Raw genomic sequence first — 52593 nt, forward strand, 5'->3', positions numbered from 1 at the left:
AGTACATTCCAAAGGTAAGCCGACTAATATGTGCTATCGGTTTGTGTTAGAACTTAAAAGTGGGGTAAATTAGGTTTTTTGGCTTCTTTTTATCATTTTTAAAATGATTTTGCTAAACTGAGTTAGGAGTGCAGAAGTTTTTTGATCAATTAAGAAAACTATATTAAAGCAAGTAAATGAATGTTGATAACTACTATTAAAGAGTAAATTATTGATAGAGATTCGAGTAGTAGTATCAACTCCGTTCTTCTTGGCGATGAGTCCTCAAACAAGGTTTAACTGCATGCTTCCTTGTATGATTTGTTGCAGTCTTCTGTCCAAACTAGGAGGTCAAATGGTCCAGTCAATGATGAGACGTTTGATGGAATTTTGAAGTATCTGGCCAACGGTAATAACACAAGGAGCATCATTAAAAAAATTTGCACAGAGGTTATTCAGTTACTCTTGGCACATGCTTTTCAGGTAATAACTCCTCTCTTATATGGCAGTATATTCTACACTTCTGATTTTCAACTCCTGAATAGATTGATCATGTTATCTAATTAAGATGATGGGCTGCATGTGCTACTAGAGCTGTAATGTCTCATTAGTCATTTCCATGTATGTTGGAGTGCAATAATTGTCTCTGTTCGATAGAACAATCGAAACGGGGTCTTTGAGCTGCTGTACAATTTAAAAGATTAGAGTTGTACTGTTACCAACAACTATAGCTTTTGTTAAAACACCCAACGCTCGCACAATATAATTGTTATAATAATCCATAAATAAATGAGATGAAATGAGAATCCTGTATAAACTTATTTTCTTACCGAGTTATGTTAAAGTTTGTCACCTCTGTGTTGTGTTGAAGGGTATAAAACAGTTGCAACGCCGTTGTGTATTTTAAATGATTGCGTATTGCACTTTTTTCAGGCATATTTAGCGCTACAACTTAAGTGTGCCTCTGATGGTAGTGCTGTTTCCCCAGAAGATATCAAGAGTATCTCCTCAGTGAAAATCTGCAATAGCTTAATATCTGCTTTTATGTGTCTTAAAAGAGAAGATCGGTAAGATTCAACCTGATCAGACGTGCTTCAGCTCCTATACTTTTTGTCTTTGTATCATATTACATGGGTTTCTCGGAATACCTTTATGATATCACTAGTCGGTGTTAAGTTAATAATTTATTGCATCATATTATCTTCCTGTTGGATTGTTGGACCTGTACAGATATCAAGTCAGCTCATATTGTTTCTGTTCTATTAATTTGCGACAAAAATATAATCTTACAGGAGTTTGGAGTTAAACTTTATCGGTAAAGAAGTGCTGTTTATGGCTGCGACCATCCTCTCAACAAAATCACAGGGTCTCTAAATATTAGCAAGATTTGTTATCGGTAATTTCTGTTTTGTTTTTTCATTAACTTTGCTCTATAATTGGCTGTGAACAAAATCTATCTATATTCTCAGCATATACAATTTTTTGCTCGTGAGGAAACTGCCAGTGGACTTTCTATAGTTAGTAAAAGCTGATCGCACCACACGAATGCGGAGTAGGTTATCATGTTTATAATAGGATGAAAATAATTGCTTAGGTTTATCTGTTTTTAATCGAGTTCTCAACAAAATCCGATTAAAACATTTATATTTGGGTTAAAAACTTAAGTTTACTAATAGTTTTTGCTTTGTTTTTATTAATTTGTAATAATTTACTAGTTTTCATAGCAAAATGTTTTCGAAATTTTCATAGCAAAATGTTTTCGAAATTGCTTGATGCAGATAAACTTTGTTTTGCTCCCTGTCGACCTAAACTACTAACATCCGAAGGCTGGCATGGATTGTTGTATGCTTATGTATGTATATCCATTGACCCCATTAATCATTGGGGCATCAGCCAGAAAGAATCAATTTTACTCTGATTGGTAGTCTGCAATAATTTTCTTTGTTGGTGTGCATGATAAGAGGTGATTGATTTTTAATCATTTATTTATCATGTGTTTGGTGTGCATGATTAAGATTGTGATAATCTCGTTCAGCCCACACTCGGTTTGCGCTGTATGCATTATTATCTTCTTGTTGGTGGTTATATAATCTTTTGGGGAGAAGAAATGATGTTTGATTAATTTAAATTTTTCTTTAATATCCTAAAGTTTAAAACAATTATAAATTCAACAAATTTAATAATATTTAAATATAATTTTAATTTAATATTATAAATAATTTAATTATTATTGATCATATTTTAATTATTATCATCTTAGACAAACGAGAGTTTTTCCGCTAGCTGGTATAATTGTTATTAACCATTATTTAATATTCAAATTTGAATTACTATTTTGATTATCACAATAAATGCATATTTATGTTACTATCAAATTTAATTATTTTCTATAATATTAATCGATTTTTTAGCTGTTTTCGAAAATTGAAATTAATTAAAATTTAATAATTAATATAATATTTTAATTTTATTTATTATTTTTTAAATAAATTAATTTTAGAAATTTTATTTATTTATTCAATCATTTTAAGAATATATTACTAATTAATATTTGATGAGGGTTATTTTAGTAATCATAATATAATTAACAAAAATAATTAAATGTCAAACGTCATAATTTATCATAATGTGTTATTTATCTTTATTTTTTATTTTATAATCATTCTTATTATATATCATTTACTTATCTTATTATACGATGCTTACCTCTATGTTGTCTCCTTGGAAGAGAGATGTCCTGAACTACTGAGATTGAGGTCTAACTTGTCAACTGCACTCTTACCATAATCACAGTACTGTACACACACACACACTCTGTTATTGGTTTCGGTTATATATTTAAAAACAGTACAAAGATTGAAACTAAATAAGAATCTTTGACTCATATTATTATAGATGAATTATGCATGAATGGTATAGATGATATATCGTGGCATCAAAATTCTGAGTATTTTAAAAACACAACAGATGATAACTAAAAATTATTGTTTTTTCAAAAATTAAACTTACAGGCTTACAGCTACGTAATTTATAATGATAGAAAAGTTTTGCAGAAATTCCAGAGTTGCCATTTGAAGTATTTACTAGGGCATAAATAATAATTATAATTATTACAATAATAATAATAACAATAAGGGATGCAAAAAATTCGAATTATGAACAATTTTGTTAGGATCAAATATTTACCATTAGTCTAAAAGTTATAGTTGTTAACCAAGAGTGGCAGCGCATAACCTCATACTAAGCGATAAGTCAACATGAAGGGTTGCACCGATGTGAGTGTCTATGGGTTGGGCTATTAGGCCAGTGAATCCCAAAGGGGGTTTTGGGGTTGTGTTTCACCAGTGGTGCTGTCTCACTCTCTCAAGATCAGTTTTACTTTTATCTTGTTGTTTGTGTCGTCTCTAGTAGAAACAATATTATCTATTAAGATTTAACTTTTTTTTTACGACTCATCTAGCCAACTAGATCAAACGGCGTGCGTCATGGGTGTAGCGTCATCAGCATGACGCACAAGAGCATTTCTCAGGAGGTCATTCATCTCAATACTTCTTTTACTCTAGCACATTTCACCCAACTATCATCCCAAAAAATATATAAAATATGTTTATTGGGATATTCGAACTCATTACATCGTTCTGATACCAATTGTTGGACCGATCACTTGTCGCTTTACCAAAAACTATAACTGATGGTAACAATGCAACTCTAATTTTTTAAATTGTATAATAGCTCAAACATCATGTTTAGATAGGCCTGTAAACGAATCGAATCGAATCGAATTTTAAGAAATTTTCAGTATTCGAGCTCGAGCTCGAATCCGAATAAACATATTCGAAGCTCGATTCGAAACTCGAACTTTTATTATTTTTGATTCGAACTCGATTCGAACTGAGGCTCGAGTTCGAATTCGATTCGAACTTTTCAAGTACTAAATCGAATAATTCGAATCAATATATATATATACACACATATATATATACTTAATAATATTTTATTTATTTTTTAAATATAATGTTAAGGTTTGCGAACTGTTCGCGAACAATCGAACAATATAATTTTAGTTCGAATTCGATTCGAAAAATATTCGAGTTCGGCTCGAATTCGAACCGGCTCGAAAAGTTCGTGAACGTGTTCGGTTCGTTTACACCCCTATGTTTAGAACAAAGATAATTATTACACCATAACAAATATCTTTTGACATAAAATTTTGTTGGATTTTGTATGATTACATTCTCAAATTTTCTTTGAACAAAGATAATTTTATATAACATTCACATTTTTTTAAAGATGGTAACAAAAGAAAATTATCTAAATGATGAGTTTTAATTGTATAAATAAGAGTAATGTTGACATGTGAAATGCTGAATAATTAGTCAAAAATATTTTGTTCACCGACTAATGATTGAGATGATTTTCTCAATTTTTAAAATTTTATGTAGGTTAAAATATGGATATAATAAATTGTAAATTATTTAAAATAAAGATTATTTTTGTAATAAGTGAATGGATATATCAATGTATATTATATTATTAAGTTTGAGATATTAGAGTAACTAACTTTTGATGTCATGATCTGTTTTCATAACTATATCTATTATTAAAATGTTAAACCTTTAATATAAGTCACATGTAGCTTGGTAGATAAAACATTGTTTTTTTTTCTTTTTTATTTATTTAATTATTCATATATAAAAATTATAGTATAGATCTTCACTATTTTTTATAATTACATCTTGATCTTCATTTAAATATAATAAAATGAATTATAAAAAAATTTGTATAAATACATAGATCTTCATTTAAATATAATAAAATGAATTATAAAAAAATTTGTATAAATACGTGTTTGTCGGTGCACTAATAATCCAGGAAATGATAAATAATAAATACTGGAACTCCGATGTTTTCATAACATTCCCGTTAAAAATAATAAAGAATTTTAAATAAGATGGATCACAACACAAGCCCGTTACTTATTCGAATCGGATCTCTTCTCTTTCCTACCCCGTCACAGTTCCCCTCAACCAGACGGCATTGTGCGATTGTACATACAATCGTGTAATTATAGCCAGCCAGGCTGTCGCTCTATTCTCAAACGTTACACTGACTGCTATGGCAGAAGCCTCCGACGATGCGAAAGACATTGAGAAGCTTTATGAGTATGGAGAACGTCTCAATGAGGTCAAAGACAAGTTTCAGGTTCAAAAGTTTCTACCTTTTAGTGTATTTTGGATTCTGCGTTTCTTGGTTCTTAATTGAAGTTCAAAATTTGAGGTATTTGGAAGATTAGGTTTTAATTGTACAATTTGTGGTTTCTGAGTAGCACGCCGAGGATTATGAGAACATAATAAAGGCCGCGAAAAGCAGTCACGTTAAGGCTAGGCAATTAGCTGCGCAGCTGATTCCGAGATTTTTTAAGTATTTCCCTGGCCTCTCTGTTAATGCTGTCGATGCGCATCTTGATTTGTGTGAAGCGGAAGAACTTGGGGTTAGCTTTTTTCTTGCATGTTAAATTAATTGTGCCAAAGAGTTCAACTATGTGTATAAACCTGAAATTGTTAGTCCGTATTAGCCAAATTTTGGTGTTTCTAATTACCACGTTTTCAGATTCGGGTGCAAGCTATTCGAGGGCTTCCACTTTTCTGCAAAGATACACCCGAGCATCTTTCTAAAATCGTCGACATTCTTGCCCAACTCCTCACTGCTGGTATGAAGTGCTCCGAGTATCTAATACTGACGTGAAATTTGTCACGCACTTAATGCTACAAGTATGCTGCCACGATAAGTGAAGAAATGCACTACTTTTTATATAACCTTTTGTCTTCATGATGGTTTTAGAGGAAAATGTGGAGCGTGATGCAGTAAATAAAGCTCTTTTATCCTTACTGAGGCAGGATGTTAAAGGTACTTCTATTAATATTTGAAATGTATGAGTGTCCGGTGCGTATTTTCACTTTATATTGGAACAACTGCACAAGGATTTAGTAAGAATGAACAGTACTATAGTATCTTGCAGGTGTTGCACCCAACCCGTGAGGTTGGCTTAGTGCTAGACTATTTCTTGAATTCATTGTGTACTTTGTGGTTATAACTATAGTTTTGATTTGTATAACTAACCAGCTTGACAGCTAGCAAGCATAAGGTACCATGGGTTCCCATTGGAAGACAAGGGCCTAAATGCTTCTAGAACAAGTGTGTGATCATTTGAGGTTGTGATCTATCATTCTGCTTGGCATAATGGAATATGTTAGCCATGACCATCACCGTATATTGACAGTTGAATTGAACTGATGATCATCATGATATCTTTATAGTTAATTGAAATGGGTTATTCATTGACTCTGATTTTCCTTTTCACGCTGAAAACTGTACAAACTCAATTTTACTACATAATCAACTAAAATTTAGATTTTTTTGCTGTTTAACCTTTTCATCTCATGTCTTTTTATTCTTTGTGGATTTATAAAAGGGGAGGATTTATGCGGGTTCTCTTTGGTGGTCTTACTACTTTGTTTTTGTCTGAAATCATTGAGAGATCGTAATACTCTTTTGTTCTTCTTGCAGCTTCTATGACAGCCCTTTTTAAGCACATTGAGAGTGTTGATGAGCAGATAACAGATGAAAATCTTCGTGAGAGGACCCTAATTTTTATTAAAGACAAGGTGAGAAGCTACATATTTGGTTGACATGGCTAATGTTGTGTTGAACATCTCCCTCCATTTTGGTCTTTTGAAGTAAACGATATGTAATGCTTTGGAATTTTCTTCCATCGTAATCTATTATTCAGGTGTTCCCACTCAAAGCTGAGCTCTTGAGGCCAGCTGAGCAAATGGAGAGGCACATTACTGATCTTATTAAAAAGGTTGTTTACGTTTCTCCTTTTGCATATCTTCCATCCTTGGTATTGATATCTGATAAGTTTTTCTAGGCGTTCCAAAAAGTGTCATTTTTGGTAGACATGCTTTTCATGATATCTTAATTGGTACACAATTGTTGGGTTTCTTGCACTCGTTGCATGACTAGTACAATCCACCCCAAATTCCACCAGTTTTATGGGTATTGGTGAAATTACCTTGATCAAAGTGTCAATTGTCAGCCAACTGAAATTGAACTGGCAATCTAATGCCATTACCTTCGGTCTATGAACATGAAACTTAGTTCGAGAAGTACAAAATATAAATACAAAAGATTTTGATCATGATTGTTTATGGAAAGGATGGAAAACAATGTTGATGGTAGTTCATGGTTGGATGGTGATACTACAGTGAGTGGGGCGAAACTTTCAGGGCAACATTGGAGAGAAAACAGGGAAGAAAGTGGAGAAAATACACCGGTGATGACTTGAAGCAAGATAGTCACATAAGAGTCTTTACGCTTTTCTATTCTATTATTTTTAAGTGTGCAAAAGGTCAAAAGTACCTTAAAATTGATGAAGGGGGCACATCCTTTAAGCGTGCATTTATTTGACAATAGATGCAATACTCCTGTGCCAATTGAATATTATGAAAAGTGCATGTCCCAATTAACATCTTTTTAACACACATTGACATGCCACTACAATTTTTACCCTGTTTTAAAAAATTTTAGCTTAACATCAACGAATCCCATGTCATTGCTAAAAACCTAAGTAAAAAGCAGTTCTTAAGTGATGTGATTGTTCAAGGATTTGCATTTTTGGTGGAATTAAATTGCAGAGTCTACAAGATGTGACAGGAGCTGAATTTAAGATGTTTATGGATTTTTTGAAAACTTTGACCATGTTTGGCGAGAAAGCTCCCCCGGAGCGGGTACAAGAACTTATTGAAATAATTGAAGGCCAAGCTGATCTTGATGCACAATTCAATGTGAGTATTTCTCTGGAGATAATAGCTGTTTTTGTCCACTCTTTTGTTAATGTATGCACATCTTGTTGGAGTTTGGTGCTGATTCCAAATGGTTGTGAACTCTCAGTTTTTGAAAAAAAAATCCACCTCCAAATCCCAGTTTATATTCTGCTCAATTGTTGGAATCTTCTGATGTGCAGGTTGCAGACGGAGATCACAACGATAGAATGATTTCCTGTCTGTTTATGGCTCTTCCATTTTTTGAGGTTCATAGCTTTTCCTCATGGGCCCTCTTTCTTAGATGTTATTTTATGATGTTTGTTGTGTAACTCATACTTTTTTGCAGAGGGGTGCATCCAATAGCAAGTTTTTCAACTACTTGAACAAACACATGTTTCCTGTTTTTGATAAGGTTAACATTTTCAACCGCGCTGTGTGCTTTTATGGAAGGACTTGTTGTTTTAGTGAGTTTTTATTTCATTGGAATCGAGAATGACTTGCATTTGCAACAAGAACATACATTTATGGATGAAAGGAAAAGAACGAGTCATATAATATGTAGCTGTTGCCTTTTCAGCATGCAAAATTATTCCGGATATTTAGGGTAGATTTATGTCCTATGAGCATGGCTAAAGTCGAAATGTTATAGAATGTTTGATTATCAATAATAATATTGCTGGGAATTTGAGAAATTTAGACAGTGACATTTTACATGTATATTATTTTATGTATTTGAATGGAGCAACATTCTACTGTTTAAGTATATCAAGAGCGTTTTGAAAATTGGGAAACTTAAGCAGCGGATTGCTCCTGTATGCCTTTGAGAAACTTAGGTATTCAAGAATCTGTTAAATCTTGGTAGAATTTTTATTCTTATTCATTTGTACAATTTTAAATGGATGTTTATTGTGCTTGAGTCCATTTTGAGAGTGTTCATATGTTTTTATCAATTTTGCTTATTTGATCTTAACTAGGTCTGTTATGGGGCCGTCTAGAGGGATACTAGGTGGGGGAGAGCAACCGTTGTTGGATGTTGGGCTGGGTAAGGAGGATGAAAATTTCAGTAGGGAGGTGCTGGGGAGTAGGCATCAGGATGAGGTAAAGGAGTCTAGAGTGCAATTGGTAGAAGTGGGTGTGGAAGGGGATAGTCAGTCAAGAGCTCAGAAATACAGAGAATTAAAAAATTTGAAGTGTGGGATGAATTATGAGAAAGGATCGTCTCATAGGCGCTTTGTAGTCATTTTATGAAGATTTGCTCTTGGAACATTTTTTTTTGGGGAGGGTTGCAGACGAAGAGGGTTAATTCATACAGTGTTGTGCAAGAGAAGACCGAACATAGTGGTGTTATTAGAAGTCAAAAAGAGTCGGTGGATCGTCGATTTGTTGCAAGTTTGTGAAAAGCGAGATTTATTGAATGAGTTTTTTTTATCGGTTGTAGGAAGATCAGGAGAAATTTTGGTGATATAGGACCTGAGAATGGTCTGGGTCAAGGAGAATTTGATTGGGGAGTTCTCGATTTCGGTCGAAATTGAAATTTGGTGACATCAGATGGTGGTTTTCGACAATTTATGGACCATGTAAGCCAAGAGAAAGAGAATTATTTTGGGATAAATTGGCGAGCAATTTGCGGTGACAAGTGGTATTTGGGAAATGATTTTAATGTCGTGAGAACTTTGAGTGAAAAGTTGAATAGCTCATCCATAATCACAAACGTGTTGTATTTTGATAAATTGATTGAGGACGAACAGGATTTGTTTGATCCACCTTTATTGAACGCTAAATACACTTGGTCTAACCTAAGGGTTACACCTATCTGTTGTAGATTAGATAGATATTTGTTCTTAGGGGGTTGGATGAATATTTTCCCTATTTTCGGATAGACGGTTCTACTTTGAATTTCTTCAGATCATTTTCCAATTATGTTAGATACTTCAAAGGTAAAATTGGGACCGTCTCCGTCCAGATTTGAGAATGCATGGCTGAACCACAAAAATTTTAAATCTTCATTAGCATCTTGGTGGAGCATTACAGATGGCTAGAGGCGGGAAGGGTACAAATTCACGAAGAAACTCCAAAGAATAAAAGTGACGTAGATAAATGGAATAAAGAGGTTTTTGGGGATATGGATGTGAGACATGCGGAGTTAGAAAACTAAATAAGAAAGTTGGATGAGCGATAGATGGAGGGTAATTGGACAGTTGGTTTAACAAAGGAAAGAAGGGAAGCGAGGAGTGAATTGGAAAATAGTCAAAAAGTAAAAGTGAAGTGGCTGAGGGCGTTGATCAAATTTCAAATTTTTTTCACTCATTATTGAATCACCGCAGGAGTAGGTTGTTGCTAAATAAGTTGGAATTGGAGGATGGGTCCGTGGTTTTAGATGATAGGTACATCAAAGACTCAATAATAAGTTTCTTCAGTAATCTTTACAGAAAATTTGATAGGGAGGGGTGGAACATTGACGAAGTGGATTGGAGTCCTATTGATGGCGAGGCTGGAGAGGATTTGGAGACACAGTTTTCAGAGGAGGAGATCTAAAAGGAAGTGTTCGAGAGTGATTGGTCGAAGGCCCCAGGTCCAGATGGTTTTACAATGGCATTTTATCAAGAATATTGGGATACAGTCAAAGGAAAATTGATGAAAGTGTTCCACGAATTTTTTGAGGGAGGTGTTGTAATTGGAATCGCCAGTGAGACATGCATATGTTTAATCCCGAAGAAACCAGATGCAAATAAGGTTAATAACTTTAGGCCTATCAATTTGATAACGAGTCTGTATAAGATTATTGTTAAAGTTTTATCGAGAAAATTGAAGAAAGTTTCGAGTACAACCATAGCAGAAAATCAATTTATATTTATTGAAGACATACAAATTCTTGATCGTTGTCTTATAGCCATGAAGTGGCGGAGGAGATGATATATAAAAAGAAGAAATAGTGGGTGTTTAAGGTAGATATGGAGAAGGCCTATGATAATGTGAACGAGAGATTTTTGGAATTTGTTTTACAACAGAAATGATTTGGAGAGAGATGGAGAAAATGGATGAAGGAATGCATGACGTCTGTTTCTTTTTCGGTCTTTATAAATGGTAGGCCTAGAGGAAAATTCAAGGGGAAGAGAGGGCTGACGCAAGGGGACCCACTTTCTCCCTTCCTGTTCAATCTCATTATTTAAATGTGTTGGGTAGATTGGTGGATATGGCTATGGCAACAACAAATGAGGTCCAAGGATTGGAAGTTGGTAGAGAGAAAGTAGAGATATCACATATTCAATTTGTGGATGATACTTTGTTCTTTGTTAAGACTGACAATCACTGGTGTTTTTGTTGGAGATTTTGAACTCATTTTGTAAAATGTCGGGATAAAGATCAATTTGGAAAAGAGTGCATTGTTGGCAATTAACTGTACAGAAGTCGAGTTTAAATATTTAGGGGTTCCATTCGGGGGAAAGTATTGAGAAACAAAATTTTAGGAGGATGTCGTGTGTAAGATGTCGAAGAAGATTTCAGAAGTGTTTAAGTACCAAAAGGTGTGGCGATGGTTATGGAGAAGATAATGATACATTTTATATGGGACGGAGCTTATGGATATTCACATTGCCATTTGGTCGCGTGGGAACATTTATGCATATCGAAAGATAAAGGAGGCTTGGGTATTGGGAATATATGTTTGATGAATAAGACACTTTTGGGGAATGGTGGTGGAGATGCTCTGTGGAGATGGAGCCGTTGTGGAAAAAGGTTATTAAGAGCAAATTGGAGATGCAAGATAATGGATGTGATGTGGGCTTAGCAAAGAATGTAACCTTCAGAAGCCCTCGGAAATTTATTTCTCGAACTTACTCAGCTTTTCATCTTTTAGTGACTGTGGTTAAAAGATGAATATTATTAGATTTTGGGAGGATAAGTGGTAGGAGATTTATCGTTCAAAAACCTTTACCCACTTTATTTCAGATTTATTCGCTTCATAACAAGCCCATTATTCGGTTCATTCATGAGGATGGACATCGCTTTAATTCTTCTTTGTCATGGGATTCTATACTTCAGAAGGGATTTGAGTGATGACAGAGTGATTGAGTTGAGTTCATTGTTAGGGGTCTTAGACAATGTTAGGATGGATGTGGATGTCGCGTACCTCGGGGTTTGGGAAGGGGGTTCTTCAGGGTTTTTCTCTGTTAGATCTTCTATGATTTTTTTTTCCCAATCAGTAGGTTTCCTATTTTCCCTTGCTTTCAATCTATTTGGAAAGTATCGATCCCATATCAGGTTCAAGTATTCTCGTGGACCGTGGCTCTGGGAAAATTGCCGACTTGTGATATGTTGCAAAAAAATATGGCCTCGGTGTGCACTTTGTCTAAATTGGTGTGTCCTTTGCCAGGATGAGGAGGAGACTAAAGATCATTCGCTCATGCATTGTTCCTTCACGGCTAGTATCTGGTCTAAGGCTCTGAATGAATTGGGTTTTGTGTGGGTTGCTCCGAGATCAACGCATTATATATTTGTTTTAAATACTGATTGTGATGTCGACAAGAGAAGTGGTATTTTTTGGAGTGTGGCAGTCGCTTGACGAGTGTTGGGAAAATATCAAATTTAAGGCTGCAGTTTGGACTAGGAAGCTTTCAGACTTTAAGTATTTATCGATTTCAGATTTGGTTAGGAATTGGTAGTTGCTGATAATGTGATCAGAACATTTATTTATCTTTTTCGTAATAGCAGATATCTTTTCCGCCTTTTGTAAACTTTATCCTAAATTTATCTTAATAAAATATTGTTTCTTATATATATAAAAAAATATTTTTCTGACCTCAAAAAAGGGGTATTTAAACACTAAATTACAAACAAACCTCATTTGATAATGTGGTTCTTGAGGTCTGCCTCATGCTCAAGTTTATACGAAGTTTTTTATTCCTTGGGAACTATGAGTAGGTGTGGATATTGTTTAGATTCTTTATATTTGTGTTTGTATGTTACAGGATAAAAATCAAATAGATTTTGTCTTCCAGACGAGCTTCACAGAAGCCTTTTGGTCTGTAGGATTGCATATCCAATCACAATCCACAATTTCCCAATCTTTTTTGTTTAATTTTGTTGGAGGTTTATTTGTGTTTAAGAGCAGTTACATAGGCCACAGTTTTAAGACTTCAGATGTCAGTGAATTAATATTGGCTCTCTGCTCTTTATTGGTGGTTAGACTTGCTTGAAAATGCCAAGATGTAGTGCTTTCATTTTAGATTTCTGAGTGAGGAACATGACTGTTTTTTGCTTGTTGCCAGTTTCCTGAAGAACGAAAAGTAGACCTGCTTAAAAACCTTGCTGAGGGTTCACCTTGGACATCTCCGCAAGACTCGAGACATATTCTCCCATCTGTTGTTCAACTCTTAAAGGCAAGCTCAAGAATCTAAACTTTGCATTCTTTATGGTGTTGCTATGAATGTTCAATTTGTACATGAAAAAGTTAAAAGAGAAACTTATCTGTTGCATCCACCTCCACCTTAAAATTGATTACTTTCGTATCCTGTTTTTTCACTGTGCTGGGGAACAGTTTTCTGTCTCTCTCAATCTGTGTGTGAATAGAAACATATGTTCTCTTTCAGTCACAAGAATGCAATCTTGAATCTTTAGTTTGTCTGGTCTAATCAATCTTTTGGCAACAGGAACTTAATTTGGGTAATTTTTCTGACGTGAAGATTATAACATTATGCCTCATGCAACATTTTTATGATGTTTCAGAAGACCATGCCTCTAAGAAAAGCAGGAGAAGAAACGAACTTTACTTCTGTTGAGTGCTTGTTGTACACCTTCCACCATTTAGCTCATAAGGTCATTAACATTCCTTGACCTTACATCTTTTACTAATTTCGTGTTTCACATTTCATGTTCATTGCTCATCCTCCATTTGTGTTTGGGACAGGCACCTAATGCTACTAATAGTTTATGTGGTAACAAAATCGTGACTGGGCAACCATCAGATAGGATTGGAGAAGACTTCTCTGAGCAGTACAAAGATTTTTCAGAGAGGTGAGTTTATTTGATTTTGTCACTTTTTCTGGACATAATTTTCTCCTAATTGAAATGTGGTGTTCGTAAAAAATTGACTAAAATGTGTTTATTTTTAAATTGTACTTTTTTTGGACACGAAATGGTCACATCATTAAGGTAAAAAATATGGGTACAAATACACTGGACATGCCCAGGAGTTCTACAAGGGCGTTAAATCCTTGAAACCTACAACTAACCACTTGATATGATATCTAACATAAATATGTAACTAACTCAAAATCTCATACAACGATGAACAAAAATCTGTATTTTCCTAAATATGTCATCAACTTTTTGTTCCTCATTCTCAAATAGCCAATGATTTATTGCACTCCAAATGTGAAAAATGACAGCTGCGATAACCATGAACCACTACTTTGTCAAGAAAGAATCCCCTTGTAAATCCCTTTAAAGGCCTTAGCAGGGTTGATGAGAATTCATGAGTTTGTTCATTCCTGGCCATTCACGAATTTTGGTCCAAAGAAAATGTGAGAAGTGACAAAGGAAAAACAAATGATCGGAACATTCGTTAAAATTACCACAAATAATACATTTCTTCTTCACCACATACGGCTGTCTATCTCTGGTAAGAAACTTCCAATGTGCAAACAAACATACTCAGAATTTGTGTTTAGGACTGAGGAAATTCTTCCACACCAGTGGCATCCAAGGCCAATTTCCATAATTTGGGGCAAAGAGACTGTTAGCTTTGTACATATCGTTCTTTCCATCGAACCAACCACACAACATTGCTGTAGAATCATTTATCAAGCCATAAACCATGATCTCATCACGGATCGAAAAGATCTTCTTAACAAGACAAAGTCATTCTTACATACCCTTCGGTCCCATATACCTCTCCCTCGAAGAAAAACTTGATTAATACATTTGCTCCACAATGTATCTTTCTTTTTTGTGGATATTCCATAAAGTCTTAGCAAGTAGAGCATTATTCCATGACATCAAATCCAGTAATCCCATTCCACCAATTTTTAAATTGTATTTTCGTTTGTACTTGGGTACCTTTTCCGATTGTGGTTTAATTTAAAAAAGTAAACTCTATTGAAGTGTAGAAATTTATAGCATTTGAATTAGAGTTTTCCCATCAAACATCTTGCTTGAAGTGGCCAACATTGGCTATGGCTTTTCCACATGCCTTTATTTTCTTATGTGCCACCACAACATCGAGGCTATGCAGCTCCGCTGATCCACTGAGCATCAACAAAAAATAGTCAGGGAGCTCGTTAATCTGTAAAAATCATTTTTTCCCGAACAGTAAGAGTTAAAAGATGCAATCAGCATTACTACAAAGTTCCACATCACTCTAGGCCTCAAGAAAAACCTTAAAATTTAAGGTAACCTTTTTTTCTCTTGAGCGGGCATGTAATGGTCACCATAGATTAGACACAATGGATTGCTAGGGTTTTGCAGAACCACCTTGCTGCTAACTTCAATATATCATATTATTCCATCCTTGTCTTTGTATCAGATTGGGGGTGGAAACAAACCAAATCGAGCTGAATACTAGTACAAAACTCAAATTTGGCTTAAATTGAGCTAATTTTTTTTAAGTTTTCTGGCTCGAGTTTAGCGTGAAATGCTTGAACTTATTTGCGAGCTATTCGAGCTGTTGCTCGAACATTAAGGTCCAATATTGAAGGTTTGAAAATTCGAAATGTTCGAAATGTATATATATTTAATATATAATTATATTATTTTAATAAAATATTAAAGCTTGTGAACTATCAAACAAAATAATTTTGGCCGGAGTTCGGCTCGAAAAAATTCGAACATGTTAGAGTTCGGTCCGAGTTTGATAACTTCTAATACAAATCAAATATTGATTGAGCCTTCCCAAAAAGCTCGCGAATTGGTTCTATTCGTTTAAAGTGCTATATCAGAAGTGGTTCCCCGACTTTTGCCGCTCCCACATATTAATTTTCTATGTTTTGTTGTCAAATGTTGATTATGGAGTAATTGTTTGGGTTTTCTGTCTATGAGAGTTGAGAGTTGAGTGGATACATGCCAGAAACTTAATAACTTATTTAATTCTTCAACCAGGGCCATCAATTTTTCAAAACAATTCTTATGAATAAGTAACTCACATGCATAGATTATTTCCTCGCAAATGTTGTGGAGTGATCGATTTTTTGTCTTGTCCTGTATTAGAGGCAATTATATAACTGTCATGTTTAATATTTCTTTTCGGCACACACTGAACGGGATCACCTTAAAAGATTTGGGACTAGACTATTATATATACCAAGACCCATGATAAATGACCATATCACAATCCGATTTTTGTTTTGTTGAAACCCCATTTTGAAATGAATGACCATATACACATTCCAAAGCATCACAACCGATCCATATGTTAGAAAAAAATTCTTTTTTCCTAAACATACCTCTACTCAGGGAAAAGATTATTAGGGTGGTATACTTGAAAGAACATATAAGACGTTCCACATGTATGAATGTCGAAGCCTCACTTACAATTCACTTACTCCTTTCCGAATCATAGTAATACCGAATTGGCCGCATTCTGACCTTTGTAGAGTCGGAAAACAAGTCACATTACAATGATATTGGTTGGAGCTTTAATGATGCATACACAAATGGTGGGGGAATCATTGAGAGAAATTTAGTGTAAGAGTGGTTCAATGAACTCATTTCATATGGACACCTCTTCATATCGCCGGTGCTTTTGTGTCGGTATTAACGAAATGCATAGTCTTAATTGAGTTAGGTGATATTTTTATTCTCAATCACTAGTTAAGTAAGAACATAATTTAGAGATTTTAGTCACGTGAAATATATTTAGTGATTGCCACCTGTGTATATATTCCCATAGATTATGGTAACCTTGGGGCTTGGATTGATGAATTTGATTTAGAAGAGGATTCGAGAGATTGCAGAACTTTATATGAATTGAAATTTAATTTCACTTGAATTTTATCCATTTAAGCAAATCAAGGAATTTGAAATTCATTATCTCAAATCAATCACTCCAAGCACAACCTCTATTGTCTTTATCAATGTCCATGCATATATAGAGAGAGAAAGTTTGTCAAATAATTTAATAAAGAATGTTTATACAAAAAAATTATAAAAAATCAATGATCAATTGTTAGCTTGTTGGTTATCTACCCTGACAATGAACATATGCACGGACTAAAAGTTATGTAAGGGAGGTTGGCCTATCTTTATCTGGTGGCATATACTGTTACGCTACTTAGGATGGAGGCTTTCCTATGTTTCATTTTTCGTGCATTATCTGAGTCTTCATGTTTCGATATTTGAAGAAAAACTTGGTGAATCCATCAGGTTGAATTGTGTTGAAGATGTAGTCCGTGCAACCATGAAGAAGTTAACTCAGGGAATGTCAGATCATAATAAAATATTGGGGGCTGCTGTATCCGATGAGGCTAAGGCTACAATTGTGAGTCCACATTACTGACACCATTGTATATTTCTCGTTAACCGTGATATATGATTAATTTACATCTATGTTAAACATGCAGAAAACCCAAAAGCAGAACACCACGACCGGGTTACGAACTTGCAACAATATTTTGGCTATGACACAGGTTGGTGGAATAACATTAAGTATTGCCATTTGGAGCGATGACTATTCACGAGTAATTATTTCGTTTTTTCCTCATAATTAGCCTCTTCATTCCAAGACACCCTCATTTATTGGAGACAAGAGAGTTAAATTATCTTGGAAAGAAGCAGTGAAACCTTTACCACCAACTGCTTCTGCTACTGTCGGGTATGACTCTTACCTGCTCATTTAGGTTGTAGCAATTATATTTTAAACTTAATTGCAGCTAAAAATCTAACTGAAATTGACATCTCATCTCTGCTAATATTGGAAACGTACGTCAACAAATTTGCCTTAAATATAATTTGCATCAATCTTGATCTTCAGAGGAAAGCGTCCTCTTGGTGCTCAGAATGGCGCTGGAAGTAGTCCTGCAAAAATGGGACGTGGACCTGGGAGTACACAGAACAGCTTTTCAAGATCTTCAGGTCTTCAGCATCTTGTAGGGAGAAGTGGTGCTCGGAGTAGAGGAAGGGGACATGGTGGCCGTGGGAGTGGCAGAGGATTCCGATAGCTTGATTCAGCCGTGCTTTTTTTATGTTCTTGAGCAATTTTGATACCAGAGATTATGGTAGAATTTTCTGCTTCCTTAATTTGAGGTTCATGTTTTTGCAGAGTAACATGTATGGAGATTGTCGGGGGAAAAAACACTCAATAGTTTAGGAAAAAGATTTAACGTAGTTTAGGAAAAAGAGTTAATTAAATGTATTGTCCTAGACTTCTTTTAAATACTATGAATTGCAAATGTATTTCAAATGCTCCAATTAAATGATTTACGTAATATATGTGTGGGACTATAATACTTTAATTTTTGTTGTTTTAGAAGATGTCTTTTTAATTATTTTTTTAGTTAATTGGAGAATATGATATATGTTTTGTTTTGTTTTGTTTCAATAATAAATATAACTCAGAGTGATTTTAGCTTAGGTTTTAACACATTATAATTTTCGAAACAGTTCGTATTAGCAATCTTTCATTTTTTTATACGAAACTTGAATTTATTAAAATATTAGGTCGAATTACAAAGGAGAGTAATCCCATCTATTGTTCTTCTCCAACCAATGGATAAAAAAATGCCGTGGACAGCCAAAAACCATAAGCTCTTATTCCTTCTGTCGGTGGAGAAAACTGTCTCAATAATAAATAAGTCTCGGGCTTTTCTTGGGAAGGTCTATTCGAACCCCAGTTCTTGTAGTACTCTTGTCCAAATTGCACTCGAAAAAAAACAATGTAACAGAAGATGATTTTTTTTTTTTAAAAAAAAAGGCTTTGGGCATTTGTTCGTGGAGAATCGAAAAAAAAATTTAAATATCATATTTCCAATATTTTTTTACAAAACATTACGAATGTCAATATGATTCTAAAAAAATATTTTTTTTAATTACAACACACGTTGGAGAGGAGAATTCTAAACAATTTTTTTTTTATTTTTTATGTCAATATGATTCTAAACAATTTCAATGCTATTATCATAGAAAATACATGTTTCATGTTTCGAATTATTAGAGAAAAGCCAACATATAAAATCCTCGAAACATTAAAATTCACAAAATTTAATGTAGAAATAAATTTCAATAAGTAATTTTATTTGTTTGCCAAATATTATCCACAAATAATATGATTATATGAGAGAAAAACAAAATGTAACATTTTTTTTAAAAATAAATAATAATCCGGGTCGGAGCCAAAAAGATCTGAATCCAATTAGGTTCGACAAACAAAACACGCGCACTCTGTCTGCAATCACTTCTTGATGCCCGAAGTACCAACGGGTGAAGAACAGAAGAAAGATTTCATTTTTCATTGAGCGAATCAATTTGATTGTTTCTCCTGGTAATGACGAGATTCTGGAAGCCAGGGACCGAAAATCCCCGCCTTTTGGACGATGAAGAAGGTGGTGTTATATTCTACAACACCTCCAGTTCTTCATCTTCTGGGTGAGTTTAGTTAATCTTTATTTATTTGTTTTTTTTGGTTACGAGTGGTACTTTTTTTTTTTGAATACGTTGAAGTACAGATATGGCTATGTGAGCATGGATAAGCAGAGGCAGCGGCTCCCAGTGTACAAATATAGAACGGCCATATTATATTTAGTAGAGAAACACGCCACTACCATCATAGTAGGCGAAACTGGGAGTGGAAAAACGACTCAGATTCCACAGGTCTGTTGTTTTATGATCGGATTGTTATGGTTTGAATTACTGTTCTTAACTTTTGTGAATTGTTCTTATTCTATAGTATTAGTAATTCGGAGTTTAATGTTTTTATGCCACTCTGGGGGCAGTATCTTAAAGAAGCTGGATGGGCTGAGGGTGGTCGAGTGATAGCATGCACACAACCAAGGAGGTTGGCTGTCCAGGTATGACTTTGGAGCCTTGTTGCGTACTTCCAATTGCATTGCTGTTATTTGGCAGTTTATTTAGGACCCAATTGGTGCCACTCTGCAGTTTGTTATTTTTTTATTTTTCCGTTTTTTGTCAATTTCAGTGACATCTTTGTTATATTATGAGATTCTTGTGGATTTTATTTACTTGTTTTAGTGGTAATGTTTTATCATGAATGGATCTTAGTGTTCTCAGTGTCGTGGGAGTATTTGCAACTGATTTTTATTCATGTTAGTGCTTTCATTGATTTGTTTGAACTAATGCACCTGAGAAACCTGAAATTTTTACTCAATGACTACCTATATGTTGTGCTGTGGTGCCTCAGGAAGAGTTAAGTTTGATTGATGCCAAAAACATTCTACATTTTGATAAAACTATGATGTTCATCTTGTATTGGCATCCAGACTGTTGCATCCAGAGTTGCTGAAGAGATGAGTGTTAAACTAGGCGAAGAAGTTGGCTACACAATTCGGTTTGAAGATATAACCAATAATGTGAGTCTTATTGCTTCTTTTTATTTAGGCGCTATTATCTAGTGTATATCATGTTCTCTGCATATGAATCTATCTTCGAACTTTACTTGTTGGAGATAACGCCATCTCTATGATTGTTGTATATCATACTGTGATATCATTTTCCTAACATGATATAAGCATGTAAACTAATTGTTCTTTTGCCGGCTGAACAGGATATAACAAGGATAAAATTTCTTACAGATGGAGTGTTGCTGAGGGAAATGATGGATGATCCTCTCTTAAGCAAGTATAGGTATGTTTACATATCCTTTCAGAGATCTGTAAGTCCCTTGAGCCTTTGTAATGGAGCCATTCATAAATTTTTCTGGTGTTATTGACCATCTCCTCAATCTGTCACTATTGCATTGAACCCAAAATATTATTATGAGCTTCATGCATCTTGCTTTTCCTTCCCTTTATCTCTGGGAAAGTGAATTATGGAAAAAAGGTGGGTGGCAAAGAATAGCTTCGTGTTTATAACGTCTTTGAAAATCCTTCTGGTTGCTAGTTCCTGGCCCATATTCATTTTTCATTGTCTTTTCTCCTCTTTGTTATAGAATCCCAATTTTTGTATTCTTCATCTCTCTACTAAGAGAGCCTTCTATGGAGATACTGTATGGTAGGATTAGTTTGGTGTTTGACTTGATTCCTCTACGCCATGGATCTGAAGCTGCTGGGAATAATGAAGTGGAACATAGCGGTATGGATAGAAGGCCATTCTTATTTGGCTTGCTGAAGAATGTTTACAAGGTGAAACATATTGCTCAGTTCACTATTAATCCATCAAGCAAGGGGTCATTGTTGAGGTTGCAGGAGGTTTTCCTCTTGTTAAATACAGTATTCAGAAAGAGGGTATTATTAGCAGGTCATCATAAATCTGGTGCATTAAGCTAGTATGCATTTCAATGTAGAAGCACCCATGCCCTGGGATCTTCTGATAACTATTGCTTGGTGGATGTAAAAGCACTATTGATTAAATCAAGTAATCAATACATTGTGGGTTGGTGGTATTACGGATGCGGATCTCTTTTGCTCTACATCAAGATTTTTTTTACATTAAGTAGTGTAGTTCTGAGATGCTAGTGTCTAATGGGCTTTGTGCTAGCGCATTCTGTTATGGGGTTTCACTATTTTGAACAAAAGTCAACAGATAGATGGATACTGACTAGGCCTTTGGTGATCCATATCACCTTTGGCTTACATAGTCAACTTGATGAAGACTTCGATTTAATACATACCATTTTTTCTTCTATTATTTTTAATTGGACTGCCTCCTAAACACCTGATTTTGTTTTGTTATTTAATACCTGGTTGAGGTCTCCTATGTTTATGTCTTAACTTATCGTTTTTGCCAGTGTCATCATGGTAGATGAAGCTCATGAACGGTCTCTTTCAACAGACATCTTGTTAGGTCTCTTAAAAAAGGTACTTTATTTAGAAATATTTTTTCTTAGGTTATAGTCTACTTATCTATTTATTAAAACCAATAACAATTGATTTAGATTCAAAGGCGACGGCCAGAACTTCGTCTCATCATTGCTTCTGCTACGATTGAAGCGAAGTCTATGGCATCCTTTTTTAATCCCAGGTATAATTCATGGCATTGGAATGATGTTATTTGCTGCAGCAGTATTTATGTCTACCTACATGGAATTGTTTTAATAGTTTTGGTGTTGTATGTCTCCACAACCTTCTCTATCCCAATAGAAGATACGCTATTCGCGCTGTCTAGAAATGGGATCTATTATTGAGCATATCCTAAAAGCATAAGGAGACTTCTCGCGACTGATTCAATCTCAGCAGACTTGTATGGCCGAAGCTTTTGAGCTAAAAATCATATTGCTTTAGAGCAATGCTTACCGTACCCTAAATTGCGTACTTCCTCTTTAAAGTTGCTTCAAAGAATGATTTGTTAGTTTAGGGTAAGTTTGAATACATAAGCACTTAGCAAAGAAAAGTACTTTATTAACTAAGGTCTTTTAAAATGCTTTTTTCAAGAATCACATTTTATGTTTCGATATTATAGTTAATTTCTAAAAAAGTTCTTTAAAGAGAATTTGTAACCAATTGTCATCTTGATTTTGGTTTTAAGCATCCTCCATAACGAGATTTTTTTTTAAAACAACTCTTTTTTTCTTTCTTTTTTTTTCTTCTAGAAAATATGATTTTCCGTGAAAGCGGCTACATCCAAATACAATCATATTGTGGAGCAAATGATATAACTGTTTTCGCCTGCATTCGCACATGAAAGACTCCTTTGAAGCAGCAATCTCTTGTAGCTTCTGTTGTCTAGGCATCTGAGATACATGTTTTTTCCATCTTTTGAGTTGATGTAAAAACATGATATCAAGGAACATCAGTGCCAAGTGTGAAGCTATAGGCTTTGGGAAATTAATCATACGAAGGAAAAAGTGATCTGACTATTGAATTATTGACATATTACAATACTTTAGTTTTGGCAATTATCATTGCCTTTTGATGTCCTTATCATATTTTTCCATGCATTTGCTCGTGTTGTTTTATCAGTGTTTAACCTTGTTTCTATTTTATATTTATGAGGTGATTATCTGTTATTGAAGTATTTCCGATGAGATTATGCTTAATAAATTCGGTCCTACTTAACAGAAAGCGTCAAGGTCAAGATGATGAACAGATTGAACCAAATAAAGAGCCTGCTATTATTTCAGTTGAGGTATGTGCTATATTTAATCTGCATTTTGACTTCCTGGTGAATGGCATTTTCTTGTGGTGTCTGTATCAAATATGTTGTTTCAAATTTTTAGGGTCGAGGATTCAATGTGCAAATTTATTATGTTGAGGAACCTGTTCCAGATTACCTTCGTGCGGTGGTTTCAACAGTACTTTCTATCGATGATTTGGTATGTTAATGTCTTTGAACATTCTGTGTTGAATTTTCTTGAGGGGAGTTTTTTTTCTTTTGAATGAAGCAAGGAATACCTATCTCACTGGAGTTACTTCATGTGACAATCATATCATCAACATAGACAATAACTAGAATAATATCATCACCATTTTTCTCGAATATAGAGTATGGTATGTCGTAACTATTTGATAGAGTAGCTCAATTTGTCAAATCATGTCCTTGGCGACTTCCTATGGAGCCTTCTCCATCTTTTGATGCATACCCTGAGGATCCATATACACCTCTTCGTAAAAATCACCGAGTAGGAAGGTATTAAGCTTAATGGCCAATCTAAATCGATTGCTAGAAATAGTTAGTCTAATGATATTCATTTTTGGCCATCGGAGTAAGAGTCTTTTTGTAGTCGATTCCATAAGTCTGGGTAGGAATCTGACTTTTTACCTGTCAATTAATTTGTCTGTAACACATCTACTTTTATAATATAAGTAATGTTTCCTATCAAAAAAAAAAAATTGTCTGACTTTTACCTCACTGAGAAAACCCGACTATATCATACTATGTTCTTATCCCTCGGTAACTTGATTGCTCCCATGTGGAACATTTTTGGGAAGCCTTCCTTTCATCTAACATAGCAGACTTCGTCTTAGTATCATGAAGGGCTCCTCAAAATGACTAGAAATAAAATTTTACTGGATGATGCTTAAAACAGATGCCCTTTACTAAGCTTAGATTAAGCACGGGTCAAACCCAAGCTAAAAGAACAAGATATGGTTGAAATTTGAAGGGGCCACAAGAATGATTGAAGGACTTGTCTTAAATCTAAACATTAAGAAAGGAATGAAAAAAGTAGAGGAAAATTCGTTTGGGCTGACTTTGATAGTGGCCAAAATTGAAGGATGAATTCTTTGCAGCTTAGAGCTCAGAGACTAAATAGCAGAAACCCAAGAAGATGAGGGACTTGGAAATATCTGAAATTGAAGCATGCCGAATGTGTCGGAACCCGATTGCAATTGGAAAACAGTTAACTCGTAATTTGTAGCAAAATCCTGTAAATTCCAAGGTTTAGCATCCTTTGGACTCAAGTCCAACAAAAATCTATATAGTTAAGGGAAGAAATCTTAGGATTTTATGCAGTAGTTCAAAATTTTTAAGAAGGAATGATGTATTTCATTAACTATCATATTTATGGAAACTAGGAATGTACACGTGCGATGCACGTATGTGATTAATAATGAAAAATATAATCACGAGAATTAGATAATGTTTAAAGTCGTTTGAATAACATCATGTTTATAAGTATTTATCAATCTAAATATATCAAAACACAATACGTAAAACACATCATGACAATAAATCATATATATTCACTTATTTAGATGACATTTTTCAATCCGCGACATAATACAGTTCTTTTAAATGATAAATCAGCAAAAATATTTTTCATTCAAATATCATTCAAAATGAAAAAAACAATAAAAATAAAATTAACAAAATAGTGAATTTTACCAAAATCAAAACAAAAATTTACTTAAATAGAGTACACATAGACAAACGTCAAATAAAATTCTCTTAATTTACTAAATTATCATCATAATGTTAAAATAAAATCATTAAACTTGTTATTAAGGTAAATATCACTTTTGTTTTTGCTAACGTTTAACACATTGCGGATTTTATTTAATTTCTTTTTTTTAGAATACATATTATAGATAATTAATTTTATATCAGAATCAATCATTTATAAATTAATATTGGTGATTAATAATTTAAGAGAAATAAAATTTTAACATAATACCGCTCAAATAAATATATATAGTAAAAAACATATATAAATAAAATAATATGTAATACTCAGTTAAAAAATTTTATATGTAAAATTGTAATATATAACAAATGATAATAAACTATCNGTAAAACACATCATGACAATAAATCATATATATTCACTTATTTAGATGACATTTTTCAATCCGCGACATAATACAGTTCTTTTAAATGATAAATCAGCAAAAATATTTTTCATTCAAATATCATTCAAAATGAAAAAAACAATAAAAATAAAATTAACAAAATAGTGAATTTTACCAAAATCAAAACAAAAATTTACTTAAATAGAGTACACATAGACAAACGTCAAATAAAATTCTCTTAATTTACTAAATTATCATCATAATGTTAAAATAAAATCATTAAACTTGTTATTAAGGTAAATATCACTTTTGTTTTTGCTAACGTTTAACACATTGCGGATTTTATTTAATTTCTTTTTTTTAGAATACATATTATAGATAATTAATTTTATATCAGAATCAATCATTTATAAATTAATATTGGTGATTAATAATTTAAGAGAAATAAAATTTTAACATAATACCACTCAAATAAATATATATAGTAAAAAACATATATAAATAAAATAATATGTAATACTCAGTTAAAAAATTTTATATGTAAAATTGTAATATATAACAAATGATAATAAACTATCAATATAATTCATATTTATTATAAGGATTACATTGATTAAATTTTTTTAAAAGATTATATCATAAATTTAGTTTAAAATTTAGAGAGAAAAAAAAAAGAAGAATGTGTATTAATGTCCAAATATTTCTAAGATGGACAATGAATCACAAAAATTGACTAAGAAATGTAATTAAATACTTTTTTTTACATAAAATTTAGAAAGGAAAGAAGAACATGTATCAATGTCCAAATCTATCTAAGATGACAATGAATCACAAAAAACCCTTAAAAAGACATTAATTTAATTTGCTAATTTAAATGAACAAGGAAATGTAAATAAATAATTTTTTTAGCATAAAATTAGGAAATAAAGAGGAATGTGTAATAATGTCAAAATTCATTTAAGATGAACAATGAATTACCAAAAAAACCCTTAAGGTAACCTAATAATTTAATTGGCCAACTTAAATGAACAAAGACATATAAGGAAATTCACAATTGAAGTGGTATATTTATATGTATGTTAGATTATGATATTGATGCAGGATGCTTTTTCTTTCTAGAACACTTCCAAAATCCTACTTTATTCTTTTCTTTATCAGCTTCATTTTTCATGTATTCTAAACTTTCAACTCAACACAATAATATGAAACAAAGATTCGGCAAGAGAACGAGGCAAGACAAACTAAAAGAAAAAAGAAAGAATTGACTTGAATAAGAGAAAAGAATTAAATAATATGCTGTGATAATCTCAAAAAAGGTATGTGGTTTGGATGTTAGACGATGTGAACCCCAATAATATATAAAGGGATCCGGTGCCAATATTTTTAACAACTTTCCTAGGATGTCTTCAACATACGAGCTTAAAACATAATTTAGTTCAGCCCATAAAAATTGCCAAATAAAATAATACGAAAATTAATAAAATTAAATAAGTTAGGCACACAACAGAAATAATTGGTCCTCTAGCCCATAATTAAAAGGATTAATCTTGAACTCAAATTAAGTTGTTCCACTTTGAAATCCCAAGCACAATCTTTCCATTTCTCGCCTTGCTTGAAATCAGTCACAACTTGATGTCGTTAATCTCAAGCTTTTTCAATTGTTGAGCATCAGAGCCTTCATATGGTTCATTTAATTGCTTGTGGTTCGTTTTGAGGTTCACATCACCAAAGGTAGCTTCATCAGATAGATTTTTTGTTTATTCTATAACAGCTCAAGAAAGTTTTATGTCAAACAAAAAATTTGTGTTTATTAATTGAAAGCGTGGTGCATTTATATATTTACCAAGAAAAGTAGCAGTTGTATGTAGAGGGCCTTGACAGCTTTGGCCCCATGTGTTGGTCATGCGTGATTTTGGAGCGTGTACACAAATTTTAGTTGCTTTTCGCACTGTAAAAGATTGTCAAGGAACGGAAACTTACAATAAGTTGGGAAATAATTGATTTATAAAACTACTTCTCAGTAATACACGCTGTCCTGGATTTACAAAAAACCCCTTATCATGTGAGTTGAAGTGTCAATATATTACTTAACCCCATCTATTGTGAATTCTTTGATTATTTATCTTGTACTACGTAATGCTTTGGTTTGCTTGTGGATTCATTTGTTTTACAGTTGCTGCACCTCATTTTGCATGTTTGAAAACATTTGCAACTATGATTCTTATCAATTAAATAGTAAGAAAGGGGGTTATATGGGTTTGTGCTTTGTGTGTCCTTTATGGAGTGGGCCGTGTAAGATATCAGACGTGGTTTGGCTTCCTTCATCTAATGTCGCCCATTGCAAATAATAACTATAATCATCTGATGATGTGACATGTTTAAGGATTAATTATTGTAGTTAATCATTTAAATAATCTGTAAAATATCGACTTGTGAGGCTAATTTAATTTTATTTATTTTTGGCTCATCACCTTTTCTTGTTGATTATCACTTGTTTAACTTTCGTAAGGTACCAAATAATACTATATGAGCCGTAATGATCTTGTATCTCTATCTAGGAGCCAATGGGAGATATTCTGGTTTTTCTTACTGGTCAAGATGATATTGATGCTGCAATCCAGATGCTTACAGAAGATTCCCAGAGTAATAGGAAAAAAGGTGTTATAGACAGGCTCAAATAGTTGAGAACTATTAAATTTTTTCCTTGTTCCTTTCAGGCTGTCATCACATTTTAATTTCTTTGAAAGCAAGTTAGTTTGTTTTTGGGTTGAGACTTATATGTCTTTGCTTTTGAAACTCAATCAAAACATTTTCTTCTATAGTACTTGTATAGATGATGGTGCTGCTTAAATTAGATAATCTATTTCTTTTAAAGAGATTGATTAGAATAATCACCAGTGGTTCTCTTCTTGCCAGAACTCGTAATTAGTTAGACGCTGGTAATGTGATGGCGTTGGCAAAATTAATTACTCAAGTCAAGAGTCTATATGTTCTTAATATTCAGCTTTTGATGCCCTTGGTTTGTGCTATTCCCGTCTGGTTTTTTGCAGGATTGATAGTCTTGCCTCTGTATTCTGGACTTCCACGTGCAGATCAGGTTTGTAATTTTTTTACCTGGTCAATAAGAAACAAAAAAAACCTTGTGTTTAGTACATAATCTTGAAAAGAACCTTTCTCTTTTCGCTTTATCTGTAGGATCTTGTGTTCTCACCAACTCCTCGTGGGAGGAGAAAGGTGGTAATATCAACAAATATTGCAGAGACATCCTTGACATTGGAGGTAAAAATCTTCACTTCTCAGGGGAAGATTTGTAATATCACATCCACCACATTGAATTGGCAGCTGGATTTCATTCCTTACTATGTCTTCTAGGGTGTTGTCTATGTCGTGGATTGTGGGTTCACAAAGCAACGTATCTATAATCCGGTATGTTTTTCCATTCTGCTTGCTTTCATGCATTGTTGCTTTTCATTTCTTCTCGTTTCTCTTTTTCTGAAGTCTGTTGGAATTTTTCAAATGATTATTGTTTATCCTTTGGAAACTAGCAACTTTTGTATGTTGGCTAATGTACAGAAATGTGCTAAAGAGAGATGAAACTTGTATTTACGAGTTTCTTGTATAAAAAAAAACAGTTTGCAAGAGTAATGAGACTGTTAGGAAATCCAGTTTCTCTCCCAACTTGGCATGAAAGTTGGCAACCCCTATAATGGGGAATAGTTTGTCAGAGTTGCAATTACACAAATCCAAGAGTGTCGGTCAATTGACTTTGACCAATTCCTTTTCTTTTTTTTCCCGCTCGCCGATCTATCAGTTCTTTGTATCTTTTATATCATTTTGTCAAACAAGCTTTGACAAGCATGCATCTCTGAAAACATCTATGTTGATCAGATGCTATGATTGTATTGTAATTTAATGATGTAATTAAGCCCCTTTAACTATTAAAAGTTGATGACTCCTGACATCATTTCTGATGATTATGTCTACTTTGTAACAGATGACTGATATTGAAAATCTGGTAGTGACATCAATATCGAAAGCATCTGCTCGGCAAAGGGCTGGCAGGGCTGGAAGAACTCGGCCCGGAAAGTGTTACAGGTGATGAACCTTAAAGACACTTGCTAAATTCTAATCATCGGTATCATAGTAATAATTTGGCCTATTTGACGTGGTTGTTATTCTGGTAGGTTTGATACAGCAAATACGTGCGAGATTAAATATTAAATTAACGAAACTCACAAATAATGTAGAGCAGATGTTCCTAGAACTATGAGTATCTTCATGTAACAAAAAAACACATTTCTTGGAGATAAATTAGCGAGTCAGTTGATTTGGATATTCAATATTGTTAAATTTGCTAACATACAAAACCATCTACATATGTGAGTTGACTCATATTCCTTATCCATTGATTGTCTTTTTTATCTGCTATGTGGTTCTTTCTATGGGATCAAGTTTCATCATATGGGGACTGGCACTTATATAGAGTCTTATAAGAAAAGGATGTCAAGATCTAGGGAACTAGTTTTGTTTGTGGTTTTTGGGGTCCGGCTAACTGGTTTTGATTCAAGGAGGGGTGGACCATTTAATGAGAGCCCATGCTAGCTTTTCTTTAAAAAGATGACAAAGGAAGCAGCCCAATTATAAGGCTGCATGCAAAGCCATGTATCGAAACATACTAATGGCATAACAATCTCTATCTCTATACTATATTAAGGAGAGTCTAACAAGACAACTTTTGGTAGGATGGTATCGCCTTACCATATGGATAAACAATTATTTATTTTTTAAAAAATAAATATAATTGAATCTTAAAACCAAAATTTTATGTTTGGGTGTCACATGCACTAAAATTATAGTGTCCCTAGGTCCATCATCAATTAAATAATATGTGATGTTAACAATGATTTCTTCTAAATTTACTATCTCTAGACTAGCATCATTTTGACAAGTTAATCATTATCCCATAATATAATTTCTTTATTTTTTCTATTTAGATTTTGATAACATGGAAAATGTTAGGTCCTATAATAGATATTAGACCAAGTTTACGTATTCAATTCGTAAAAGTTGCAAGTTGGTGAAATCATTGTGAGAGGATCATAAGAGAGTAACAATTAGCCCATCCGGGTAAGAGAGTAACAAGTAGCCCATCCGAATACAAATTTCTGGTTCCACCCCCGTTCAAAACGTCTATCATGAAGAATTTGAATGCCGTGTCTGTAGTGTTTATGACAATTTACTTGACAAATCTCAGCAACTAAATATATGCCAACTTGATCATTGGGAGGGTTAGTCGGAACAACCTCAGTTAACGTTCGAAAACTTAACCTAAAATTTAAAATGAAATCCCCAAGAAGGATTCCTCACCAAGCAACATAATGCTTTCTTTGTGAATTGGCGTCTTTTTTCCCTTCTCGATATTTCAGTAGGAAATTCAGTTTTGAATTAGCTGCTAGCCATCTGTTGACATCAGCTTAAAATAATCTTGTATCAATGTCAATTGTTGGATTTGTACAGCAAAAAAATTTATTTAGATCCCTCATTGCTCCTCATAGTTTCCCTTGTATTTGGAAAACTTTTAAAGATAGGAAAATATTAAAATGATATATCTAGAGAGAACAAATATCAACATGCATTTTGTGTTGTGGGTAAAATTACAGGCTCTATACTGAAGAATATTTTATCAATGAGATGTCTGCTTATGGTATTCCAGAGATGCAGAGATCAAATCTTGTTCCCTGTGTGATTCAGGTATGCCTATAGTAGAAACATATATTATGCCTTCATTCAGGTATGCCTGTTGTAGAAACATATATATTGTACTACTCCAGGTCAAGAAAATAAGTTCCCTTTTAGCCGTTTTATTTTCTTTTTACTTTATGATCCATCTGACCCACACACCTCTAGTTATGTACCTCAGGATACTTTCGTTATCTTTTGGTGGTGAGAGAATGGGTGGTGAATAGTTCTCGTTCTTTCTTTTTGTTTAGATATAGCAAGATGAGCTATTGGTTAATTAGTTATGTGGTTTAGATGGTACAGGGTTTTATTTACCTATGAAACTCTACTGATAAATTATTAAGTTTGTGTACCGTGGATGACTCATCCACTATCTCTGTAACCTCAACTTTATTAATTTAATAATATTATAGTTTCCGATCAAAAAAAAAAAAGTTATGTGGTTTAGATGGTACTATGAGAAATGAAATGTTTTCTACAATTTAATGATGCAGTATCATTGATTTATAAATATAGTCTTTTAATTTTATTTTTAGTATTTAATTAGATTCAAAAGTCAGCTGCAACTATACTTAATTTGTGGAAAAGAAAAATATGAAAATTATAATTTCCTGTGATTTGCTTTTCCTTTCTCCTTTCCTTGGAAGAATCCTACATTCCAATGAAGAGATCATTTGGCGACTTTTCTTATTCGGTCTATCCATTTTCTTGGATAAATTCTACCTATAATTGTTCTGTTTTTCAAAGTATTCGACTCGTTGTTGCTAGTCCTTCTATCTTTTGAAAAAAGATAAAGGAGAAGCGAAGGGAGAAACTTGTTATAAGTCCCCATTGCAAAGCAGGCAATTCCAAAGGATTGCGTCACTGTATTTCTAAGTCACACACTTGATGTCTTTTTTCCAGTGATTTATAGTGGTTAACTGTTGATTATGCATCCTAAATGAAAATGTTGATTATTTATATTGTTTTGGCTTATTCTTTTCTTGTTTCTCTGTGTTTCAACTATTTACGAAGTTGCTCTTTGTCTGTATAAATTTTTTTGCATTGTATATTTTTTTGTTTGTGTTTTCATGTCCTAACTTGGCCATTTTAACTTCTTGATATTGAGATTTTAATGGCTATTCTTGATATTGAGATTTTAATGGCTACTGTTTCGTTTTTCACTTGATAGCTAAAAGCCCTGGGGGTAGACAATATATTGGGGTTTGATTGGCCATCATCACCCTCCCCTGAAGCACTGATTAGAGCACTTGAAGTATTATATTCACTTGGAGTCCTTGACGATGATGCCAAACTTACATCTCCTGCTGGATTCCAGGTTGCTGAGATTCCACTAGTATGTCTCTGTTGCCTGAGTTCGTGTATTATTTAAAATCCGTATGTTTGAATTTGTGCAGACTATGTGAATTTTACAAAACACACTCCGCGAGAAGGGAGGGAGGGGTTAGTGACTTAGAGTTTGTTCCCAAGAGAAGGGAAGGAGGGATGGTTTAGTGACTCGTAGACGAAGAGAGAATTTGAGCACGAGGGAGATGAAACGTATGCGTATAGGGTCTTTTTGAAACATTAAATAGGCATGGGCTTTGCCAATTAGGCTTTAAAATTTGTCGGGCTTGAATTATTTTATATGTACACACAAGATCTCAATACATAGCACCCAGGTGCACTTTTCTGCGCCTCCCATATGTCCCGCGCATAGACAGAGGCGCGCCAAAAGCGCGTTCTTGTTTAAAGTGTTGTATTACCCAGGCCTATGCCAAGCGAGCGCCTTTAATAACTATGTGCCTAGGCGACACGTAGGCGTTAGGCGCTGTCTGTCGCCGACTGATCACACGCAGCCAGGCGAGCGCCTTTACTAACCATGCACCTAGGCGACATTTAGGTGCTAGGCATCGGCTGATCGCACCGAAAAAGTGCTAGTCGTCCAGCCTAGGCGGCGAGGAAGCATAGGCGGCCCTAGGCACTGACTAATCGGCCTATGCGTCCTAGGCGCCGCAAACGAACAAGACTTCTAATTTTATTTTTTTAGCTTCTTTTTTGAAATTTTTTTTGGGCTTTTAATTTAAATTAAAGCTCAATTTTAAAAAAATGAAAGGTAATTTTTATAGGTCCTAATATTTTTTTTTTTATCGGAAACAATATTTTATTATAATAATATTAAAAAATTAATAAAAATTACAAGATTACATCGCCTTTATCACGACCAAACATATTTCCAAACCCTAACTAACTCCGAGATACGAAGATGTTTATATTCTGGCAACACTATCAACCAACTTGAAACCCTGAATTTTATTTTTTCCCAAGCTTCATCCAATGACTCCGATTTTTCTTCAAATAATCTTGTGTTTCTTTCCCACCATATCGACCAAAATGTGCATTGAACAATCATAGACCACAACCTCGAGTGTCTTCTCCCTGCTTGCCAACTTGGCTCTAATAAAAACATGTCTTTTGCGTTCCTCGGAAAAATCCACAGAAAGCCCATTTCTTGTAACACCTTTAACCAAATGCTATATGAGAATGAACAATGCAACAACAAATGATCCTGATTTTCTTCATTTTTCTGGCATAGACAACACCAATTTGGGCATAAAGCACAGGCCGGCCATCTTCTTTGCACGGAGTCACAAGTCTGTAATTTCCCCAATGCCACTATCCAACAAGAAATGCGATTTGTTGGCTTGTCCTAACACACCAGACTTTGTCTTCCATCTAGATTGAGATAACTTTGCTAGGATGATTTTGCATGTGAAGAAGAAGAAGATGATCACAACGATGATATTGAGTTTGTGTCCGATAACGAACAACTTGTTAAAAATTATAGAGGAGAAGAAAAAGTTGAGTAAATTTGTGATATTTAGTTGTGTAATTTTGAACGCGTTTTAAATTTGATATTGTTTTGGAGTTATAATAAGTGATTTATTATGTTGATATCGTGGAAATTGCCTAGCGGCGTAGTATCTGCTTAGGCGACTATCTAGGTGTTGGGCTCTACTCTGAAGCCTGACTAGCGTCTAGTGAATTTTAGAACATTCTTGAAAATATATACACACATGAGCAACAATACACAAATTTATTTTTTAACATAGTGAAATTGTCCTTTAGTATTCCCCTCAATTGAATCATATAAATGAGTCATGTCTAGCTTGGAGCAAAAAGTTGAGAATAAGTCAACTATCAAGTCCTATGTGAAAAATAGTAGCATATGTTTTCAAAAGGCGTAAAAGGAGTGCAGATTATATGTTCACAACAATGTCATGAAGAAAGTTATGATCCACTTGTTTATGTTGGGTCCTCTCTTAAAATACTGGATACTAGCAGTACAGATGACTGCTTGATTGTATAAATTCATGAATATGGGAATCAAAATTCTAGATTCATTTCAGTCATCCTTAGTCGCATTAATTCACTGCTACCCAATACTCATCTGGAAATCATTAAAGCTTGAAACCACTTTTCTTTTTCGCTTCGCAAATCATTATGTTTCCACCATCACAAGTACAATTACTCTATTTGTATAGGTCTCAACATGCAAAGGTCCATTAACTATACACTAAGTCTCTTCCTACAGATTTTTAATATAAACTAGTATCGTCTGGGCAGTCATCTAATGTACAATACATATACCATGAAAAATGACATACCAGGTATGGTGGTAGTTCAATATTTCAGTTTGGTGACAAGTAGACAATATTTTGATGTATCCTCACTCAAATAATTTTTGGTCTTCATCCCATAAATCATCAATATGAGTGCTCTTAGTTTTACGCCGGATTAATCCATCACTTGTTCCTTTGAGATAGAATGAGTCCTGATTTGCCATGAGCTATCTCTTTCCAAATAAAATGTCTAGATAGCCCCATATTTTTGGTCAAATATTATTGTTCAAGTTCGTCTAACTTGTTCTTATCATTATAAAAACTCTTATTATTACTATAATACTCATTTTAGGATCCAATGATCTCAAAAATGATACTAGCATCAAACGACTTTGGATGTTCTGAGGAAGCCATTACTATTGCTGCTGTGCTCTCCATACAGGTAAAATTATCTTCCTATTTGCTACCTTACTTTAATTAAGATTCTCTATACATGTGTTATTGCGTGAATTTTTGTTTTATTTTGGTCTGGTTTTGTTTCTCTCCCTCTTTTACCTATGCAGTCGATCTGGTTTTCCAGTAAGGGAGTACAAAAAGAAATGGACGAAGCCAAGTTGAGATTTGCTGTTTCTGAGGTCCGTATTTTTTCTTTTGCTCACTCCTCCCCTGTGCATATGCTTTGCCCATGTCAGCTAATTTGAAACTTATGGAACTATTATTTAGTAATTGGACTAGTAATGTATAAGTACAAAATTATCCTCAGACTGTAGTCGTGAGTTTTGGTGTTGTTCTTGGGATAGTTTTAAGTGAAGTAGCATATTTTTTGTGCTGATCTTGACTCTTTTTCTTTTGATACTGCTGTCCTTGCCAGTAAAAAGTAGTGAGAAAATGTGTTCTAAAGACTTGAAATGAAATTAATTAGCAGTCTTTTCTTAAGAAACTTATTTATTGGTTTTTGAACCAATTCTTTGTACCTGGACTTAATCTTCGTTTTTTATGCTTTTTTTGAGCATCCTTGATATTTGTTTATTCGACTGATAGCGCATTATATTGAATTAAATGAGACTGTAAAATTGTATGATTAAAGCCCCGTGTTTGCTTGAATTCATGAATTAATATATTTATTGTTCTCAGGGTGACCACGTAACATTTCTAAATGTTTATAAAGGATTTATCGAGTCTGGAAAATCTTCAAACTGGTGTCACAAGAACTTTTTAAACTACCAAGCTATGGTATGCTCAATTCAGTTGCTGTGATTTTTGAGGCGTTCAATGAACTTGTTATATGTCATTCTCTTCAAACTTCATTTTGATTTCTCAGAGAAAAGTCCATGAAATTCGGCTACAACTGAGGCGAATTGTGCAGCGCCTTGGCATAACCTTAAAGTCTTGTGAAGGAGACATGAAGGTAAGTTAGTAGCACCATTGGATGGTAGCTAAATAAACCAAGATTCAACTCAACAAGTATTGAATATCTATCAGTTATCGTTTTGTTATTTGTACAAGTTTGTGGATGGTTTCAAGCCTTTTCCCCATGTTACCTGCAATTCTTAAAGTCCAACTTTCCTCCTTTTCCCATGCACATTCATGGTCGCACAGGTTTCTTGAATGGATGGACATTCTCTTTTAGTCCCAATCTGTTATGAATCATAGCTAGCCTTTGGCGATTATAATATTATTTCTGCTGGACCTAAACGATTTGACTTTTATGATGCTGCAGGTTGTAAGAAAGGCTGTCACTGCTGGATTTTTCGCTAATGCTTGTCGATTGGAAGCAAGTGTTTAATAATTATAAATTTCTCAAACTGAAATAATATCACTGAATAAAATTCTATGAATTTTAACTGATCGCTTGTATTGTCTTTTCTTTTTATTAGGCATTCAGTCACAATGGTCTGTACAAAACTATTAGAAGTTCACAAGAAGTTTACATCCATCCTTCATCTGTGTTATTCAGGTTACACCCAGATGTAATGCCATTTTTCATTAATCTTCTTGCACGCCGATTTTTGAGTGTTATGTTTGAAAATTATTTTACAGAGTAAATCCAAAGTGGATTGTATTCCATTCTATTGTCTCAACTGATCGTCAATACATGCGCAATGTCATCTCTATTGATCCCTCCTGGCTAACAGAGGCTGCTCCACATTTTTACCAGCACAAACAGCTCGATCCTATACCTCACTGACAAGTTACTGGTGTGTTCCCTTCCGAATTCTTATCATTATGTGCAAGCACAATCAACGATTTTGTGTCGATCAGTTCCTGTTGGCCACTGAAGTTCATTGGATGGGACTAACTTGTTAGTAGCTCACTATGCCATGTGAAAGGTTTGCACACCTTGAACCGTGAAGTATTGTGTTGTCCCAGCACAGACACCCCCACACGTGCACGTACGCAAGCATATGAACTCTTTCTTTCAGTATGCATGAAGGCACTGTTTCGTAGGAGTGATAAGCCATGAATAGATTAGTTAAATATTTGTGTCAAGTGTTTGTCTGAAGTTTAAAGTTTGTGATACAAATCTCGAATCCACTAAAATTGCTATTTGAAGATGAAAACTAATAAGTGACTACATTGATTTTCGTTTATTACAAGGAGTGCAATTACTGGGAGGAAGATTGTTTGGTACAATAATTATCTCAAGAAATGTATATGGTTTTTTGATATAAAATTAATATTTTTTTCCCATATGTATTAATTTACTTTTTGTAATTTATTATATATAATAAATTACAAAAAGTAAATTAATACATATGGGAAAAAAATATTAATTTTATATCAAAAAACCATATTTTAATTTTAATATAAAAATAAAACAAAAAAGTAACTAATCTTTTATTTCAAAGAAGATTGATTACTTGATTTAAAAATAATCTAATTCTAACATCCTTTCTTAATATCAATAATTTTCAAAATTTCACAAAATTAAATTTATATTTACAAAAAATGAATAAAACTTAGTATGTCAACTAACAAAATTTATATTTATGATCTGTTCAAAAAAAAAATCCATCATTTATAATTCTCTATTTTTAAAATGATTTATTATGTAATTTTCTAACTATAAATATTATCAATTTTGATATCGTCTCCTTTTTCTTCTGTTATAATAAAAATTATTATAAAATTTGGTTTATATATATATAACAATATTCATTTATATCATAGATATGTTATCATTTACCGTCTTGATCTTTACCATAATTTTGTTTCTAAGAGTTTTTGTTCATTTTGGTCTCAAAAATATAATAAATATTATAATCTATCCTTGTCATTATATTTAATAACAAAGCTAACGGTTAGGATTAATTTTGTTACAATTTTAAATGTTTAGGGACAAAAAATGTTGAGTTAAATATTTAGGGACCAAATGTTTTAGTAAGAAAGTAAAAAGGCTACAAGTGTAATTTTACCAATAAAAATTAATAATAAGATATTATTTTAAAATTGGATATTGTCTTATTTATTCAATTATCGTGATCTTTGTACGGGAAATGGGGGAAAAATACCTAAAGTTCAAACTCTTTTTAAGTTTCAGTCCCTACTCTATATTTTTTAACTCGGCACTCCCTAGTGAGATAATAAAGTACTTTCACCTCCCTTAGTTAATATTTTTTATTATTTTAAAAGGAAAAAAATCTAAACCCAAAATCTCTTCTCCTTAAAAAAAAAAAGACTGTCGCTATCTACAGAAAACAAAAATGTGAGATCTTTCCATCGCCTTGTATCTTAGAATCTTCTCCTCTTCTCTCCACATACATGATACAACCACGTCTGCAATAAACAAAATGTATATCAGCTGAATCGAAGTTTTAGCAGAATCGTGCCTTCTCCTTCCATCTTGTAAGAAATTACGTGCAATTTTGTTGAAGAGATTTTATTTTCAATGAAAATTGTATAATGGAGATGGTAATTCATCTTTGTCAACAAAATTTATGTGTATTTGTTGTGTTTGTTGAAATTCCTGAGCGTGAAATTTTTTTGTGTGTGAATATATGCATCTGATTGTTAGAATATTAGATTGCACAAGATCAAACAAAGAAATCCTCATATCCATTTGAAACACCCAAATCTTATATCATAACCAACCAGTAAGGCAAACCGTAGAGGAAAGAGAAGACATAATTAATGTGTATTTGTTATGGAGTTTGTTCAAATTCCCGAACCAGAATGATCAAGTAAAGTATTTCTTGTAGGTCGTTGTACAACATACAGTAAACAAGTGTTATGTTTTGTATGTATCCCCAATTTGCTAAAAAAACAATGTTGAGAAAATTTTGAAACTAGAAAGTAGTTGAGCTTAGTTCAAATATAAATAGTGTGCATTGGTTGTGTTTGTTGAGAATTTTCCAGGTTCATATTGAGCGCAGATATTGGACGAGAAGGTAAATTTTGTGTTTATATATTATGTGTGTTGGTTGTGTTTGTTGATGTTTTTTTAGCTTTGAAGATTTGTTTATGAGGAAAAGTGAACAATGAAACCAATGACTCACATTTTTTTATGTGATATGTGAATACTGACAACAAGCTGCTTGGAAGTCCTTATATTTATCTTCATTATATTGGAACAATAACACTCACTTTTTTCTGTGAAGATATTTGAGTCAATATTGAAGGTGATGTGATGCTACTAGGAAGTTGTTTGTACAATATGCGATTGTTTATCTTTACAATCGAGGAAAATATGAGCCTAATGCAGATGTATTTTCATCTTGCCAACAAATGTGATCAAATCAATCCTTCTTCAACCATCATACAATACCTTGCACCTCACCGAAAGTTATATGTGACATTGAATGAAGATGAGGATGTCGGTAATATGATCACATTGTTTGCTTACATGAAAATGAACATCATTGACATGATAGCAGTCCGAAAAGATGAAATTATTCCAATTGACATGAATAACCTCAGGTAATTCCTATATTTTTTATTTGTAGTTGTGTCACACATGAACATTAGAAATAAATGATTGAATTTTTTTCGTTTAATTTATTCATACAGTTAATAAGTTCATTTTTATCTAAGATACGGATGTTGGTATTTCGAGCGAAGCATTTAATACATCATTCACTTTTGAAACTTGAATTTTATTTATTGATTTATTTTATTGTTGATTTTCTTTAAGGAATGATGTTGATACAGATGTTGGTTCTTCGAGTGCTTCTCAATTTGAAATGGTTTTACAAAATAACTCCATTGATGCTTGGAGTCATTTGATTCATGGAGAAGGACAATTTTTTAAAATTCCTGTTGAGTTTCGAAAGGTTGTTAAAAACTATGCTATTGCTACTAGGAGATCGTTTGTGTATAAGAAAAATGATAGTCAAAAAATTATAGTTGTTTGTAATGTCAAAGGTTGTTCATGGAGAATATATGCATCCAAATATAAGGCAGATGAAACGTTTGGAATTAGAAAATGTTGTCTTCAGCACGTATGTGGAGAGGAAAATCTTCGAACTAGGGGCCATCCAAAGGCTGATTCTGTTTGGGTGGCTAATATTGTTAAAGATAAATTGAGAGGGGAACCATCATGTCGACCATCTGCAATTGTAAGAGATATTCATAGGGAATATGGCGTTGAATTGAAGTATCATAAGGCCTGGATGAGCAAAGAAATAGCAATGCATCAAATTTATGGGACAGAGAAATGATGTTTTGACAAATTGAGATGGTATTGTGATGCTTTGAAACAAACAAATCCTGGTAGTTGGGCTGATTGCGAGGTTGATCAAATGAACAAGTTTCGACGACTTTTTATCTCTTTACATGCATGTATTGTTGGATTTGTTAAGGGATGCAGACCTTTGATTTTTTTAGATGGAACACATATTAAAAAAAAATTCAAAGGATGCATACTAAGTGCTGTGACAAAAGATGCTAATGATGATCTATTCACTTTAGCATTTGTTGTAGTGGAGGCTGAGAACGATGCTAACTGGGAATGACTCTGTTTGAAATTGAGGCGTGTCTTGGAAATGCAAAATTGTGTAGCTTTCTCACATTTCACATTCTTTTCTGATAGGCATAGTGGTCTTGTTAAGGCAATCCCCGGTATATTTACAGGTAGTCCCCATTCATATTGCCTACGACACTTGGTGGATAATTTTCGTAGGCAGGTATGTTCCATCACATTTTATTTGCTTTTACATAATATCTCTTTGTATATGAGATTTTTAATGTGGTGTTATTTAAATTTTAGATTTTGAAGAAGTATCCACTGCACAACAAAAAACATTGGGAATCTATATTCCAGAAAGCAGCATACGCGGCAACAGAGAATGAGTTTATTGGTCATATTACTAGTATAATCAAGTCAATGCCTCTTGCAGAAGAATTTATTAAAAGTTCGGAGCCCGAAAATTGGGCAAATTGCTTATTTTCTGGAAAAAGATGGTGCATTATCAACAACAATCAAGCAGAATGTTGGAATAGTTGGATTAAACCTGCAAGGTTTTTGCCGATTGTAGCCATGGTCGATAGCATACGGGTACAAATTATGAACATGATGAATAATCGACGAGAGTCATCTCTAGTAATGGCTGGAAATCTCTGTCCTAAGCCAGAAAATAATTTGTTGCGGAACTACACTAAATCTCGGAATTTGAAGGTTGATAGGTCTAGTTCATGGATTTTTGAGGTTCTTGATGGTGATAAAAGATGTGCGGTGGATTTGGAAAAATGGAGTTGCTCATGTAGAACGTGGAATCTTAATGGGATCCCTTGTAACTACACTAAATCGCAGGACATGCAAGGAAGCAATGTAACAGCTAGATGGGGCTATTTTTGTCGGTATTCATTAAGCTGAAGATTGTATATTTTGGATAATCATATATGTTTTCGGGTAATTTTTGTAGCATGAATGTTAGATACATTGTGTTCAAACTCTTGCTATATGACAATTTAACTCAATATTCTTGTACAAATTAGTTTGAACCTTTTTTTTTAATATAAGTGTCGTGTTATCGTACTCTTGAGATGATATTTCCGTTATATATGTTCAGCTGTACAACAAGTTCATGTTCATTGTACCACAATATAGCTTCCAAAGTACCACGTTTTTTGTCAAAGTGTACCACAATGTCGAAGATTTAGTACCAAAAATTAAGGTAGATTTAATTAACACCATTAGTCTATCAAATAACAGTAACTATATCATATCATGTATTATATGCAATTATATGAAATAAGATATCAAACTAAGTTTTAGTTTCACCACCTATCCTAAATTAACAAAAAAATCCGTACCTATTTTATCACCCTGTGATGTGTTGTTGCCACAATTCAAATATTTTTATCAACTTTTTTCCCAAGGAGAACAAGAGAAGTTGTGTACAAATTAGTTTGAACCTTTTTTTTAATATAAGTGTCGTGTTATCGTACTCTTGAGATGATATTTCCGTTATATATGTTCAGCTGTACAACAAGTTCATGTTCATTGTACCACAATATAGCTTCCAAAGTACCACGTTTTATGTCAAAGTGTACCACATTGTCGAAGATCTAGTACCACAAATTAAGGTAGATTTAATTAAGACCATTAATCTATCAAATAACAGTAACTATATCATATCATGTATTATATGCAATTATATGAAATAAGATATCAAACTAAGTTTTAGTTTCACCACCTATCCTAAATTAACAAAAAAATCCATACCTATTTTATCACCTTGTGATGTGTTGTTGCCACAATTCAAATATTTTTATCATCGACTTTTTTCCCCGAGGAGAACAAGAGAAGTTGTGTACAAATTAGTTTGAACCTTTTTTTTAATATAAGTGTCTTGTTATCGTACTCTTGAAATGATATTTCCGTTGTATATGCTCAGCTGTACAACAAGTTCATGTTCATTGTACCAAAATATAGCTTCCAAAGTACCACGTTTTATGTCAAAGTTTACCACATTGTCGAAGATATAGTACCACAAATTAAGGTAGATTTAATTAATACCATTAATCTATCAAATAACAGTAACTATATCATATCATGTATTATATGCAATGATATGAAATAAGATATCAAACTAAGTTTTAGTTTCACCACCTATCCTAAATTAACAAAAAAATCCGTACCTATTTTATCACCCTGTGATGTGTTGTTGCCACAATTCAAATATTTTTATCATCAACTTTTTTTCCCAAGGAGAACAAGAGAAGTTGTGTACAAATTAGTTTGAACCTTTTTTTTAATATAAGTGTCGTATTATCGTACTCTTGAGATGATATTTCCGTTGTATATGTTCAGTTGTACAACAAGTTCATGTTCATTGTACCACAATATAGTTTCCAAAGTACCACGTTTTATGTCAAAGTGTACCACATTGTCGAAGATCTAGTACCACAAATTACGGTACATTTAATTAATACCATTAATCTATCAAATAACAATAACTATATCATATCATGTATTATATGCAATGATATGAAATAAGATATCAAACTAAGTTTTAGTTTCATCACCTATCGTAAATTAACAAAAAAATCCGTACCTATTTTATCACCTTGTGATGTGTTGTTGCCACAATTCAAATATTTTTATCATCAACTTTTTTTCCCAAGGAGAACAAGAGAAGTTGTGTACAAATTAGTTTGAACTTTTTTTTTAATATAAGTGTCATGTTATCGTACTCTTGATATGATATATATTTCCGTTGTATATGTTAAGCTATACAACAAGTTCATGTTCATTGTAACAAAATATAGCTTCCAAAGTACCACGTTTTATGTCAAAGCGTACCACATTGTCGAATATCTAGTACCACAAATTAAGTTAGATTTAATTAATACCATTAATATATCAAATAACGGTAACTATATCATATCATGTATTATATGCAATGATATGAAATAAGATATCGAACTAAGTTTTAGTTTCACCACCTATCGTAAATTAACAAAAAAATCTGTACCTATTTTATCACATTGTGATGTGTTGTTGCCACAATTCAAATATTTTTATTATCAACTTTTTTTCCCAAGGAGAACAAGAGATGTTGTGTACAAATTAGTTTGAACCTTTTTTTTAATATAAGCGTCGGGTTATCGTACTCTTGAGATGATATTTCCGTTGTATATGTTCAGCTGTACAACAAGTTTATGTTCATTGTACCACAATATAGCTTCCAAAGTACCACGTTTTATGTCAAAGCGTACCACATTGTCGAATATCTAGTACCACAAATTAAGATAGATTTAATTAATACCATTAATATATCAAATAATAGTAACTGTATCATATCATGTATTATATGCAATGATATGAAATAAGATATCAAACTAAGTTTTAGTTTCACAACCTATCGTAAATTAACAAAAAAATACGTACCTATTTTATCACCTTGTGATGTGTTGTTGCCACAATTCAAATATTTTTATCATCAACTTTTTTTCCCAAGGAGAACAAGAGAAGTTGTGTACAAATTAGTTTGAACTTTTTTTTTAATATAAGTTTCATGTTATCGTACTCTTGATATGATATATATTTCCGTTGTATATGTTAAGCTATACAACAAGTTCATGTTCATTGTAACAAAATATAGCTTCCAAAGTACCACGTTTTATGTCAAAGTGTACCACATTGTCGAATATCTAGTACCACAAATTAAGGTAGATTTAATTAATACCATTAATATATCAAATAATAGTAACTATATCATATCATGTATTATATGCAATGATATGAAATAAGATATCAAACTAAGTTTTAGTTTCACCACCTATCGTAAATTAACAAAAAAATCTGTACCTATTTTATCACATTGTGATGTGTTGTTGCCACAATTCAAATATTTTTATCATCAACTTTTTTTCCCAAGGAGAACAAGAGAAGTTGTGTACAAATTAGTTTGAACCTTTTTTTAAATATAAGTGTCGTGTTATCGCACTCTTGAGATGATATTTCCGTTGTATATGTTCAGCTGTACAACAAGTTTGTGTTCATTGTACCACAATATAGCTTCCAAAGTACCATGTTTTATGGCAAAGTGTACCACATTGTTGTCAACTCTATCTCTATGTGAATCCTCAATAGCCTGTTCATTTTCAATTCCATCCGTATCAGCATATTTTTCGCTCTTTCCTTCTGAAGCATGACCACCATCATAAACCTCAAAAGAAATTTGTCACCAATTTCAAAAGCATTTAATTTTTCAGCTGCATCAAATTTATGAGCTTCAAATGTCATATACTCATCACTTTCTTCTACACTCTTTCTCCTTTTTTTCGCTAAATCAGAACCACCATCATATCCATCGAAAGGAACTTTATCACCACTTTCAATAGATTTTAAACTTTCATCTGCAAACTCGTCAAACTCATGTGCATCACGAGGAATCAAATCATCATTTTCTTCTGTATATCTTCTCCCCTTCCACTTTGAAACTCTATTTTTACCTTCCATATTGTCAACATGAAAAATTCTCTTCATTTCTCTTATCTCTTCCTCTTGTGCTCTGATAATCGCATCCAGTCGCTTTATTTGAGCCTACATTTATTTTTCCATATCTCATGAAAGATTACAAATAATAAAAATTTAACTAACATAAAAAATATTTCTGTACCAATTCATGTCATATTATATTTTTTCTAACCTTGTTATCATTGTCACGACTACGAACAAGTATCCTCTCCTCAGGTAAAGGGTAGATGGGGGAGAACCTACGTATAATTGAACTAATAATTATGATTATATAAAATTATTTACAATCATAGCAAATAATACAATTGCATACTATTATTTCAAACCTTATTCTTTGTTATGGAAAGAAAAGCAACAGAAGCTGCATCGAGATCATTTGGGATTTTAGAGTCAACCCAACGAAAAAACCTTGGAAATATATGCAAAGCACATGGTTTCCCAAGTGATGGAATCCGTTCATACACCCATGCCTAAAATGAAAATTCATATTAGTTAGGATTAAAATATAGTAAGAAATTCAATACCAAATCCAACTTACCATCAATCCAATTACGCAACCATCAAAATATTTCTTTCTCCTTTCGCCATCGCGTACATGTTTCAAAATTTCTTCATTTAAAAATCTATATGCTGCATTGCCCCATGCATAATTGCATATCTTGCTGAGGTCGTCAACATAAGGCAACAAGAACCGAGGAGTCGTACAATTGCTTGTTGGAAATAAGATACAATTGAAAACAAAAATAATATATAGCTTTACAAAATCGTCAACATCGATATCTTCTTGCTTGTCTGCTAACATATCAAGTTTTGCTGCAATATTTTTTCGTTTGACAATACTTGTTTTTCCTTGAAAATGTCTCCTGACAATATCAGATTCCATTGACATATCTAAATCAATGTGCTGGCCAATATCTTTCAGCCTCATAACTACAGAAAATTCAGATGAAATAAATGGGATATCTATTTTATCACCAAAAACAAAAGCATCTGAAATCAGGTCATATCTACGGAGAATTGACTCAACCCTAGCAAAACTAACATGAAATTTAGGCATTTCAAACAAGTGAAAAAAAGGAGTTTTCTTCAAACCCAACATTTGCCTCAAACCAATTTTTGGTTTCAATTTTTGAACCGTGCTCTGAAAAAAGGAAGGAGAACAACGACTAATCAACTCATAATGTCTCGTAACTCTTTCAGTATTCGAACCATGCTTCATTGCTGCACCCAACACAGTAAAAAAATTGTTCTAGTATTAGAAATTTAAATTAAAATATGACAGAACAAAAATTTACCAAAATGATCTATTATTGAGCAACCATTTACAAAAATGAAAAAACAAAAATGGTTATATATCATATACTAATTTACAAAATGAAAGAACAAAAATTAACAATAATTTAGCAAATGATAATTTCAATGACAACAAACAAATGTGATAAAACGAGTAAAGCAAACACCTCAATTCAAAAAATTATTGACTAAAATATACGATAAACAGTAAACGCCTTTCTTTGGCAATAGATTCACCCAACTATAATTCATTTTCTCCAAACAAATCATTTACTATAACTACATTTATTGGCGACCAGGTTCAGTGCATTATAATATTACTTTCCACATCCATTATAGTATATCAGGCACACCAAAACCAATGACAACAGGGATCTAAAAATAACCAATTAATAAGTAGGATTCACAAAAATATTCTAATTCACACATTTCATTTAGCTAATGAAGATATTTGACAGGGATCTAAAAACTATGCCTTAAGTAATGAAATAGCTACCACGTTAAGCCTGTTTGAAGCATTGGAGCCGGATTCAAAGCTTAAAAAATTGGATTTCCACGTACATGAGAAAATTAAAACAATATTGCACAAATTATATAAAAAGTTGGACAAATCAACCGAATATAGAAGAAGAAACTCACTTCCTCGTTTGCTTTGCTTTGCCTCTCTGTCCACTGTCATCGTTGGCTTCCAAATCGTCGCCAGTAGGTGTCGCAAGTAGGCGGGTTTGTATGGCATGTGGTTCTCGACGAAGGAAGAGATGGAAATCAGTGGAGAGAAATTGGGGGAGAAGAGGAGATGAAAATTGATGGAGATGAGTTAGTGATGTACGTGAGAAATTGGGGGGAAGAGAAGAAAACTGTTGTAATTGTGGAAATAAAATTGAATTAAAGGGGAAATGAGATAAAATATAAAGTAGGGAGTGAATTCAAAAAAAATTGTGTATTAAGAAGTGCAAAATATAATTTTATGACATAAGGACTGGATGTAAAATTGATTTTATGATTAGGGATTTATCCAAAAGTGTCCCATCTTTGTATCATATTTCATTAAATTTTTTGGTTTAAAATAAATAAAATGATATGGTTTTTTCAAAGTTCGATTCAATAACAACAAATTATAACGAATTAAAGATCACAAAACAAAAAATTAAATAAATCTAGTAAATGCAAGGCTAGTTTTAGTAATTTGGTTCAAAATAAAATCAAATCCTTGGTATTATAATGTACATAAAACTCAATACTTATTATATCTGGTAATTAATCAGTTGTACCAAATACCATATTTGTCATCAATTTGTCTTATTTATCAACAAACTATTATTTATTATCTCTACATGTTTTCTCACATCACACCTACCAAACGATACCTAAACTACAGACAGATGTGAAACTCACAAATCTATACAAAATAAATTTATGCCTTCACAACTTGGCAGCATATGTTTATGAATTGGTAACAAGATGATCATTAATGATTGCTAATGATGCTGTCAAACGTTTGTAAACTATATTCTTAAATTAACTTAAACTATTTTTAGACAAATTTTACTTTTAATCTAAACTAATTAAAAGACATTATTATATATATAAAAAAACATGCACTATATTTGAACTTGGATAAAATACGCCAGGTATGAAATATCAATTCAGAGCTAATTTCTTCTGCATGGAATCCAACAAGTACACTATACCTCGAGTATTCTACCTCATGCTTAGGGTCGACTCGCCTTCTCCACCTTTTACGTATTTACCACTTAATAAAAAGCGCACACACACACACACACACACAACATATATANNNACACACACACACACACACATATGGAGAGACCAAACAACATTAAAATTCCGAAATTGATAAATGAATGAAACCTTAAATTTTTTTTGTTTGGAAATAATGGAATGGAAAATTATTGTTGAATGGGAAACAAACAAGGCCAACTTGAATACATTTTAAAAATAATAATCTAAAGAATAAAATGTATTATATAATTAAAAGATGCTTTTAATGGATTAGTACACTAGGCACAAGGGGTGGTCGTATGTGTAAATAATTAATTAATATGTGTCCACATTGTACAGTAGAACGTGGTAAATAAACAAATTCCAAGAGGTGGAATCTTCTTTTCAAACAGTTTTAAAAATATTTTCTGAAGTCAAATCATATTGGAGTCAGGCTTTCACATCTTGAATGCTTCTGGCCTGAAAAATCAAAGTCCACCCTTGCAATGTTATATGTTTAGCGTTATTGGTTTTAAGTTCTAACATCATGGGATATAAAGCTTTAACGGGACAAATGAATTCTTGTTTTCAAGTATTAACATCTCACAATAGGCTAGTTTTTTTAATCAAATTGTCAGCCTGGTGAATTCTAGATATTGTCATATAGATTCCTTGCTTTTTGTTTGGGATCAGATTAACTTTCGTTGTTCAATCTGAATCAATTTCCCATCATTATTTGCAATGGCTGCTCTCGCAGTAAATTTAATGCTCTTGATCCTTTTGAGCAGCATAGTTCAAGGAAGAATCATAAAGCTCAAATCTTCCAATGATTTAATCTCGGATGGAGTTAGTGATGTTGGGTATAATCAGTCTTCAAATATTATTATTTCAAGTGCCGATTCATCGCCTCCGAACAGCGGGTGCATCCATCAGTATGGTTTCCTTCCATGTGCAGAAAATGCTTTAGGATTCATCTTCCAGATAGTGGTATATCAAAGTCTGCTGATATTTGGAGAGAAGCAACTGGGGAAAGGGAGTAAGGTGCTTTTCCATATTTTTGGAACTGGAAAATTCGGGGGCATTATTTTTCGAATTCTCATGGCCTTCCCGTCGATGATGCTGATGATCGGTTAGTAACTTTCTTGGATTTTCTCGTTCTGTACGCTAGACAAATATGAATTCCGAGTTCTCTCCGGAACAGGGGGCGTCCGGATTTGAGAAACCGAAAGTTTTATGTATGGTTTCTATGGAAATCTTTGAATTGCTGCAAGAAGGTTTCAGTGATTTTTCTCTTTCAGTGTCTGGAGTTTTCATGAGCAAAGAGAATGCTGCATCTCAAGTCTCAGTGGGAGTCGGTATCTACGCGGGAATGACGGTCTTTGGTCTTACTTTGCAATGGGGAATATGTGTGATATTTGGCAGAAGAGACTTACACCAAAAATCAACTGATCGCATTGAATCATCGGGCTCGAATTGTTTGCCAGCCAAAGAAAAACTACGACTCTTGAGAGGTAGGCCTATTAGCTTAAAACTTGCCAAGAAAATTGTTATACTTCTATATGCAAGGGCTGAATATTCTATCATTACTACAGATACCGGTGTTACAATTGATCGAGAGACTCGAACCACTGCTGGGATTATGCTCTTGTCTTTGATTCCTTACATAACTGTGCAGCTGGTTAATGTTTTCAATAATTTATTTGAAAATCGTTTGATGACTTTAATAGCACTCATAGTTGCAATCTTTTCGCTACTCTCATATTTTCTCTATCAGGTATCCTGAATTTATTGCTTTATATTTTACTAGCTGTGAGATGATTTTACATCCGGTATAATTAAATTTTGTGTTCTTGCTCAGATTTTGAATCCCTGGATTCAACAAAGAAGTTTAGACTACTCGAAGTATGAGCTTCTGAGGGCTGGATTTCTGAAACACGTGGGACGGCTAGGCGATATCGTGAATGAAGATGGGAAACTCAATACTCCTGTCATAAAAAAGTAACTTAAATCAAACATTATTCATGAAATATTTTTACTGTTATGATTGAATATGCCATTTATACTCTTTTTTTGGGCAGATTATTCACTGAAACGGATAAAGATGCGGATAAATGTATAACAAAGACTGAGATAGAAAAGCTGGTTCTTGAGATCATTGAAAGTGGGAAAATGAAAGTTGATAACAGATATGCAGTTTCTGAGATTATGAACACATTTGATTTCGACAGTAACATGACTATCACCGAGCAAGAATTCATCAGTGGATGCAAGAAATGGATAGATGAAACCAATTCATCTGAACATGGTGATTCTGGTTCAGGAAACATTTTTCATGAGGCAGGAAAGCTACTCGATCAATGTATTTACTAGCATTTTGGTACTAATGTATCAGTTTTTATAAATCTGTTCTTTGCTTTTTATTTTTCTGCAGCTTTTTCGAGTCTTTAAAGAGAAGAAAGAAGATGATCCTAAAGAGATAGACAGGATAATGTCCAAGATTTTAAAACATGCTCAAACAAAATTGCTTAGATCTGAATATCTGATCACAGAGGACGGAAGGCCAAACATTGAGCGTATTCGAACGTAAATGGTTTAATAATTATAATACATTCTTTATTGGTTTGGTTTTTCTTTTGGATCCTTTGAATAATTCATGAGCTTGTTTGTGACATTTTTGTTGTGACAGTCTGTTCAAGCAATTTGACACAGACAAAGACAAGTCGATATCGAAATCTGAACTAGAGCAATTAATAAGTACTGTGAAATTTGGGGAATTTCAGCAAAATCATGTTGACATAGTGAAGGAGCTGTTCAAAGATTTTGATCAAGATAATAATAGTATAATTGATGAACCTGAATTTGTTGCTGGAGTAAGCAAATGGCTTAAGAAGGCCGTTCGTGTTGCAAATACCTCAGACTGGACGAAAAGCATAGATGAATTCGACAAGGTGAGGCTGCATAGCATCTGATGTTTTTGTTTTGCGATGTGGTTGTCTCTTAGGCACGATGATAGAAATGTGGGGTTTAGACTATTATATAGTTTCAAAGATTTGATTTTCAACATAACCATTAGTTTTAGCTCTGAATTAGCTCTCGATTGTACGCTAGTATCATGCATATCTAAGATCACTTACTTGATTATCATGCTACATATATTTGACACACAAGAATCCAAATGTGATACTTAGGCGCCTCTACAGTTCAAAAGATATGAATCACAGCATTCAATTTTGTAACAATAATCTGAACTTTGATGCCTCCCTCTCATACTTGCAGATTGTGTGGAAACAAGAAGTGTATGACAAATGGGCATTTATGGTATCAGTATTCCAAGTTCTGTTTGGCATTGTTGTACTGACTTTTCTTGGAGGACCTCTAATGAATAGTATTCTAGAATTGTCGTTTTCCATGAGTTTACCATCTTTCTGCATATCATTTGTGGTAGTTCCATTAGCCATGAATGCAAGAGCTCTATTAGCAGCAATCTTACCTGCAAGCCGTAAAAGTGAAAGATCTGCTTCTTTAACATTTTCAGAGGTATGTAACCAAAAAATTCTCCTCTAAGTTTGACTTTTAGGATTAAATTTAGCATCATTAATCTTTTCTATGAATTTGGATGATGCAGATTTATGTTGGAGTTATCATGAACAACATTTCAGGATTGACAACTTTGTTGGCTATTGTGTATGCAAAAGATTTAACATGGGATTATTCAGCAGAAGTGTTAACTATTATTGTGGTGTGCGCTATTATAGGCATTATGGCTTACTCATGCACCACTTATCCTCTATGGACTTGCTTATTAGCATTTCTGCTCTATCCTTTCTCCTTGGGATTGTATTGTTTTGTGCAGCTTCTCTGGAGCTGGAAATAACCTTCTGCGTGCTTTTTTTTTCCCTTTTTATCGTAAATACCTTTGGATCAAGTAAGAAAATATCATTCTTGGCCTACATTATATGTTTTATTTAATATGCATGTCTAGCCGACTCGACTTACCAATTGTATTTTTGGTCATGTATATTTGTCGCAATCCAATGGTGAGCAATATATCCAAGAAAACCATCCATCTTCTCCGTCACCTACCCAATTACCCTCTCAAATTCAATTGTATCACCAAACAAAGTTAATACAGGCAAACTACATCTATGAACCGGATGTGGTTAGCCAGAGAAGAAGCCCACTCACCATTTTAACGGTCAAAATAGAATTTGTTTGAAATCTTTCTTTTATTTGCAACAAAGAGACAACACTTGATCCATCAAATATCAGCAAAAGTTTTACTCCATATAATTTATGATTTTGAATCTTATGTTTGTGATAACTTGGAAATTTATGCATTTATTATTCTTAAATTTATATGTTTATGTGCTATTTAATATATTAATTAACTTGACATAATTAAAATTATACTAAAACTAAAACACTTTTTAACGCTTAATTTTATATTAAACTCGCTTAAACGCTTCACGCTTATTTTAAAACCTTGCAAAAAATATTCCAATTTCATTATACCTTAATACATAGCTAGTTATATTAAATCAATATTTAATATACGAGTACTAATAAACCGTATTAGATTTACATAGATATTCGAGTTATTCATTGAGAGGTGTGAATTTGATCTTACATTAGAGTTAAAGCCCTCACCCGGTTGTAACAAATACGTAACATATATATAT

At 33.2% G+C, this 52593-nt stretch overlaps 5 protein-coding genes across 9 annotated transcripts in view; 4 read left to right on the top strand and 1 right to left on the bottom strand.

Moving 5' to 3' along the window:
* The window catches only part of LOC140976880 (negative regulator of systemic acquired resistance SNI1), a 5496-nt gene extending 3554 nt beyond the window's left edge, over positions 1 to 1942 (top strand). The window contains exons 12-16 of one of the 2 annotated variants that reach the window (XM_073441276.1): positions 1 to 14; positions 310 to 462; positions 913 to 1046; positions 1275 to 1375; positions 1758 to 1942. The exon at positions 1 to 14 is cut by the window's left edge and continues 52 nt beyond it. In XM_073441276.1, the coding sequence (XP_073297377.1) occupies positions 1 to 14; positions 310 to 462; positions 913 to 1046; positions 1275 to 1353 (380 nt within the window). In that variant the 3' untranslated portion in view covers positions 1354 to 1375; positions 1758 to 1942. Of the gene's footprint in view, positions 15 to 309; positions 463 to 912; positions 1047 to 1271; positions 1376 to 1757 lie in introns of both variants that reach the window. The other variant, XM_073441275.1, reaches the window with a different exon arrangement.
* Positions 1943 to 4987: 3045 nt separating this feature from the next.
* On the top strand, positions 4988 to 18252 carry LOC140976881 (apoptosis inhibitor 5-like protein API5). 2 transcript variants are annotated; one of them, XM_073441278.1, is made up of 17 exons: positions 4988 to 5181; positions 5306 to 5470; positions 5590 to 5689; positions 5821 to 5886; positions 6547 to 6644; positions 6770 to 6844; positions 7677 to 7826; positions 8006 to 8071; positions 8152 to 8217; positions 13073 to 13183; positions 13530 to 13619; positions 13711 to 13817; positions 17163 to 17277; positions 17360 to 17425; positions 17507 to 17610; positions 17770 to 17968; positions 18058 to 18252. In XM_073441278.1, exons 1-16 carry the CDS (start codon positions 5095 to 5097, stop codon positions 17954 to 17956), a joined length of 1653 nt encoding a protein of 550 aa, XP_073297379.1. In that variant the 5' UTR covers positions 4988 to 5094; the 3' UTR covers positions 17957 to 17968; positions 18058 to 18252. The 2 variants fall into 2 exon arrangements, with proteins under 2 accessions (XP_073297379.1, XP_073297378.1); XM_073441277.1 differs by having other exon boundaries at positions 17770 to 18252.
* An 891-nt stretch (positions 18253 to 19143) lies between these two features.
* LOC140976882 (probable pre-mRNA-splicing factor ATP-dependent RNA helicase DEAH9) lies at positions 19144 to 37061 on the top strand. Of its 3 annotated transcripts, XM_073441281.1 has the most exons (24): positions 19145 to 19379; positions 19460 to 19604; positions 19727 to 19801; positions 20231 to 20320; positions 20515 to 20594; positions 21697 to 21766; positions 21844 to 21929; positions 22967 to 23033; positions 23125 to 23220; positions 27694 to 27793; positions 28186 to 28232; positions 28331 to 28414; positions 28508 to 28561; positions 29130 to 29230; positions 30796 to 30886; positions 32046 to 32210; positions 34829 to 34918; positions 35040 to 35111; positions 35611 to 35709; positions 35798 to 35884; positions 36197 to 36250; positions 36354 to 36433; positions 36517 to 36667; positions 36712 to 37061. In XM_073441281.1, the coding sequence occupies exons 1-23, from the start codon at positions 19279 to 19281 to the stop codon at positions 36662 to 36664; spliced, it is 2082 nt and encodes a 693-aa protein (XP_073297382.1). In that variant the 5' UTR covers positions 19145 to 19278; the 3' UTR covers positions 36665 to 36667; positions 36712 to 37061. The 3 variants fall into 3 exon arrangements, with proteins under 3 accessions (XP_073297383.1, XP_073297382.1, XP_073297381.1); XM_073441282.1 differs by having other exon boundaries at positions 19144 to 19379; positions 32046 to 32192; positions 36517 to 37061; XM_073441280.1 differs by having other exon boundaries at positions 36517 to 37061.
* A 7429-nt stretch (positions 37062 to 44490) lies between these two features.
* Positions 44491 to 47214, bottom strand: LOC140977869 (uncharacterized). Its single transcript, XM_073442597.1, has 5 exons — positions 46832 to 47214; positions 45438 to 46120; positions 45226 to 45369; positions 45072 to 45138; positions 44491 to 44965 (listed from the first exon to the last, which is right to left on the bottom strand). Exons 1-4 carry the CDS (start codon positions 46926 to 46928, stop codon positions 45112 to 45114), a joined length of 951 nt encoding a protein of 316 aa, XP_073298698.1. The 5' UTR covers positions 46929 to 47214; the 3' UTR covers positions 44491 to 44965; positions 45072 to 45111.
* A 1168-nt stretch (positions 47215 to 48382) lies between these two features.
* On the top strand, positions 48383 to 51818 carry LOC140976884 (sodium/calcium exchanger NCL-like). Its single transcript, XM_073441283.1, has 9 exons — positions 48383 to 49043; positions 49213 to 49425; positions 49507 to 49688; positions 49773 to 49912; positions 49993 to 50251; positions 50346 to 50497; positions 50601 to 50862; positions 51191 to 51451; positions 51540 to 51818. The coding sequence occupies exons 1-9, from the start codon at positions 48656 to 48658 to the stop codon at positions 51786 to 51788; spliced, it is 2106 nt and encodes a 701-aa protein (XP_073297384.1). The 5' UTR covers positions 48383 to 48655; the 3' UTR covers positions 51789 to 51818.
* The last annotated feature ends 775 nt before the right edge of the window (positions 51819 to 52593 follow it).

Source organism: Primulina huaijiensis, chromosome 5, assembly GCF_012295235.1.
Source record: "Primulina huaijiensis isolate GDHJ02 chromosome 5, ASM1229523v2, whole genome shotgun sequence".
In the NCBI taxonomy this organism is placed as follows: Eukaryota; Viridiplantae; Streptophyta; class Magnoliopsida; order Lamiales; family Gesneriaceae; genus Primulina; species Primulina huaijiensis.

What these genes read in the sequence shown, in the direction of transcription:
- LOC140976881 (XM_073441277.1), top strand. Translation starts at nt 5,095, where the DNA reads ATGGCAGAAGCCTCCGACGATGCGAAAGACATTGAGAAGCTTTATGAG. An exon ending in TGCCCAACTCCTCACTGCTG is followed by an intron (nt 5,690 to 5,820) that starts GTATGAAGTGCT and finishes TGATGGTTTTAG; the next exon opens with AGGAAAATGTGGAGCGTGAT. An exon ending in TCCACCATTTAGCTCATAAG is followed by an intron (nt 13,620 to 13,710) that starts GTCATTAACATT and finishes TGTTTGGGACAG; the next exon opens with GCACCTAATGCTACTAATAG.
- LOC140976882 (XM_073441280.1), top strand. Translation starts at nt 19,279, where the DNA reads ATGACGAGATTCTGGAAGCCAGGGACCGAAAATCCCCGCCTTTTGGAC. An exon ending in AGCAACGTATCTATAATCCG is followed by an intron (nt 28,562 to 29,129) that starts GTATGTTTTTCC and finishes ACTTTGTAACAG; the next exon opens with ATGACTGATATTGAAAATCT. An exon ending in TTGTTCCCTGTGTGATTCAG is followed by an intron (nt 30,887 to 32,045) that starts GTATGCCTATAG and finishes TTCACTTGATAG; the next exon opens with CTAAAAGCCCTGGGGGTAGA.
- LOC140977869 (XM_073442597.1), bottom strand. Translation starts at nt 46,928, where the DNA reads ATGCCATACAAACCCGCCTACTTGCGACACCTACTGGCGACGATTTGG. An exon ending in GTTGCGTAATTGGATTGATG is followed by an intron (nt 45,370 to 45,437) that starts GTAAGTTGGATT and finishes TTTTCATTTTAG; the next exon opens with GCATGGGTGTATGAACGGAT. An exon ending in TTTCCATAACAAAGAATAAG is followed by an intron (nt 45,139 to 45,225) that starts GTTTGAAATAAT and finishes AATTATACGTAG; the next exon opens with GTTCTCCCCCATCTACCCTT.
- LOC140976884 (XM_073441283.1), top strand. Translation starts at nt 48,656, where the DNA reads ATGGCTGCTCTCGCAGTAAATTTAATGCTCTTGATCCTTTTGAGCAGC. An exon ending in AAAACTACGACTCTTGAGAG is followed by an intron (nt 49,426 to 49,506) that starts GTAGGCCTATTA and finishes TCATTACTACAG; the next exon opens with ATACCGGTGTTACAATTGAT. An exon ending in GCATAGATGAATTCGACAAG is followed by an intron (nt 50,863 to 51,190) that starts GTGAGGCTGCAT and finishes TCATACTTGCAG; the next exon opens with ATTGTGTGGAAACAAGAAGT.